The sequence below is a fragment of the Pogoniulus pusillus genome, chromosome 6 (assembly GCF_015220805.1).
Source record: "Pogoniulus pusillus isolate bPogPus1 chromosome 6, bPogPus1.pri, whole genome shotgun sequence".
In the NCBI taxonomy this organism is placed as follows: Eukaryota; Metazoa; Chordata; class Aves; order Piciformes; family Lybiidae; genus Pogoniulus; species Pogoniulus pusillus.
Window position 1 is genome coordinate 27,646,045 of NC_087269.1, and position 72,089 is coordinate 27,718,133.

A 72,089-nucleotide genomic window follows, 5' to 3' on the forward strand; every position below is an offset into this window, starting at 1 on the left:
TGCTTCCCTCATAGGCTTACTGAGATATATAGGAACAAAAAGCAAAACATCAATAAGGGAGTACCACTCTCACTTGGGCTGCTGGCTGAGCTGCATCTTACTCTCTAACCTCACCCTCCATTTTGGACTAATTCATTTTGCTTCCTAATCCCCCTGGCCGAACCTCCATTCTTCCTTGGGACTGGGGTAAGGTTGAGAGGGGTAGGGGGAAGGTGAAGGGGCGGTTGAGAGCCCCTCCTGGGGACTCAGGTTTCTGGGAGGGGAGTTGTGTTTCTGTATTACCTTTTTACCTTGTATATTTCTATATAACTGTATATACTGTAAATATCTGCTTGTATATTGTGCTAGCTGTAAATATAAGCTTCATTCATATTTCCAGAGCTGGCTGAGTCTAGTCTGGGTGATTTCTAAAGTGGGGGGGGGGGGGGGGGGGGGGAGGGAGGGAACACCCCTAGACCTCTATTTATTTGCCACAGCACTATTTTTCAGACTCAAACTTCCTGGTAAGCCATAACATCACGTATTAGGTGGCGAGGTTTTCAAAGCAAGGTGTTTTCTCCTGGATCTTGTCTCTACGAGCTGTTATCAAGCAGAGGCTAAGATTACAAACTCACATCATGAACTGATACTCATTTTATCACTACATGTTTTTTCTCCTTTCATTGTATTTCAGTATATAGAACAACAGGGTTGAACTACACAAGGTGTTTCATTCCTAGCCTCTCCAAGGAGAACACTGAACCCAAAAAAAACCTTCCAGTGCTGTTATGACCTCAGACGATGTTTCATGCAGTTTCTGCCAGGTCCTTATCATGCAAAACCAGAAGCAATCAGGCCAAACAAAATAAAACAACACAACTTAAAAGGCTTAATATTCTTTGTCAGAGAGCTCCTAAGAAGCCATGGGCTTTGGAGGAGCTCGTTTGGCATTATTGGCATATTAGATGCAAAAAGGCAGGGATGGCTCCGAGAGGCTTGTCTGTAAGAAGAGTTTTAAAAGCCACTTGTTCCAGATTAGACTCAAAAGGGATTTTTAACAAGCAACTCAACTGCTTAATAACCACAAAAACAAAGAACGTCATTCAAACCTATCATTGTCTATTTACTTTGTGTTCCCTCAATTTCTCAGTGGCATTTGGTCACTGTGAAAACAAAAGAGAAAAAAGAAAGAATTAAGCAAGTTTTAAATCTTAGTCCTTTGTCTGCTTCTGTGCTGGTCAAAATCCACAGCAGTGCTAGTGAGATCAGTGACACGAATATAAACAAGATTAATATTGGATGCTTTCAGATAGATTTAATGCTCTTCTGGGTGGGTAGAGGATTTCATTTGCATAATAATTTCCTTTTTAGCCTTGGAGCAACAAATGCAACCACAAACAAGGTGGTGATTGGGATAAAAACGCATTGAACCTTTCACTACGTAATTATGAATGCTAAAGGTCTAATTACAACTGAAGAGGCTTTGTGACAATCCAAATACGTCACAATTTACCTCCAGTACCTGCAGAGGAAACAATCATTAAAATGCACCGGAGTTGCACCTCTCTACCTTCCATTTAGGAGGCTGAAAACAACAAATTAGAGATGCCATCGTGGAGAAAAAAAATTATGGTGCTTTTATTAAGAGGCACTTGAAATTATATTTGGTCTCAGTACATGCATGCAATTCTCTTATTTATTCACAATTATTTGGTGGTTTCTGAATGACCTGATCTGATTCACATTGCTGGGGTTTAGGTTTTATTCCTTTTTGAAACTTTTTCCTTCTTTAATGAGTTTAATACATATGTGTTCCCCTGCTGAACTGAAGATTTATTGCTAATCTTCCAGTCTTTGCCCTCAATACTCAGCAGCATGTACCATTGCTCAAAGTAACACCTCAGCACAGTTACTTTCTGTAGCTCACATTACACTTGAATGCTATTTTCCCCCCCCTGAAGTCAATGAAAGCAGGTCATGCTCGTTTTGTTGATTTCATTGAAGTTTCAAGTTGATTCTAACAGCTTTTATGATGCAAAAGAACAATACCTAGAAAAAGCTGAGAAAGAGGCTAGACAGAGCAGCCAAATCTCTCCCAATAACCAGTCCCTGAAGTACCCTTTGTGTTGGCTACATAAATCCCTATACCAACTGACAAGTGCTGTGTTGTCAAACTGTCATCATGGTTACTGTTTAATGCAGCTACACACAAGCTTCTACAGCTAGTAAAATCACAGGATTTTCATCATTACGTCTCCAAGTGTCCAGCTCATGCCCTTGTCCATGTAAACCAACTTCACCCTACAGACCTGGCATCCAATACAAAATCCAGAGAATCTAGGAGGAGATTCTCATGCAACACACAAGACAGCAAACAAGACCTGGCAGGATTAAGGTGGCATGTTTTCTTCTGGCCAGCTGTCAATTCTGTGGAGAGGGACTTTTCCTCACAGGACTAGGGGGAATAGTTTTAAGCTGAGGGAGAGTAGATTTAGATTGCATCTTAGGAATAAGTTCTTCACTACAAGAGTGGAGGGGACTCTGGAATAAGATGCCTGGAGTGGTTATGGATGCCTCCTCCTCTCTGGGGGTACTTAAGGCCAGGCAGGATGAAGCCTTGAGCAATCATGTCTAGTTGAGAGGCATTCCTGTCCATTTCAGGAGTAGATGATCTCTGGGATCTCTTCCAACTTAAGCTGTTCTACGATTCTTGTTTAGTCTATAGCCATCTGATTCAAACCACTCAGTTTTAAGCTTCTTTACAGAACCCCAAATCTATTTATTACTATGCAGGGCATATGGTTATTAATCTGTACACTGTGTGAACTCCTACTTATGCTAGGAGGAACGAATGGCATCCAAGCACTACAAATAATTTTAGCTCTTAGTTTAGTTATTTTGCATATTGCAATAATAGTTTAGGAAAATTATTAGCAAAATCTGTGGCTGCCACACCTACAGAATATGTTAATTTACAGAATCACTTGGGATCAGTTTAAAGACATAAGATGTTATTTTCCTACAAGCAGAATAAGGAAAAGGATGTGTGACAGTTTGGGTGTTCCCCGCCCCCGCCCACCCCCCCACCCCCCCCAAGTAAAATACCCAGACTAGACTCAGCTGTCTCTGGGAATATAAACGAAGCTTCAAACTAGCACAGATCTCATAGTTTAAATGGAGGGAAAACATGGACAAAATACAGAAAAGGTCAAGCCCGCTGGAGAGATGAAATGTATATACTTCTTCAGCAGGCTCAGTAAAGCTTTCTGGAGTTGATCAAGCAAGTGGTTCCTGGGTAAAGTATGTGGCAGCTGCCTCTGTGGCAAGACTGACAAGATGAGGGAAGCATTATGAATTAGGCATAGAATCACAGAGTCAACCAGGTTGAAAGAGACCTCCAAGATCATCCAGTCCAACCTAGCACCCAGCCCTAGACAATCAACTAGACCATGGCAATAAGCACTCCATTTAGTCTTTTTTTGAACACCTCCAGGGATGGCAACTCCACCACCTCCCTGGGCAGCCCATTCCAATGCCAATCACTCTCTCTGCCAACAACTTCCTCCTAACATCCAGCCCAGACCTCCCCTGGCACAACTTGAGACTGTCCCCTTGTTCTGTTGATGATTGCCTGGCAGAAGAGACCAATCCCACCTAGCTACAACTTCCCTTCAGATAGTTGTAGATAGTGATGAGGTCAGCCCTAAGCCTCCTCCTCTCCAGGCAAAACACCCCCAGCTCCCTCAGCCTCTCTTCACAGAGCTGTGCTCCAGGCCCCTCATCAGTTTTGTTGCCCTTCTCTGGACATGTTCCAGTACTTCAACATCTCTCTTGAGCTGAGGTGCCCAGAACTGGACACAGTACTTAAGAGAACCTTGAATTGCAGTGTAAGCAGTTAGTTAGTTCAGCCTTGAGGAGATATTTAGAATAAACCTAGGAGAGAAACCAGGCTTAATGCTCAAAATTGCTCCAAAGGAGGTGGGAGGGTGATAGTTAAGCAAAGAGGATCACCACAGCAGGCTGTATTCCACAAAGGAAGAACTCCTCAGACAAGCTAGAGCAGTTTGGAAAGACTAACATATGTTGCTTGTAAATACATCAAAGGGGAGAGAAGCACTGAGAGAAGGACCAAATCAGCTGCTTTTGCAAGTACAATCCATCTGTCCCTGGAGTATCCCAAAGCTTTAGGGGACACAGAAGTTACCTGCAACCTGGGATAGATGGGCATATGTCAAGGTCCAGAGAACAGAGATTAACAATATCTCTGTCCAGGGGAGTAAGATCTGTTCTTATAGATTTCCATGTTGTGAAATTAAGGTGCAAGTGAGATGATGTATCACCACAAAACTATTTATTAAAGGATAAAGTTGAACAGAGGGAGAGAGAGAGAAGGGGAGAGACAGTGAGAGAGGGGAAAAAAAAAAAAACACAGAGAAAAAGAGAAGAGACAGGGAAGGAAAAGAGCAGGGATTATATTATCATCAGCCAAAGATGGGGGAGAGACATGTGCATGGCCCAGGGATGTTCTTCTGTGGAGTTCATCAGGAGTTCTTCTGGAGTTGTTCCTCTGGTGGAGGTGCCTGTCTGGAGGTGCTCTGGTGGAGGTGCACACTTTGGCAGGCACTGCTCATGTCTTTTTATACTATTTTTTAGCTCAGTGTCCAGGTACAGCTCTCCAGGAAATCCTCCTGCGTATTCATGCATTTGCAGAGGTCCATCAGTAGCACTGGGGAGGGCCTCTGCCCCCTCCCTGTGCTGCTTACCTGTCCATACCCCAAATACACATAAGCCTTTTCTCTTCGGGGTAGCTGATGTAAGACTTGCATATCCTGGGCATTCAAGCCAGGCTGAGGTCTGGGAAGTCCACAAGGGCTGTTGATTTGCATCTCTGAGCATCCATCCAGGCATCCTGGCTGAGCCCAGGAGGGTAACAAAAGCAATCTTTATCATTTAGACTCTCTCAGTATACCAGCATCAAGACATGGATACACATACATCACTGGATCAGAGGATATCGGGGTTGGAAGGGACCCAAGGAGGTCATAGAGTCCAACTCCCCAGCCAGAGCAGGACCATACAATCTAACTCAGGTCACAGAGGAATGGATCCAGACAGGCCTTGAAAGTCTCCAGAGAAGGAGACTCCATAACATCTCTGGGGAGCCTCTTCCAGTGCTCTGGGACCTTACAGTAAAGAAGTTCCCCCTTGTGTTGAGGTGGAATCTCCTGTGCTGCATCTTACATTCATTACTCCTTGTCCTATGATAGGGAGCAAGTGAGAAGAGTTGTCCCCTCCCTCCTGACATCCAGCCCTCAGATATTTATAAGCATTTATTAAATCCCCTCAGATGAACATGTGAGAATTGTGCCAAGGACTGAATCCTCCTCATACACTGGATTCTCCATGTGCAAACACCAAGACAATTCAACTTGACAAGTCAGCAACGAAGATATGCTCTCTAAAGTTATTTTACTAGAAACACCAAGTACCTAACAAAAAAAAATCACAATAGAAAACAAACAAAACTCAAAGCAAACTCAGATGTAAACATCTGCAAGGTATTTGACTCAACAAGAAGCCACACAGACTCATAAAGAATTAATCTTGGCAGATAAAACCTTATTTAATAGAGTTATAAAACTAAGGACTGAGGGGAAAGAAGTAACTATCTCATCTAGCTACACTGAGTAGTCTCAGCAGTGCTTGAAAATCAATTCAAGTTGATGGGCATGAAATACAGACATTGCAGTCTAAAGGTGTGGTGGGTTTAAGAAATCATGCCTCAAATTAAAATTTACCAGACCAGCTCAGATAGCTTGGAAGTAAGATAAAGCTATATTTTACAGCAAAGCTAAATTTGCAAGCATATATACACAATATATTCACATGTATTTACAATTATGTACAATTTAGAAATAATACAGAAATCCAATCTTCCCCCAAGACAAAGAAAGCCCAGAAGGAGCCAACACCACCTTCTCTCTCCCCAGATAGAAAGCCTGCAAGATCTCACATGTTATCTGGTCAAGGTTAGTGAAGGATTTAGAGGAGCAAAGGGACAGCAAACAGAGCCGGTGCCCAAGAGCAGGAACTTGTTTATATGCTGGTTTTTTGTACATCTTAGCAAACCAATGAATGATACAGACTTTATGATTATTACTCTTTTACAACCAATGCCCTGCTCATTCAGATTCTGCGCTGAACTTTCAGAAAAGTCCCAATTTCTCTCACTGGAATTTTCCAATAAGCCTTAAATTACCACAAAAAGCTATTTGGAAAAACTACAACTTAATTATTTTAATACATGAAAAGCACAGGGAAAAGGGAATATTAAAGCTAGAGCTTTTTTACAATCCTAATTAATCACTCAAAAGATAAGCTGCGTCAAGGAACTGGATGTAAAAATTAGTAGGAACTGCAAGGTTAGTCAAAGATGGGAGAAAGATCTAGTAAAACACTGCTTGAAATAAAATGAAGTCATCCCTGGAAAGATGTAGAAATTCTGTTTCTCAGAAATCAAAATGAATTGTGTGAGAATTAAAATGATGTCAGTACAGAGTAGGCAATAATTCCCTGGGACTTTGCAGGGCTGCTTAGTTTAGAGATGAAAATTAGCGATTCAAATTTAGGCTGCATCTGCAGTGACACTGAAAAACACTGCAATGAGATAACAGCCTCGCACTCTGTCTCATATAGTCAAACCAAGAGTATCCTGGAATTCTCAGTCTATTCCCAGGATCACAACAGGAGCATATAAATTGTTTCAACATAAGCCAGGTAGCAGAGAGCTTGTACAGGCACCCCTTCTGAGAGCTCGCTTGAGTTTGACATTGCTCTGCAAGAAACTGATCACACACCACATCCCGAAAGATGTTGTTGCTTCTTGGTGTAGCAATGTCATTTTAAGGCTCATCAAAACAAAGGCAAAACAGGAAATTATTTGGGATTCCAGAGAAACTCATGATTCGTCTATCAAGACCAGGAAAGCCTCATGAGAAAAAGCTGTTCAGGTCCTATCAGTTGCATTTTCTGTCCCAGCTGTTTCAAACGCTGAAAGAACAGACAATATATTCTCATTTTTCTTGGAGGCTTGTTGGCCTAAGTACACTCCAGTGTCCTTCTACATCTTTAATTTGCCTAATTCTTCAAGAAGAGGTAGAGTGAGACAGAGGGAAAAGACAGCTGGGAGACACCACAGGAAGGAAGAGCAGAGGGGAGGAAAGAATAGGAATGAAACAACTAAATTCAAAGGAAGAAGAAAATTGAAAGACTTGTTTAAAGTCTGATCTCAATCTACCCTGCATCACTGCACTGCCATTCACAGCACAACTGAGTTATCTGTTGCTTGGTGCTTAAAATTTGCAAACCTTTTCTGCATGAGCAAGCATGTTTTCAAAGCATTTTTGAGAGTTGTCTTGGGAATTTATGATGCACCCAACAGTTACTCTGAATCTGTGAGATGAAAGCCAGGGAACAGAAAGGGGGCTTAACCAAACTCAGAGTCACAAGGCAGATCTGCTTTTCTGGGGAATAAATACAGTTTTTAATTTATAGTACCATGCTCAGACTTGCAGATAAGACCTTCCAGAAAGAGAAAGTCTTCGCTGCCACATTATTCAAGACCACAGTGATGCCAAGAGCAATTCCTTTTCTTCCTGTCTGAAACACCTTGGCATAAAGGAGCTTGCAAAGAATGTGCCAGCAAATTTCAGAGGCATTTATAAAACCTAACTCATCTTTACAGAAAGATATTACACCTACGAGCAGAGTCACAGAATGGTTTGGGTTGGAACAAAGGTTAAAGTTCCAAACCCTTTGCCATGGGCTGGGACACCTGCCACTAGACCAACCTGGCCTTGAAAGAGAATTAAGTGTACTTCACCATTAATTGTTTCTGCTACAGTCCCCTTGGAATCTGCACAAATGTTAAACCCACCCAGCTCATACAAAGCAGGCTAAAGGACATTATCCACCTCTAGATTCCTGCGCTGGAGAATGTATTGATGAGCCAAATGAATGAATGAATGCATCATATATGCCTCTTCCCAGGCAAAGTTTTGAGCTTCTATCAAATATAATATACTTCTTGGCTGAGCCAGCTATCCAGATGAGCTTCCCAGTCTAATAAATAACTTCCAGTTATGAAGCTTAAAGGAAACAGCACAATCTTCCCTTCTGACAGGATGCACATGGGATCTCCTGGAGTTAAATCTTGTTTGCATTAGAACTGTAGCTTGTAGAAAAACAAGGTAATTACTTTAAAATAGCCACTGTCAGAAAATCCTCTACAGTGAAGAGCAAGTTGTCCCAAAACTTAATTATTCACCCAGTTAGAAAAAAAACACCCAGATCTTATCTGCTGACCTGTCAAATACCTGTTCCCTCAGAGACAGTTACAGACCATGATCAAGCCACCCTTCAAATTCTTTAATAAAGAATTAAACCAAGACTGAGCTGTTTGAGCCTTTTAGGGAAATCGTTGCCAGTTTTCAAGGCTCTGATCAAAGCTCTCTAGTTTCTAGTTTACACTTGGATCAGCAGGATATGAGGCAGGATGGGTGACATACTGTCTTGGTAGGCCTGGATAGTCCAAAATAGGCTTATACATGCCCTGGTTTACCCAGACATGCATTTCTGCTCTCCCTCTTTCTGCTATGGGGAGAAGCAGCCACAGGAAAGAGGACAAAGAACCTGAAACCATTGAGTCTAAGGACTCTGGCTTGCCCAGACTTGTTTTGCTCCTGTGGTAAACAAGATACACACACTTAGCTTGTGCCTGCCTTGTGCAAGGCCTATGCTTTTCCCAAATTTGAGTAAAGCAAGCCTATGGATTCACCTAATGTGGTGAAGCTTGGCTAAATGCCATTCTGATTGTCTATTTTGTGTCCAAAGGCCCATTAGTCTTAGGCCATATTGATAAAAAGAGATGAGCAGGTAACACAATGTGCTCTGCCATTGTATTCATGCTTGCTTGCCTGCTGCCATTGCTCACTGCCTTATTGTAACCTGGAAACTCCACTGCCTCGAGTTTACCAGGAACAGGCTCCAAAATGCCTCCACATGACTGGCCTGCATAGCCAGCGTGACGTGCTAAGACAACATATCACAAGACATCCTGGCTACACCTGAGAGTCTCCTGCCAAGATGGGAAATCCTGGAGATACACAAATCATCCAGAGAGCCAGGATCAGGTCAGAGATTGTCTGTCTCCTTTCCGTGGCAGCCTGTGAAGCCTGGGAAGAATCAGAAGCCTCTGTGGCTGACAAGAGAGTAACAGAATTCCCTGAAAGCGTTTGGGTACTGTCTGAAGCTGTAGCTGGCCTCGCAAGTCAGAAGATCATTTTGTGACTAAATATTTAAAGCCTCTTGTAATTCACCATTGTCTTCTGCCATGAGCAGAAAGGAGCTACTTGAGTCCATCTAACAGACAAGCAGTACATTGACTGCAAGTGGTGTATTGAACGCAAGATCCTTCTCTTCCAGTTCAATTAATGTTTATATATTTTGGCTAGTTATTTCTAGATCTGGTTATTCCCCTGTATAATGCTTCCATGACCATGCAAAGAACCAATTATTATTAAAGTTAGTGGTCAGGGGAGCAAGACTCCTGGATATCAAAATTTCTGATCAGAGCCTCAGAAGTGGCAATACCTTCCCTGACACATCTCATTTCTCTCTCATCCTAACTTTGCAATACAGGCCAGACCCAGGGGGTTTAATATTGCAGTCATCATGCTTCACAATGCAGTGTGGTCATCTATGCTCAGAAAAGAGCTATCCTAGACCTTCCTGCCCATTTTTTCAGGTTTCCAGCACTGAAACAGACAAAACCTACAAATTTCCTTTCCCCTCATAACTTTTGTGTCTCATTTGCTCATAACACCTTAATGTAGCACCTAACAAATACTCATTTGTTCCATTTCACCCTTTCTGTGGAAGTTTAATGCTCTATTTCCTTACTCAGCTTCAAAAATTTGCATTGACATAAGCCAGAGGCCAAGCTTCCCTGATGTAACCTCTGACCACAGCCCATAATTCCCTCTGAGGATTAATATGTCCCTTGTTATAAGGGATTTCCAGCTGTTTCTTGCCTAAATTGCAGGTAGACCTTTTATGTTTCCAAATCCTCCACAACATCCAGAGCAGCTCCTCTACAGCTGTCCTAAAGAACAAAACAGAAAATCACTAGCCTCATTAATTTCTCTAGCCTTTGAGCTACATAGAGGACTTTCCACATATATATACCCACAAGAGCCCAGATGCAAGTTTGCCACCATTTGAGCCCATACTTCGTCTTTGTTCAAGGTTAAGCACAGAAACAGGCTGCAAGAGTTGGGGCTGGAGAAAAGGCTCCAGGAAGACCATAGAGCAGCCTCCAGTACCTGAAGGGGGCCTAAAAGAAAGCCAGAAAGGGACTTTTTACAAGGACTTACAGTGATATGGCAAGAGTGGATTGAAGCTTGAGGAGAGCAGATTTAGACTGGATATTGGGAAGAAACTCTTTACAGAGAGGGTGGAGAGAGACCTGAACAGGTTGCCCAGGTAGGTTGTGGATGTCTCCTGTCTGGAGGTACTCAAGGCCAGATTGGATGAGGCATGGAGCAACCTGGTCTAGTGAGAGGTGTCCCTGCCCATGGCAAGGGGTTTGGGAACTAGATGGTCTTTAAGGTCCCTTCCAACCTAAACCAATCCATCAATCTACGAAGATTAGCATTCACCCAGAGCCATCTCCCCCTTAGGGACTCTTCCCAGACTCCATGAAAGTAACCCCTTCCCTGAGTACCCTCATTCATTATCTATTTCAGAAAAGATTCATTTGAGGTTATGAGTGATCTTTCATAGAAGTAAGATTTGTGGGAAATGTTAAGTCAAGTTTCAAAACAGAGCTGTCATTCTCCAAATACAGATTTTTTTTTACATCTAAAAAACTTAAATCTATATAATTTGCCACAAAGGAATCCAAAACAGTTGAGCAGCCCTGTATGAAGCTGCATCCTCATTAGCTATTACTTTCAGATCTTCACCATTAAACCATGACACAGCTGAGGAAAGGTCACATAAGTGTTTCTGCAAAGCACACTTTCTAAGTGTTATGTAGATGAGCCTCAATCCTGACCCATATTGGTCAGAAGAGCAACATTTAACTCTGATACTGAATGTTGGATTAGAGGATAAAAAATGGTAAAGGTGACCAGCATACTGGATCTGTCCCAAATCAAGACATAGGGCAGTGGAGGGACACACACATTGTCCTTCTCTCTAACTACACCTATAACAAAACCACAAACCACAGAAGCATATCTGTGGGCTCCAATTTCACATGTCTTACGAGATGGTGGACAAGAAAAATGCAGAATTTGATCTAAACAAGTGATGGGCAAGCGTCTAAAAGCACCCTAGGGTAAATTTGGTGGCTTTCTCCAGCCCCAGAGAAAGAATAGGACAGGGCTTCCCTCTACACTCACTTCTCTTTTCTTATATCAGACAAGTGCTATAAATCCCCCATGCTGGTAGAAGCTTTCTAGCTCTCTTCAAAGAGATTTATTGTCCAATAGGGCGTTGTGCAAACTGAGGACTGGAAAGTGCTGACTTCTTCATGAAACTGTGACTTAATTCACTTCCAGGAGAAGGCCTGTCCAAGGCATTCACATCTTAAACCCACAAATAAAGGCTAGACCCAGTAGCACAGTGACTGGGAAAATAACACAGCTAACATCCTGACTAAGTATATACTGCAAGCTCTGACAACCAACCTTCAATATCCAAACCTGCTCACATTCACATTCTCTATTTATATATAAACTTAAAAACTGATGCTGTATTCAAGTGACCTTGCTTCTCTTCAACATAGATTTGGGGGAACGAGAAGCTAATGAAGCCTAGAAAGAGAAATAAACCACAAGCAGTAACAGGGTGGAAATATTACAGCAATCTTGTCTCCAAATTGAACATACAGAGGCTGAAAATAAGTTAAAGGCTCTGGTAGAAGCAGCAGTCTACAGCTGAGGGAGGAAAACAGATGGGAAGAAAGCAAAAAAAAAAAAAAGGATTTACAGCATATAAAAAGAACTCTGCTGTTATTTCTTTCCTGCAATATAGCAGGGGACCGAAGGAATATGATGAACTACATATGAAGAGACACAGGCACATTTCTGATGTCACTGAGACTACAATAAAAAAATGAATAGTTTTAGCAAAGATGACAGAGTGACAGATAGCAAACAACAACAACAACAACAACAAAAAAAAGGTCAAAATTAGTAACAGGCACAGGGGACTTCTAAAGAAAAGGGAAAAAAGCTATCTCCAGACACTGACAGCAGATGCCACTACATAAAATGTATAAGGCCATACAGATAAAAAAATTAACCCAATCATTGAAGTTTTCTTCCACTCCTTCCATGCTCCAATAGACTCTGAGCCACCAGAGACTGGCAGCCTGCCCCAATTCAGGGAATTAAAGGCAAAGCTGATGAAAAGCCTGAGCATTGTTAGTAGCTGCCACTGAGACTGACAGATTACTTGTTGGGTTGCTGAACTTAAACCAGGAGCAGTTGGAGATGCTGGGCTTGCTGAGCTGCCTCTCACAAGCCGCTGTGTTATGTGCAGAGCAAGAGGACAAAGCCAGTCTTGATCACTGAGGATTCCCACTATGCTAATTAGAAAGCACAATAAAAATGAAATTGCTTGTACATTAGGCAAGTCTGGAGAGGAAGAGGTCTTTTGTTTAAGAAAAGGAGGAGAGAGGAGAGAAAATTAAGTTGGTTCTTCTTTACCATATTTGTGCTAAAACATCCTACCAGTATGAATTAATAATGAATATGTAAATCAGGCTTCATGATTTCTTATTGCATTAAGCTGCCAGTCTGCTGCTCCTAATGGATTCAGAGAATTCATTTATTTTTGCACTGAACATCATTATTGGCATTGTAAGGGAATATCCATTTTTATCAGGAAGAAAGCTAGCATATTTTTCAGCAGAAGAGTAGAATTTATTTCAGTCTCTTTGCATAAGCCATATTAGAACAATCCAAATTCATTTCTAGGGAGCGTATGAAAATCCCATATGGATTCCAAATCCTATTTACAGTGCTGCAGACTTAGGGCCCAATCCACATGGACCTTCCCTCTTCTGAATTTCAATTGCAAGGTGAAGACTGTAACACTCCAACACTTCTGTCAGCACAAAATACTTTTGGAAAAAAAAAGAAAGCCCAAATAGTTTTTCAGGAAATATTTAGCTGTGATAGTTCACATTATTCAACTGGCCGTGAGGAGGAAGTTGTTCAGCATGAGAGTGGTGAGAGCCTGGAATGGGTTGCCCAAGGTGGTTGAGGTCCCATCCCTGGAGCTGTTTAAGGCCAGGCTGGATGAGCCTGATCTAGGGTAAGATGTCCCTGCCCATAGCAGGAGGGTTGGAACTAGATGATCCTTGTGGTCCCTTCTAACCCTGACTGATTCTATGGTTCTATTATTAGCTCCTACCCATTCTATTATGTAAAACAACATTTTGCAAACCTTTTAAGCCAAAGTGCCATCTATTTTATTTTGACGTGACTATTAAAATACTTTTCTGAAGGTTCATAGTTTGCCCTCTGCTGTTTATGGTGCATGACTGAAGCTAGAAAACAATTTAAATCACTGCATTAAGCTGGGCATCCCTTCATAATTTTGATTAATTAGGATTCACTGAGCTGACTCTCCCCCAGACTTGTGCTGAGCAGAGCTTTCTAAAGTCTGCATTATCCTAGAGATTCACAGAATGGTTTGGGTTGTAAAGGACCTTAAAGATCATCTTGTTCCAATCCCCCTGCCTTGGGCAGGGACACCTCTCACTAGACTCTCAAGGTGACAAGATGACAAACTTCAAATCTTTTTTCAAGTTTAGACATGCAGGAAAAGTTTTCATTCCTTCAAAAATAAATAAAAATAAGGGAGGAAAAACAGTATCACAGTATCATCAGGGTTGGAAGAGACCTCACAGATCATCAAGTCCAACCCTTTACCACAGAGCTCAAGGTTAGACCATGGCACCAAGTGCCACGTCCAACCTTGCCTTGAAGTGCGCCAGGGACGGTGACTCCACCACATCCCCAGGCAGCCCATTCCAGTGTCCAATGACTCTCTCAGTGAAGAACTTTCTCCTCACCTCATGCCTACTCCCATAGGGTAAACAAAACTTCTCAAATACTCATGATCCCAGAGAAAGCCAAGTAGGCAAAGGCCAAATACACCAGAACCATCCCAAAATCCCACAAAACAGCTCTTCAGGACACTTCTCTCCTCATACTGGCTGAATGAATTGCAGCTCACATTTCTGCACAGATAGCACTTCAAACAAGGTCTTAAAGTGCCACAAACCTACAGCTTTATTGCCATGGTTAAAGCCTGAAATTAATGAAACCATTTTTAGATTGAAGTACCCCTTAACTGAAGGCAGCCCAAAAATCAGAGTATGGGTCCTAACAACCCCCAGGTAATGACTGCTGATCTTTGTGGGCTTTTTTGACGTAGAAGTGGAAGCACTACTTGCATTTCTGAAGCCTGCTTTAGACACACATTAATTTGCTACCACAACATGCAGCACTAACTTCCTACAGCTAGGAGTGCCAGTTCCTACATTGGGCTTTTTTTTTTCTCTTAGAATAAAGCAAGGGGGTGGGGGTGGGCAAGGTGGAGAAGGTGTTGAACTACATTATCTTTTAAGTCTTTTTTTGCATTTTCAAACCAGCTCTTGTCTCATCATTCATTCTGTATACCAGTTTCTTTCACAGCAGGCAGGAAGCAACACTCCTCTGCCCACTGCGACATTTGTCCAGCTGTGCCCTTGTGCACTGGAGGGAAGGCCATGGTCTAAACCCTCTCTCAGGACCTTGAGATGTCCACCTCAATTTTATTTTTTTTTTTTAACCACTCTTCTTTTGTAGACCTGTCACGGAAATAAATTAATGATTTGGCTAAAAGGATTTACTGGCAGAGGAGTCAGTAAAGCAGCGGCAGAAGAGAATGTGACAGGCAAGTTCTTGAAGACAATGGAATAAGAGACTCCTCCTGACTCTTTCTTGTTCTGCTGACTTGATTGCAGTGTTTAAGTTAGTACGGGGGGGTCCTTTCAGAACCCAAGCACCGGGAAGAGGCAGAAGTTTTTTAGCTAACTGTATGAGAGAAGCTTTGCAGTTGTCTTTTTTTAGCACTGCCAAACGACAGCCAGCTGCCAAGTCTCATCACAAGCCTAGCTTCAGCTAAAAGCTTTAAAAGCCCCAGGAGCTGACCAACAGATACAGTGTGATGGGAGACCATATGGAGCCTTTAAACGGTTGTTTTGAAGATTTACTCTTGAAGCTGGAACAAAACAAGAGAAGGGCTTTGAAGACACAATGGAGGCCGCTTAAAGGATCATAGCATTGTTCAGGATCTTTAAAATCATGGAGTCTACCCCTCCACCCATCATTACTAAGACTGCTGCTAAACCGTGTCCCTCAGTACCCCATCTAACACAGCTTTTAAATGCTTCCAGGGCTGATGATTCAACCGCTTCCCTGAGCAGCCTGTTTCAGGGCTTCATCATCCTTTCAGGGGAAAGAAAAATCTCCTAATGTTAAACTTAAACTTCCTCAGAGCAACCTGAGGCTATTTCCTCTTATCTTGTCACTCGCTATCCAACACCCACTTCACTACAACCTCTTTTCAGGGAGCTGTAGAGAAGAGGGTCTCCCCTCAGCTCCTTTTTTTCTCCAGATTAAATAACCTCACACACAGCACAACAAACGTTTCTCTCTGAATAAACTATGCCTTTTGTCAGTCTGGTCACACAAAAATAAATCAGGTTTTTCACAACTGCGGGGAGAAAAAAGAAATAGGAAAAAAAGAGCAAGGGAAAAAAAAACACCATGCAAAACCCCCTATCAACCCAAACCACCAAAGTCCTACACTTTACAGGTATTTCAAGCTTCCACCAGCAGTTTGGATGCATGCAGGTTTGTCTGCCCATTGCTTTTCTCATCTCAAGGCATGAATTTACTCACATTTTTCAAACCAGCAAAGTTCTATTCTCCAGCTCCTCTTCCAGCAAAGCACACACACTGTTTGCTACAACGAAGCATTCTGCATAGCAAGATCAACGATTGACAATGTGTAAGTAGCACTGTTGCAACACCACTTCAAATGCCAGCCCGAACCTGTGTGTTTTACTGTTTGACACTAGATGCAACACTCTGCAACTTATTCTTGCCATGCAGTGGTTTAGCTACCATAAGGCAAAGAAGCAATGTGAAAAAAGGCAAGCACTGCATTTTTTTCTGGAGATTCTTTGCTATTTGGTAGTTGCTACCTTTTTAAGTTGTACATGCAGAGTTTTGTGTACTGTTAGTCAAATTACTGGCAGCAATTTCATTGCAACTTGGTTACTATCACTAAAACACATGAAAAGGTAGAATGTCTTCACTTCCTTTCATTTCAAGCTAGAATTACCAACCAGGAGTCTGGGTCTCTGCTGGGTATGTGCCCAGGCCACTTCACCTTGGATATAGAGTGCTTGGAGCTGATCTGTTACCTGCAGAGAAAGCTTCACAAACCAGACAGAGGATGATGCAGATTCTCCCAGAGGATAAAGGTGACAAGGAGTAACCAGATTGCTTTAGGCAGAAAATATTTACATGCTCTGAATATGCACATCCTCCCAGACCTGTCTGTGAAGGCATCCCTCTGAGCTAGGAATATCACTACAATTTTTTTAGAGCTGATAGCAAGAAACATAGCCTGAAGTCATGCAATTTTTTTTTCAGTACAAGCATTATGTTTTATTCATGACAGAGCTGAGAAGTGCTAGTATATCGTCTCACTGGTGGTTTAGCCCTTTCCTACCAGCTGACTATCCTAGCTTGTATTAGAAACACTGTTCCAGGCAGGAACCAAAACTGATGGCATCCCCTGTACTCGGCACTGGTGAGGACACACTTTGAGTATTGTGTTCAGTCCTGGGCCACTCACTACAAAGAGGGACACTTTGTAGTGCTGAACTGTCCAGAGAAAGGTAACAAGGCTTGTGAAAGGCCTGGTGCACGTGACCTATGAGAAATGTCTGTGGAAGCTGGGGTTGTTCAATCTGGAGAAGCTGGGGGGAACAGCTCATCACTCTCTAAAGGGAGGTTGGAGCAAGGACGTGGTAGCCTCCTCTCCTAGGTGACAAGGAATAGACAAGGAAATGTTTACAAGCTGTGCCAGGGAAGATTCAGGCTGGATATCAGGAAATATTTTTTTCATTGAAGGGGTTATCAAACATTGGAACGATCTGCCCAGGACAACAGTGGAGTCATACCTGGAGGCGTTTCAACAGCATGTTGACCTGGCACTTAGGGATATGGTTTAGTGTTGACCTGGCAGTGCTGGGTAGAAGGTTGACCTTAATGATCTCAAAGGTCTCTTTCAAACAAATATATTCTGTATTTCTGTGACTCTGTAAACTATGAGGCTGTAACAAATTAGAGCAGGAACAGCAAATTCACTACTGTACCTCTTCTCCCCACTTCTCTACTTGATTTAGAGGGAAAATTTATTACAGTAAGACTATTTGATGTAATTTCTTAATGAGAATCACAGTGAGACATTATTAAATAGATTTTATTTATTTTCTGCAAAAGCCTGGAGAAAGGCTGGATTAATTTGGAAAAAGAAGGCACTGCAGCAGCCACATCAGGCTGGGACTTTTTGAGTATTAGATAAAAAAGATGAAGGAGTTCCTCCCCCCCCTTTAAAATTTCTCATACTTTTCAGGAGTTGTGGACAATTGCTGTGGGTTTTAGTTTGTTTTTAGGATGGGTTGGTGGTTTGAGGTTTTTTTGTCTTGTGGTTGGGGTTTTTGTTTGTTTGATTTGTGGGTTTGGGTTGGGTTGTTTATTTTGTTTGGTTTTGTTTTGGGTTTTTTTGTCATTGTTTGGGGTGAGGGTTGTTGTGGGTTTTTTATCATTCATTATCTAGTTATCTTTTTATTTTTCTTATAAATAGGTACTTGAAGGCTGGGGTCAGATCACATACAGAAATATTTCTCATCTCAGTAGACAGAGCTATGAGTGTAAGGAAGCTCTCAGAAATAAGAATTTAAAGCATCTGCTGTAGCTCCTTAAAGCCCTGAACTCTGGTTATAGGATTTTGCATGTGACATGTACAAAGCCACAGGTTATATGTCTTCCCTAGAAAGTAGGGATTGTATAGAGGAGGACAGAGAAATCCTGTTACAGGACTTTTCCCAATGTACAGAAGCAGGCAGTAGGGTAAGGACTCCTTGTGTAGCTGAAGAAAACAGAAGACCATTTTTCACCATTTTTTTTCCCTTTACTACATTAAGAAGCTTCCTAATTTTTGTCTTCTGATAAAATTGTCAAGGAGGAAATGCTGGAACTCAGCTCAAATATTTCACCTGAAGCAGTAAATCTGATTTTTGGATTTTGGTGGGTTTAGAGAAAACTCCATTGCCTACTTCTATTTTTCATATCTACACATAGTAGCAAAGGTTGTACTCTTAATTTTTCATAACATTCATTCTCCATAATGCAGGGCAGATTTTTATGGAGGATGTTAAAACTCACTTTCATGAGAAAAACTTCCTTAACACATAGTCAGAAACATGCATATCTTTTAATATCTGCTGTGGTACCCAGACTTCTTTCTAATGCTCTCTAGATTGCTGCTGCCTTACATGGTTTTCCTTCATATATCCTTGCTATGCTGCTTAAAGACACCAAAAATGGACTATTACTTTGTAAATGATCCCCTTCTAATCCACTACAGATCTCACAGAAACATTATGACAAATAGAGAATGAAAACTGCTGTCAGAACAGACCACATATTTTAACAAATAATTGAAAAAAACAGTACAGCAACTCAATACAGTTTAATAAATGATATCTCAACACTTGCTTCTAGCTGCTTGTACTCTTGTTAGATACTGGGCACAACTCAATAGAGAGTCTCTTGATTACAACCAAGTACTACATTTATTAAAGTATAGACACTCATCTTGATGAGCACTACAGACTACATTATGTACCCAGGCTGAAATTCTGCAAGCATCATACAGATCCAGCTGCACAGGGGTACTTTGAATCCCAGTTTATGTTACTATGTTAACTTTCTTTTCCTTAAAATTCTATACTAGAATCATAGAATCAGTCAGGGTTGGAAGGGACCACAAGGATCATCTAGTTCCAACACTCCTGCCATGCCCAGGGACACCTCACTCTAGCTCAGGCTGTCTAGAGCCTCATCTAGCCTGGCTTTAAATACCTCCAGGGATTGGGCTTCCACCACCTCCCTGGGCAACCGGTTCCAGGGTCTCACTACCCTCACAGTGAAGAACATCTTTCTAACATCCAGTATTAATCTACCCATTTCTAGCTTTATTCCATTCCCTTAGTCCTGTCACTACCTGACATCCTAAAAAGTCCCTCCCCAGTTTTCTTGTAGGCCCCCTTAAGATACTGAAAGGCCACAATAAAGTCACATCACAGTTTTCTCCTCTGCAGACTGAACAGCCCCAACTTCCTCAGACTCTCCTCACTGGATATTGAATTCACAGTCCTTTAGTCACTGCTTGTTCCATTGAGTTCCTTGGGGCCAGAAAATGCTCTCACACATGGGTACCCCCTTCTGGGTACAGTTTCAACACTTTATTATAGCTCAAACACTAAAACCATGGAGAGAAAGACATATGACAAGGAATGCTGAGTAAATCTATTGGTCCAAGAGCAGGTTATCCTCACCCTATCCTGCTGACCAGCAAAACTCCTGAGATGCATAGATCACAGAGCTGGCAGGCACTCATCTTCCTAAGATAGGTGGCCCCAGCAGGAACCACACTGTCATGGTGGCAAGACTGGTGCCGCTCCAACCCAGCCCCCTAGGCTCTCGGTATAAATGGGTTCAGAATTCTGAGACATATGACCAGGATGTCCCAGTAGGCTAAACGAAGGAGAGCAGAGCTCCTCCTTTATTTTGGAATCTGCTACATACCATCTTTCCCTACTGCTCATGCACATACTTACAAGCCTCATTTCTTATCTCTAGTAACCTAGTGATTATCAGCCTGTTGTAACTTCTGATCAAAACATATACCAACTCTTCCCTCTTACACTGATTAACTTGACCTCATCTGGAGTACTGTGTCCAGCTCTGGAGCCCTCAACACAGGAGGGACATAGATGTGCCAGAGTGGGTTCAGAGAAGGGCCACAAAGATGGATCAGGGGGCTGGAGTAGCTCTCCCAAGAGGACAGGCTGAGGAGGATGTGGTTGTTCAGTCTGGGAAAGAGAAGGCTCCAGGGAGACATAATAGCAGCCTTCCAGTACCTGAAGGAGCCTACAAAAAGGCTGCAGAGAGACTGTTTGCAAAGGCCTGCAGTGATAAGACGAGGGGCAATGGTCTGAAATCAGAGAAGAGCAGATGTAGATTGGGTGTTAGGAACAAGTTCTACACCATCAAGGTGGCAGAACACTGCAACAACTTGCCTAGGGAGGTAGTTGAGTCCCCATCCCTGGAGCTACTCAAGATCAGCCTGGACAAGGCTGTGAGCAACTTGATCTAGTGGAGGATGTCCCTGATGAATGTAGGGGGGTTGGACTTGATGAGTTTTGGAGATCACTTACAACCCAAACCATTCCTGTGCTTCAGCAACACACTGCTAGCACCAACCCCTTGGACATATTAATTTAACGTAGAAGTGGAAGATTTTGCACAGCCCAAGAAAACTTCCTTTATATTTGTGGTTGTCTCAAATGGATTAGACATGCTCTTCCTCTTCCCTGGGAAATCCCACAGAAATCCTTTTAAAAAGCTGAGCTGGTTTGGGGACAAAAGGAGAACAAAACCCTACACGTCCCTGGAGGTGTTCAAGAAAAGACTGGATGAGGCACTTGGTGCCATAGTCTAGTTGACTGGCTAGGGCTGGGTGACAGGTTGGACTGGATGATCTTGGAGGTCTCTTCCAACCTGGTTGATTCTATGATTCTCATTGATGTCTACAACTATCTGAAGGGAGGCTGTAGCCAAGTGGGGGTTGGTCTCTTCTCTCAGACAACCAGAAACAGAAGAAGGGGACACAGTCTCAAGTTGTGCCAGAGGAGGTCTAGGCTGGATGTTACGAGGAAGTTCTTCCCAGAGAGAGTGATTGGCATTGGAATGGACTGCCCAGGGAGGTGGTGGAGTCACCGTCCCTGGAGGTGTTCAAGAAAAGCCTGGCTGAGGCACTTAGTGCCATGGTCTAGTTAATTGGACAGGGCTGGGTGCTAGGTTGGACTAGATGATCTTGGAGTCTCTTCCAACCTGGTTGACTCTATGATTTGTTACTCCTGTGATGCATGGGAGTACAATAGCACCATATCTCCCCTAAGTGGGATAATGCACTGATTAATTCAGATCAGACTACAGAATGTGTTAACCATGTGACCCTAATGAGTAGATATTGCTTCTAGCATTCCAAAATCACAACAGAGATCTCTCTAGAAGCTCTCATGGTTCATCATTAGTTCCTTTTCTAATGAACTGATCAGCTGACAAAACAGCCATCACTTCAAAACAAGCACTTTCCCAACCTTCAAGGAACTCCTCCAAATGCTATTTAAAAACACTAAGTCTGGTTTGACTTATCTTAGTATCTTTAACCTTGAATTTCAAAAGGCACTCAAAACATTGTAAAGAGTATTTTATTGCAGCAGGAGATATTATTACCATACAACATCCCAGTCACTGTTATAAATTAAGGAAGTCTCATTATTTTTGAACGTTAACCTTTCTAAATGCCTTCACAAGCAAAATGAAGACACTGATAATAAAGGTTTTGAAAAATGAGCTAGAAAAATATAACCAACAAACTTCTGGGCCTCCATTTATTGCAAGCTATTTGAATAAAGTCATATCATAAAACTGCAAGAGACAATTCTTTTTAGGAAGGCAGAATGAAATGTTTCATATCAACAAAATATCAAAGCAGTACGTACCTAATTATGGATCACTTAAGGAAGGGGTACTGTGAAAGAGCCATGCATGCAGATAGTCACAGACAGCAAGACGGTTGAGAGGTCCTCCATGACACAGAGATGGAAGACCAAAGGCACAAGGGTCTAAACTGTAAGAGCATCTTAGGCACTTATTCTGCCTTTATTTGTGTTATTTCTGTAAGAGTAAGTCAAGCTTTTTTTCCCCCACCAGACCTTTAATCTAAATGCTTGAACTTCATTGCAAGTTCATAGATTCATAGAGTGATTTAGGCTGGGAGGGACTTTGAAGATCATCTAGTTTCAACCCCCTGCTTTGGGCAGGCACACCTTCCACTAGACCAGGTTACTCAAGGCTTTATCCAATCTGGCCTTGAATACCTCCAGAGAGGGGTGCATCCACAACCTCTTTGGGTGGCCTGTTCAGTGTCTCACCACCCTCACTCTAAAGAATTTCTTCCCAGTCTCCAGTCTAAATCTGCCCTCCTCAAGCCTCAATCCATTCCCTCTTGTCATATCACTACAAGCCCTTGCAAAAACTCCTTTCCTGCCTTTTAGGCCCCCTTCAGGTACTGAAGTCTGCTCTATGGTCTCCCTGGAGCCTTGATTTCTCCAGGCTGAACAGCCCCATGTCTTGCAGCCTGTACCCATAGAGGAGGTTCTCCAGCCTTCTGATCATCTTCATGGCCCTCCCCCGGATCCATTCCAGCAGCTCCAGATCCCTGTTATAGTGGGGGCACTAGAACTGGGCACAGTACTTCAGGTGGTGTCTCACAAGAGTAGAGGGCAGAATCCCCTCCCTGTCCTGCTGATCACAGCTCTTTTGATGCAGCCCAGCATATTGCTGCCTTCTGGGCTCCCCATGACCTTTGCCAGCTCATGGTAATTTTTCCCATCAACTGACATCCCAAAATCCTTCTAGTCTAGACTGCTCTCAAGCCACTCTTCACCCTATATTTGGGCAGGAGTTCCTACTACTGAAGCACAAGGTAGAGATACTTTTAGGATTATCATCACCATTGTACCATGCAGGAGAGTTTTGGGTTGTTTCCATAAGCTGGCTTTTAAGAAAGCCATTTGAAATGCAGGGTACAGCAAACACTGCAAAAGTGGCTGATGATTGTCCCAGTTCTTTGGGCTACCTGGTGGATAAGTGGATCTAACAACACCACCTGAGTTTTTAAGTTCCCATAATGGATTTTCAAAGTGAATCCTCCCCACGAAGCTTCAGTTCACATTCCCATTTGATGCTAAATAAACACACACACACAAACACTCTAGATAAGTCTTCCCTGCAGGTATAATTGGTGAAATCCCACTAAGCAGAGATAAGTTTATCTAGGACTTTTTTTTTTTAATGAGGTATACATGAAATATTATTCCAAGTATTTCAACTGAAATGTACTTTTTCCCTTTGGAGGCATTTAAAAGATTGCATAGGAGGAGAGATTGAATAATTTGGCATTGCTTAGCCCCAAGAAGAGGAGATGAAAGACAAACAAAAAAAGACAGACTACAAAAAAGGCTGTTGCACAAAGGGAAGGAATAATCTGTTCAGTGTCCTTGTGGATAGGGACAGAGATAACCCACTTCAACTGGGGCAAAGAAAGTGGAAGTCAGATAAGAAGTAAAACTTTGTAAAAGGAAAGACATAGCAGTACTGGGTTAGGTTTCCTGAGCAAGACTTGAAATCTGTGATACTGGAGCTGCTGAACAAGCAGCAACAAATATTTATCACCGAGGAATAAGAGAATGATCCAAGGAGACCTAATTGTGGCCTTCCAATATCTGAAGGGGGCCTACAAGAAAGCTAGCGAGGGACTTTTTTGGGTGTCAGGTAGTAATAGGACTAGAGGAAATGGATCTAAGCTAGAGGAGGGGAGACTTAGATGAGACATTACAAAGAAGCTCTTCACCATCAGGGTGGTGAGACCCTGGGACAAGTCGCCCAGGGAGGCGGTGGAATCTTCATCTCTGGATGGTTTTAAGGCCAGGCTGGATGTGGCTCTGGACAACCTGAACTAGTGAAAAGTGCCCCTGCCCATGACAAGGGGATTGGAACTGGATGATCCTTGAGGTCCCTTCCAACCCTGACAATTCTGTGATCCTGTGACATGGGTGCAGTTGATCCCTGAAGAGACAAAAAGCTGATCTGTCTTTGCTGCAATGTACTTCTACAGATTTCTTCATAACTGGTCATCCCAGAATCACGATGCAGCAGTGCATCAGCATCTCCTATCACTCCCCTAAGAAAATCATCACATAACACAAATAAAACAATGGTTGGAGGGCAATCATCCACTTAAGCCTCTGTTGAGAAGCAACAGCTACTCAAAGGCACACAACAAGAGCTTTCACACCTTATACAGCATCCAAAAGTACTGCAGGAGGGGTTTGACACTGCAGTTCAGAGGTGTCACTACAGCATCAGCAGATCTACACAGTTTCGCTTGAGAGTAAGAAGCAGAGAAACATATATGAGTTTCAGCACATGCAGAGACTGCATATTCTAGTATTCCCTAACTTAACAGTAAAAATCGCCCACCAGCAGCATTTTCCAGGCTGGAAAAGTGATTATTGTCTCTGAGGTGTCTCATTTTACAACTGTAACTAACCCAGGACTCACACACCTGAGAAGTCAGAGGTTGAGCAGGGCAAAAGCCAGAGAGAAACATCCCTGATGGTACTCACTGGGGGTGCCAAGACAGGTGGGCAGGGCAGAGCTGCTCCTTACCCAAAAGGATAACAGAAACAGCTATTTAAGCACACATCATAATTTCAGTAGGATTTAGAATCTCAAATCACAAAATCCCCCCTATGTGTGTCTGAGGTCTCGAAGTGCACTCACGGGTTAAAAAAAAGGAGGAGAGGATATTTGATTCACAGCCTTTTCACCACTTCACTTTACATATGAGCCCCCACCAGCAATGTGAATGCCTCCTGACTACTTAGTACCTGTAACCACAATATTTTTCAACCTTCCTGTCTAAAAATTTCCAGCATAGGAGAATTTGTATCTCCTTCTTAGTTGTCCTGAAACATAATTAAGCTATTTCCCCTTTGACTCACTTCTGAAAACAGAAGTAGGAAGCTTCATCATGAAAACATTTCTAGCTGAAGATGCTTTGGGGTGTACTACCTATTTTTACATAGTTTCCTGCTATCACCAAATAATTATTGCTGCTGGAAAGGAATGTGATGACTCCAGAGTTTCACAGCAGAAGATGGCCCAGTTAAAGCTGCAAGCTGTCATCACCTCATTTACAATTACCACAAAAAGCTTCTTTCAGATTAAGAAATTAAATCCCTTTTATAAAGCTCTTTAAGCAAGGGTGAGAAAGCAAGGGTGGGAAGCAGACTCACAGGAGTGATGGTGTTGCAATTTAATTTTGGGAGTTTAAGGGAGTTTTTTGTTGTTGTTTGCATTGTCAGCAGTGTGCCCAGGTGGCCAGGAGAGCCAATGGCATCCTGGCATGCATCATGAATGGTGTGGTCAGCAGGAGCTGGGAGGTCATTCTGCCCCTGGACTCTGCACTGGTTAGACCACACCTTGAGTAGTGTGTTCAGTTCTGGGCCCCCCAGTTTAGGAGGGACATTGAGATGCTTGAGTGTGTCCAGAGAAGGGCGACGAGGCTGGGGAGAGGCCTTGAGCACAGCCCTACGAGGAGAGGCTGAGGGAGCTGGGATTGGTTAGCCTGGAGAAGAGGAGGCTCAGGGGTGACCTTATTGCTGTCTACAACTACCTGAGGGGTGGTTGTGGCCAGGAGGAGGTTGCTCTCTTCTCTCAGGTGGCCAGCACCAGAATGAGAGGACACAGCCTCAAGCTATGCCAGGGGAGATTTAGGCTGGAGGTGAGGAGAAAGTTCTTCACTGAGAGAGTCATTGGACACTGGAATGGGCTGCCCGGGGAGGTGGTTGAGTCGCCGTCCCTGGGGCTGTTCAAGGCAGGATTGGATGTGGCACTTGGTGCCATGGTCTAGCCTTGAGCTCTGTGGTAAAGGGTTGGACTTGATGATCTGTGAGGTCTCTTCCAATCCTGATAATACTGTGATACTGTGATACTGTTTTGGGGGGTTGGTTTAGTTTGGGGTTTCTTTGTTGTTTGTAGGAGGCTTCTTTGTTTGTTTTCTTTGGCCAGTAAAGCTTTTACAGACAAAACCACATCTCCAGGAGCTACGCATAATAGAGTGGCTAGATCCTTTGTATTTTTTTGGCTCTCACAGCACACCCAAACCCCCAATAACAGCAGTACCGTGTTTTTAAATCTCACATTAAACAAACAAACAAACAAACAAAAGATATTAGAAATGTAGAGTCAAACCCAAACCTTACATATTCTTTTCTCTACAAGGGAAAGAATAAAAGGGAAAGAAAATAACTGAAGCAGAAGACAGAACAAAAAGCATCTAAATTGCCACTGACAAGGGATTTAGGGCTTGGCTAACAGCGGAAGTCTGTCCAGCCACAGACTGTTAATGGAAGATGTTCAGCACCATAGTAATAGGGACAGGGCTGAAAAAATGAAGGGTTTTAAACAAAACACCTGAGGCAGGAAAAATTGGTTAAGAATAGCAGCTGGAGTTTGACATAGTATGACAGTCACACAGAATCACAGAATGGTAGGGATTGGAAGGGACCTTGAAAGATTGAGTCCAAGCCCTCCTGCCAGAGCCAGATTACCTAAAGCAGATCACATGGAAATATGTCCAGGTGGACCTTGAAAGTCTCCAGAGAAGGCGACTCCATCACCTCTCTGTCCAATATGTTCCAGTGCTTTGCCATCTTTAAAGAAAGAAGTTCCTTCTCATGTTTAGATGGAACTTCCCATGTCCAAGTTTATGTCCATTATCTCTTGTCTTGTCACTGGGGACCACTGAGAAGAGACTGGCCTCATCTTCCTGACACCCACCCCTTAGATACTTGTAAGCATTTATAGGATTCCCCCTTAACCTCCTCCTCTCCAGACTAAACAGCTCCAGTGCTCTCAGCCTTTCCTCATGAGAGATGTTCCAGTCCCTTTGGCATCCTGGCCCTACACTGGACCTTTGCCAGGGTGCCCAGAACTGGACACGGCAGTCCAGGTGGGGCCTCATCAGCATAGACCAGAAGCTTAGCTGTGATGCTGGCTGTAGCATGTCAGGACACCCTCCTGCCACCTGCCTACCCACTTCCCTGGAATCAGAACATGCCAGTCCACCCCTGACACAACACTGCCTGGAACAGAGATGCCAAAAAAATACAAGAGATCACACAACATGAGGGGTGTCCAGACACTGCTAAGTGTCCTATGTCCCCAGTGAGCACAATCACAACACCGTGAGGCTGGAACACCACACCAGCAGCACCACAGGGCATAATGAATGGATTATCCATCAGAGCAAAGTGGATATTAATTACTCTGAAATTGGATGCAAAAGTTGGTGAGCTGCTGGACACTGCCTGGCATTTAAAGAATGCAAGTAGGCAACAACCTGGACTCCACAGGTCAGCTCCAGAAAAAAAAAAAAAAACATGTGATTTGGCCACATGGGTCAACACTGCCTTCATTTCATACACTTATCAGAGAAGCAAGACACTACAAAGCAGCTAAGTAAGCACTTGCAAACATCTTCCAGGGGACAAGGAAAACGGAAGACAAATCCCAGCCTCTGCAAGACTCATTCCTATGGAAAAGATTTCTCTCCTAGCAGCAGCTAGAGATGGGGCTGGAAAACACCAATTTCACACAGAATCGAGAAGCAACAAGTTCAAACCAACAAGATAAGCAGACTGACTTGCCCAAGCAAAAGAAACATCCTCCTCAGCAAAGCTAATTGGTAAATAAGGAACACGAAAGAGGTTTTCCCCAAGTCCTACACAGGATTAAACTTCAAAGAGCAGCTAATACGAGGTGATTTCCACACTTTTTGTTGACCAAGTGCCTTGAAATTGGGGGAAAAAACAACAACAACAACAAAAAACACACAGAGAGTATGTCTATGCAGGTCCATCTCTCTCTTCATCCAGTGCTTTAGAAGTGGTTTTCTTAGAAAAAACTTTGAAAGTCAGAATCATTTCCAGATTAGAATTTTAAAAACTTGTAACCTTAAATCCCTAAAATCTCAGTTTAGTTGCCTGAGAAACAAAATTACTACTTCATCCTCACTTGTTTCCACTGACTTCATTAAGCCCAAAACAATAAATCACACATGAATGGACAACTTCTCACTGCAAGCAAAACACATCAACTGGATCATGACTTGTAATCTTACACCATAAATACTCTTGATATACAAAATTTGACCCAGGTACCATGCATATAATTCAAGTCTAATGAATATACCCAGCAAGCTGCTTGCCATTTTTCTCTTGAATGCAGGGCTTGTACTCCTTCTAAATGTCTCAGAAAATATGTGAACGTTCAAAACACTGTAATAAAAGTGCAAAATAGACTGTCTAAAATACACTGTCCCTGTAAGTCCATGCTACAACTTTTATTTATTGTCCTTGCTAATGTAAAATAATGGGAAGAAAATATAACTTCATGTAACTAGCACAGACTAGAAAATTATTTTGACTATAACCTTGTTGTGTTTTGCTGTCAGAAAGCTCACTCAAGTAGATTTCACAGAATCACAGAATTTCTTAGATTGGAAAAGACCTTCGAGATGATCAAGTCCCATCATTAGTTTCACACTGACAAGTCCTTGACTAAACCAAATCCCTCAGCACAACATCTCATCACTATGCTTGGAAAGGACCACCAAGATCAGCCAGTACAACCTTCAGCCCAGCAGCCTTCATCACCAGACCATAGCCTCAAGTGTCACATCCACTTTCCTTTTAAACACCTCCAGGGATGGCAACTCCACCACCTCCCTGGGCAGCCTTTTCCAGTGCCTGACCACCTGCTCAGGAAAAGAAGTTCCTCCCAACATCCAACCTAAACTTCCCCTGACGCAACTTTGAGGCCATTTCCTCTTGTCCTATCATTAGTAATTCAGGAGAAAAGACCAGCTCCAGCCTCACTACAACCTCCTTTTAGGTAGTTGTAGAGGGCAAATAAGGTCCCCTCTCAGCCTCCTCTTCTCCAGACTAATCAACTCCAGTTCCCTCAGCTGCTCCCCATAGGTCATGTTTGCCAGTCCTTTCCCCATTCTCATTGCCCTTCTCTGCACCTGCTCCAGCACCTCAATGTCCCTCCTGTACTGTGGTGACCAAAACTGGACACAGTACTGGAGGTGTGGTCTCATGAGTGCTGAGTACAGGGGGCATGACCATCTCCCTACTCCTGCTGCTCACACCACTTCTGATACAGGCCAGGATGCTGTTGGCCTTCTCGGCCACCTGGGCACACTGCTGGCTCATGTTGAGCCAGCTGTTTATAGGAGGAAGCTGAACACCAATGAAATAAAGGATTTCTTTCAAAATAGGAAGCAAGACAGAAGTGAATGTTACCTTCTCTCAATGAATGTTTTTAAACACATCATCTGACACTGACCTTGGAAACAGGATGTCTCTAAGGATAAAGATCAGAAATTTGTGTTGCTTCTGTAATTTCAAGATTCACATTTAGCAGTACACAAGCAGACAATGCAATTCAATTTTAATAACTTTCTGTTAGATACCAGAAGAACTTCAGCCAGATAAGCAAGAGGTCATGGCCACAATGTTGCCTCCAAACTCAGAGGCTCGGTAGCTTCTGTAAAACTGGTGGCTAACACAGGAAAGTAGAAAAACAACCCTAAGGTGCCACTTGGCAAAAATCAACAGCGTGAAAGCTGACCATAAAGCTGCCAGGAGTTGGCAGCAATTTCTACCTACCACTGGAAAGCACCATCTCCCTTCTGAGGAAAGGATAAGGGATTTGGGTCTCTCTAGCTTGGGGAAGACAAGACCTCATTCATGTTTTCAAAGATCTGCCGGACAGTGTCAGGAGTACCAAATGATAGGACAAGGGGCAATGGGTGCAAGCTGGAGCACTGGAGGTTCCATGTGAACATAATGAATTTTTTTTTCCCTGTGAGGGTACTGGAGCCCTGGAATAGGCTGCCTAGAGAGGTTGTGGTGTCTCCTCCTCTGGAGACATTCAAACCCTACCTGGAGGTGTTCCTGCATGACCTCTACTCTAAGTGACCCTGCTCTGGCAAGGGATTGGACTGGATGAGCTTTTGCAGTCCCTTCCAACCCCTAACCTCCTGTGATACTGTGACCTTCCCAGGTTCACACTCACCTCTATATTCTGATTTCCAAAAGCAAATTTTACGCCCTCTGTATTCAGAGGCAAGAAATACATTTACAATGACAGGAGAGCTCAAGGTCCAGTGTTTTATGGTCTTGGTTTTGGCTAGGACAGAGTTAATTTTATTCTTAGTACTTGGTAGAGTGCTGTGAGAGAACAACGTTGGTAACACTGATGTTTCAGTTGTTGCTAAGCAGTGCTTATCATAACTCAAGAATTGTTCAGCTTCCCATGCTCAGCCCACAAGAAGGTGCACAAGCCTGACCAGGAAAGTTGACCCAGACTAACCGAGAGGATATTCCATACCATAGGATGTCAGGCCCAGTATATAAACTAGGAGGAGTTAGCCTGGAGGTGCTAACCGCTGCTCAGGGACCAGCTGGACATGGAAGTGGTGAACAATTGCAATGTGCACCACTTCTCTTCCTTGGGTTTTCTCTCTCTTTTCCTGCTAATTATTCCTTTATTCCAATTATTCAGCTGATCTTATCTCAACCCACAAATCTTACTTTTTTTCCTCCCTGATTTTCCTCTCCATCCCACTGGGAGCAGGGAGGAGTGAAAAAGCAGCTGCACAGGGCTTAGTTGTTGGCTGGCGTTAAAGTATGAGACCCAACTAAGACAAGTCCAGGTGAGATTTTACCACCATTGCTTATCAATGCAGCAAAATTTCAAAAAGCATCATCATTGCTTTGGCTTAAAAAAAATCTGACTTATGTAGTTAATAAAATGCACTGATATATCAAATAACATTATAAACAAGGGATATTTTATTTAACATACCCAGCAGTATGCAAAACCCCTTCCCTGACTGGATTCCTAGAGAAGAATTTTCTATCTTTGCAGTGTAAAGGCAACTACACAAGACAAAAGACTTATCTGCTAGCAGTGTTAGCTTTATCTGCGGATGGAGAAATTCATTGTACATTACGTGCATGCCAGTCTCTTTCCTCCTTTCTGTGCACACCTATTTAGTCTGTGCACCAAATGCCTGGTTTTGCACACATGTTCATTTTAGCTAGGTCCATTAAAGGTGCAGACAACCGAAATCAGGCCTTGAATAGATTCATGGCACTTCTTTTTGCTACAGAAATATTTTGCTTCCACAATTCATTACCCTCTATTTTTCTGCAAAGTCCTTTCCTGCTGATACCTCTCTGCAATTTTACTTTCCAAGCTTCTTTTTAACAGCATTACCTTCACACTTTAAGCATGAAGTATTTCCATCTAAACTGTAACTATAGGCCCAACCAACACGATGTAAACTGATGCTGGAGTCACACTGCACATACCAAGCAACAGCATTGTCCTCTGGTACCAGCTCATCATTTTTACTTTCACTGAACTATGAGAGGCATCACAGAAAATGTAATGCATGCAAATTGCAAGTGCTGGTATTTCTGCACTAATGCCTGTTATTATATTTATCACCACCAGCTAATGATTCCCTGGAATCATTTACATGTATATTTCTTTTTCAACAGGCTTTCACTGAAGCCACAAAGGTTTCTCTTTGGTCTGGTGGTGATAGTCATACAGTAATTGTCATCTCTTTTTTCCCATTACTCACAAAATTAATGGAATTTATTGCTAGCAATTCACTGGCTATCACTTGTACATAAACACAATTCCACTGGGTTTTTCTTTCCTGATACACTTTTTTTGCCAGATTATAAACTTGAGCATTTATACTGGTTTAAAAACAGAAAAAGAGTCCTTTATCTTTCTTATTCACAGAACAATGGAAACACCTACTCTATTCAGATTTCCTTCTAAGACCTCTGCTAGGATATCTTCACTAACTGACCTCTTCAGTCCTTCCCATTTAAAATAACCCCATTTGAGCAAGTTCTTTTGCATCATCCCTCAGTGAGTTACAGACAGATTAACTTGGACCCAAATTTACTCCTTTGCTATTGATGCAGAAATCATAACAGTAGGAGTTGGAAGGGACCTCAGGAGATTGAGTCCAACCTCCCTGCCAGAGTAGGATTACCTAAGGCAGGTCATACAGGAAGACATCCAGATAGGTCTTGAAAGTCTCTAGAGGAGATTCCAAGAGCACTCTGTGTCCAGGGCTCTGCAATCCTCAGAGTAAGGAAGTTTTTCCTCATCTTAAGTTGGAATTTCTTGTGTTCCACTTTGTATTCATTGTCCCTTGTCCTATCATGGGACACCAATGGAAAGAGTCTGGCCTCTTCCTCTTGATAGTTGCCCTTCAGATATTTGTAAACATTAATAAGATCACCTCTCAGTCTTCTGCAGACTAAACAGCCCCAGCTCTCTCAGTCTTTCCTCATTACACAGATGTTCCAGTTCCTTCGTCATCCTCATAGCCTCCATCAGAAACTCTCTAATATATCCTTATGTCTCTAACTGAGGAGACCAGAACTGGACACACTACTCCAGATGTGGTCTCACCAGGGCAGGGTAGAAGGAGAGGAGAACCTCCCCTGAAATGCTTTCCCAGCCCAGGCAGGCTTCCTGACAACAGATGCAGAAGAACAGGGGTGCTTTTGTACAGTTTTGGTACTGATAAAAGTGCTCTTATGGAGATCAGTCTTGATGAAGGCCACAGCACAAGCACACCAAATTTCATAGCACCAGAAGACAACAAAACTCAAAGCAGAGAAGGTGCTTCCAGCACATTGCACTTAGAAGTGGAGCACGGAAACAGCAAACTGGCTTAGTGCCATTAAAAGAAACCCAAACATGCCCATGCTTATTTTCTCCTTTTTATTTTCAAAAGGCATATGGGACAGACAGACAGAAGCAGCAAGATACAGAGAGCTTGCTTGCTGTCAGCTTGCAAGGCACCATCTGGTCTTCAGGAGATAAGCTATGTGCACGATAAACTGAGATTTAGGTTTCTAACACAGTTAAAAGCAAAACAATGTCAACAACAGCTCTTCAGAGTACATCTGGCACCAGCCTTCTAAACATTGGATTTCTGGGAGCCAAAAAAATTTTAAATCTGCCATAAATTGATATCCAAAAGGTTCCAGAAAGACTCCTGAAAACCTTTTATTTACTGTGCAAAGAAATAATAAAACAGTATCAGCATTCCCTAATGTACAATCCATCTTTCTTCTTTCTGCTTTGGGCACCAGAAGCACCAAGGGTCACAGCAGACCATTAAGGTAGGTTCATTAATAAGACTCAACTGCAGCAATACGGTGCATCAGCTGGCCACACTCTGGGGGTGATAGATGATATGGGAACTACACCTGCTGAGGAGGACCTAGAGGCAGGCACACAGCTGCCAGCTCCCTTTTCCCCACAACTGCCTTTGGAGGGAACCATCAACAACACCACCAGCAAAGCACCCCATGCAGCCCAGGATGCAAACCATATCCTGGGCTACACCAAGAAGAGTGTGGTCAGCAGGTCAAGAGAGGTGATTCTGCCCCTCTAGTCTGCTCCTTGGAGACCCCACCTCAAATACTGCATTCAGTTCTGGTGTCCATATCATAAGGACATAGAACTGTCAGAGTGAGTCCAGAGAAGGGCCACAAAGTTGGTCTATGGGCTGGAGCATCTCTGCTATGATGATAGGCTGAGGGAGCTGGGCTTCTTCAGCCTAGAGAAGACTCTGGAGAGACTCTAGAGCTGCCTTCCAGTACCTGAAGGAATTCTACAGGAAGGCTGGAGAGGGACATTTCACAAGGGTGTCTAGCAACAGGATAAGGGGGAATGGTTTTCAGCTGAGGAGAGCAGGTTTAGATTGGATCTTAAGAAGTTCTTCAGTACACGAGTGGTGAGACTGTGGAATAGGTTACCCAGGGAGGTTGTGGATGCCTCCTCCCTGGAGGTGTTCAAGTCCAGGCTGGATAAGGCCTTGAGCTGCCAAGTCTACATGAAAGGTGTTGCTCCCCATGGCAGAAGGGTTGAAGCAGACAGTCTCTGAAATCACTTCCAACCTAAATCATTCTATGATTCAAATGGCAAAGCCCAAAAGATGAGGGCCACTGACAAACACTTTACTAAGAGCCCTCAAAAGCCATGCTTTGTGCAATTGATATCAGAAACAGCAGTCCTTACCTCCCACCTTACTTAGAAGTCATTAGCAGATAATGCAGAAGATGCTGCACAGACATGTGTAGATTGTGTTAATCCTTATGTGAAACTATTTGGAACTGTATCAACTATGCAAGCAGAGCTTTTAGGAGGCCTTTAACCCCTAAAGAACAAGCAAAATATTTCATTCTTGGGCCACCTCCTTTCCTTCTGGTATAGGAAAGGACTTCCCCGCATGACCTAACGAACACACTCTGTTTCCCAATTCTTAGCCCCATGGCATGAAGAATGCCTTCTTAATACCGAGTTAGCTTAAAAATCACATTAAACAAAGATTTCATTGGCTTACACAGGAACAGAAAGCCTTTACTCACAACATCCAAACCCATGTCATTGCAACTGCTTACAAATGACACATCTGTTAAGTAAGAGGAATCAGCCTGATTTAATGCTGAATCAAACACCTCACTCCCACAGTATTGTCCCAGCCCAGTTTCCTGAAAGCTTTTCCTTGGGGCATATCTCAAGTCTCCTTTCATACCTTGAATTGCAAGCTGAAGCTCTCAATGCCTTTTTTTTTTTTGGCCACACACACCCTAAATCCCCAATTTGAACTCCTCCAGATCTGGGAAGTCTGGACAGGTTATGTCCCTTCTCCTGACATGCATTTTACTTCCTTCTATCTGGAACAGCACCCACCTTTCACTGGAGACATAAAGCATCATCATTAAATCAAGTGTCACCTACAGTGCTGGGCTGCCTGACAGCCAGCACAGGCAGGATTTTGCCTCCATTTCAATTCAAAATCTCTCACTAAAACCTTATGCCATGTCAGCTCATGCATTAGCAAACACTACACATAGGTAGCCAAACAGGACTAACATTGTCTGGCACATTAATGGCTTCAGCATAAGGTCAGACACAGTGGTATTTAATTACTTTGTGATGGCACTGCTTTTAGGTCTGCTTGAAACCCCTTTCCCTCTCCTTCTAAATACAGGATCATGAAATCCTAACCATAAGCCAGTCAAGTGCTTACAATTGTTTCTGTTTACTGTGCATATATTCTCAGCCACTTCTTATCATTTCACCAAAAACAGCAGACAGGCTCCAATGTTAATCTTTTTTTGTCTCTTTTATTTCCACATTAATACTCAAAGAGCAGTCACATCCAGTAGGTGCAATGAAGACTATATTAAACTACACTTCATAGCACCACCTAAAGACAAAATTATTATCCTTAAAATAGGAGACCAGACTACTTTTATTCTGCTTCAATACATCACGCAAGACAGTGAAGCAGTGCCCAAAACTTAACCACAAGTTAATCCTTCTCTTACACAGATTGATACTGTTCCATCATACCCTTTTACTGTTTCATATACTGAAAAAAAATATATAAATATGCCTGGAGCAAGAGGAAGAACTGTTCCTGAAAATGGTTCTCCTCATGACCACAATAATGCTAACTGAGGAGACTTTGAATCAGTCATTTCATCAACTGCTCTCCACATGAATTTGGGGCACAGAGGTTAAGTAGCAGATTGAAGCACAGGATCACAGAAACATCCAGGTTGGAAAAGGCCCTCAGGATCATGAAGTCCAACCTATAAGCCTACTCTACAAGATTCACCTTAAACCATGTCCCTAAGCACCACATCCAAACAACACTTAAACACTTCCAGGGTGGGTGACTCAACCATCTCCCTGGGCAGCTCATTCCAGTCCCTGACCACTCTCTCTGTGAAAAACTTTTCTCCTAATATTCAATCTAAACCTCCCCAGTCTGAGCTTGAGGCCATTCCCCCTTGTTCTGTCTCCAACTGCCTGTGAGAAGAGACCAGCAGCAGACTCCCCACAATATCTCTTCAGATAGCTGTAGACAGCAATGAGGTCTCCCCTCAGCCTCCTCTTTTTCAAACTAAAAAGCCCCAGCTCACTCAGTCATTCCTCATAAAATTTATGAACTGAGATTCTGTAGATTATTTTGTCTACTTGCCCATTAATGAGGATTTAAGCACTTTGTCCATATTTGCCCCCCAGTTAAAGTTTCAGGATTAATTATCAAGTGTGTTTCCTTCAGAAGAGCTGCTGTGGCTCTGCACACACCATACTGTGTATCATTCACCTGTAAATTTGTTGTTATGTATCTACACCATTTGCTTGTACATTATAGACTAACAATAGCAGCAGTTAGAAGCTTTTCAGTAGTACTTCCTATGCTTGCTCAGCACTTCCTTCCTAAATCCTCTGTCTGTACTATTTCATCTGAAGACTATCGCAAGCACCTAAAGAAGCTGGGCTTGTCTGTCATTCACCCAATTTAAACAGCTTTTTACTTATTGGGTTCTCAGCAAGCAGACTGCATTTCTACAGTGCAGAGTTGAGAAGCAGCAAGCAGAACCCAACATTCTGCAGTTTCCCTGGTCCTAACATCCCCAACAAGAATCTCACATTTCTATAAGCAAACCTACATGCACACAGTAACTATTGCACTGCAGGCTGTATTTGCAATTCAGCTAACCTGAAATGAAAATGTAGTTTTAGCAAGGGAGTTCTAATCTAAATACTCATTGATGCTAATTCCATTAAGCTGTTAGTTCAAAGATAAAAGCTAAATGCCACAGCTTTGCATAACGCATTTAGTCTTAAGGGTTGTATTCCATTTCCAGCTGGGTTTGGACTACATTTGGTAGAATAACTGTTTGCTAAGAAGTTTGTTACAGCCATTAAAATAACATCATAACAGCAGTTTACACCATTAATTCTTCTTTTAAATGTAGAATTTTACTACACACCCCTTGAAACAAGTATAACTCTGACATAACTATTTGAACTGCTAATGGATCATTATCATGCTCATTTCAGACATTTTCCAGTAATTTCTTCTCATTTTTTTTCCTATGTGTGAAAAATAACAAAAACTTTGTACTGTCCAGAGGTGGTAGAAATAATCATCACCAATGTACTAATTAAATTCACTCCAAATAGTCAGGAGGTCTCCTTCCCCAGGAGTGGGAGAAGCTGGGTCACAGACAATATCAAGATGGCAAACTTTTACAGGATTTCATTAACAACTGTGCAGCAAAACACCACCCCAAGTCCGCCTTTAGGCACAGTAGGAGATTTGGCTTGATCTGATTCACTGAGACAGATGAGCAAAACATTTCCATCAAATCCTCACTGAAGGAATGAGGTCAGCTGAAATCATTCACAGAACCATTGTATTCTTTTACATTTAATTGAATTGTCTGATAAAAGAAGAAATCATGTTGTGAGGTTTAAGAGTAGAATGTCCTTCCGCTGCTAAAAATACTCAGTATCTATTTGCCTAAACACAACACTTCATCTCAAATCTCATCTCACCTCAAAACTCACATAGCTAGCACTTTAAAAAGTAGAAATATTTATACCTTCCACTTAATTCTTACCTCAGCCTATGATTAGTTTCCTCCACCTTTGCCATATTCAGCACATCAGTTATTTCGCAGAACCCTACTGACATATTGCCCCTGCAACTCTTCATACAAGGATTACTCTCCTTGTCCACTTTCACCCTTCTGCACATCCCTGATGGAGGCACCATCCTTCACTGACCATCTTTAGAGGACCTGATCTTTCTTTCAGCAATGAAATTTCCACTTCAGCCTTCTGCAAGACATTTGATATTCCATCTAACCTCTCATCCTCCTCTATTTTACCCATTACCCATGTTGGCAGGCCCCTGACCTTCTCCTGAGCATTTCTTGCTTTCCCCAACTACTGATAAGACTTTTTTTTCTTTTTTTCTTTTTCTTTATTTGACATAAGAGAGGCACCACAAGCAGCTAGTGCCTCAAAGTGTACCCAGGGAAGGTCTGAAGTTTCCAAGAGGAGCCCAGATTATTCATTATGCATTAAATAGGACTGAAATTTCCCATCTGCTCTGAATACATCGCATCAAAGTCTTCAATGTGAACAGTTTCTTATTAGCCTCTAAGTAAAATTTTTATCCTGTATTATCACAGCAAGTGGCTGAAACCAAAGGAACTTAATAAGCAACTCCCAACTGCAGGTCAGGTTCCTCACTGAGCCCCTAATTGGAATATAGCAAATTCTGCAGCTGAACAAGCTCTATGCCAAGGACAAGTGCATTCTGCCACTTCTGCTTTATGAGGGGGAAAACACAAACTTTTCACCAAGCTCCCAATTTGTTTGTTCCTCCTCATCTCTACTTTAGTCCATTGAAACAATTTCTCCACCTGTTTTAGACAAATCTAGTCCATCTTACACAAGAGAAAAGCCCATAAACAGCAATGTATTAAAGACTCTTTGGGGCTTTTTTTTTACTGTCATTTCTTACCTATAACCATCCACAAACTGTGGCATAACTTGCTCTCCAAAACACAAGCTTGAAACCAGCCCATGGGGGAAATCAGCTGGCTGAGGAGATATATCAGTGATACAGCAGGCTATGCCCAACTCTGCTCCATCAGTGTCTTTGCTTTCAGCAGGAGGAGACAACTTCTTTAGCTCCTGCAACTCAGGAAAATGTTCTAGGGATGACCTTTCCTGGAAGTGTGTGTAGGAGACAACTTCTCACATTAAAGTTGGTTTTGTTGGGGTTTTTTTTTGTTTGTTTGTTTTTTCAGTTTGTTTTTTTTACATGCCTCAGTCATCTCTTGGAGCTTAAAATAATATTCAGATACAGTCAGAAATAGCCACTCAACCCAAAACTCTGTGACAGCAAAACAAATATCACACACAGTATCACACAGTATCACCAAGGTTGGAAGAGACCTCACAGATCATCAAGTCCAACCCTTTACCACAGAGCTCAAGGCTAGACCATGGCACCAAGTGCCATGTCCAACCTTGCCTTGAACTGCCCCAGGGACGACGACTCCACCACCTCCCCGGGCAGCCCATTCCAGTGTCCAATGACTCTCTCAGTGAAGAACTTTCTTCTCACCTCGAGCCTAAATTTCCCCTGGCGCAGCCTGAGGCTGTGTCCTCTACACACTCCAAGGAAACAGGCAAATATTGAAGCTTCCTCTTTTCCGAAGGAAAAAAAGCCACAGAACAAATGCAAACAATTCTAATTTCAGAAATGGGCTTTCCTTCAGGAGATTTTACAGGACCACAAAGGGATAGGGCAGAGAAGAACTCAGAGAATGCATGAAACTACTCATGTTTGGGCACCCCAGTTATAGGGGGAAAACGTGTTATCCCAGCAGAGACAGAAGGAACAAAGCCACCTCAGCTGCAAGCCAGGGCCACCCAAATCAGTGGTAGTCTTGCCCACAGGATCCTCTTTGGCCTCACGTTACCCAAAGACTCTGCAAGCATGCACCAGGTGGGCTTCCCCAGCACTGTGTAGGTAACAACTTGTACACCAATGGCATATGCAGCACATTTTGAGGACTAAACTTGCTAAACTTAAAGCATCCTTCATCTGAAATACACCCCTTAAGGAGACCATATGGCATCCTCTTCACTAGTGTTCCCTCAAGTGTTTCTCTGGAAAAAGTGCCTGTAGTACAGGATTGGAAAGAAAATATTGCCAAATTGTATTTGCTGCATAGAATTAATAGCCAGAGAAAGAAAGCTATGTAGCAAATTCCACCTCCTGCAGTTTTTAAGAGTAGGTTTGGATAATAGCAAATCAGCTCCTTTTCTCCAACCTGCACATCACGAAGGAACAGACTTGCTGCTGTCCTCATTTTCCCCCTGCACAGCAAACTCAGAACTGCATGTGCTGGGTTGTTGTAGGCAGCTTTTGGTACGCTGCAGCAGAAGAGCCAGAAGCTTTCCTCTCACCCCACAGCCTCCTCCAATACCATTGCCAAAATAAGTGGACATTTGGGGATGCTCTTTTTCTACTCTGGCACCTCACAACAATTACCTGTATATACCAGACACTCTTCTGTTGTCTTTTAAGCCACATCCATTTCCAATTTGCCCTTCCACAATCATTAACAGCAAATTTGCTAAGAAAGTGCATTCCTTCTGGGCTGCCTTGCCAAGGGGACACTGGAAACAGTGCTTATGACTGTTGGCTTCATTCTTGCATTATCTGAGCTTCACACATCTGACAACTTTTCACCTCATTTGGAGCACATGCAGACATTCATTATTCGGGGACCTGGCTTGCTGAATTACTTCCAATGCACATAGCCTAAGTTTATTTACCTAGCTAAGCCTGACGGCAGGGGATGTCTGTTATTTGCTCCTTGCTCATGTTGCTGACTCACCTCTCATGCAGTGCCATACACAAGGTTTTCAATCATTTTTAAGGCTACATCAGGCAAGCACGAAGTACCACAGAAGTTAACACAAAGCTCAGATGAACACAGGGGTACAGATTGGCCCAACTGCATGTAGTTTCTGAGCTGAGCCAAGTTTTTCTTTCAGTACTTCACAACTCTTTATACCAGGCAGTAGCTCCAAGGTTTTACTTTTCCAACTATTCATTACCAAGGCAAAGCCCAAGTCACTCAGCACAAAGAAGTTCTGTGTCAAACTAAGAAGCAATTGCTCCCCGCATTGTGGAGGGTCTTTCAAAACAGCAGTGTTGAATAACCATTAAATCACAGCTAAGGAAGGCTTTACAGGAAACATTTTTGTACAATGAAAGCTAATGGACCTCCACTGAGTGAGCACATTCTGCACAGGTAAGAGAGATGTTTTGCCAAGATGGACAAGAGCTGCCAGAACATTTTGAAAGGAAAAGCAACAGAAATCAGCCCCATAATACAGCACAGAGACTACAGCATTGCAGGGATCCTTGATGAGACAAAGGATGAATATGCAGGTCAGCTTCAACAGTGATGCACCTTTGCAACATGGCACCATATCACTGTGACACAACATAGGGGACATCCAGTCCTTGATGTGGCCTTGCCACACCACCAAATCCAACCTGATCCTGTTGATTGCCACTTCCTCATAAAAGACTGGAGAATAACTTCAACATTCTTGTATGAATGAAGGAAAATACTTCCATCCCCACACTTTCAGCCAAGATGAGTTCTGCTGGCCCTAAAGCTACAAGAAGAAACAACTCTCCCTAGTTGGACAGACAGAAGAGAAAACTCCCACAATCAAGCTGTTCTTCATGTCTGGTGTTAAGTACAGAGCTGGTTCTATGTTGGGAATGGTAGGACTTTTAGTGCTGGACAACTGCTTGGTCTTGACACACAGGAACATAAGCCATGCATTCAGAATGTATAAGTGGAAAAGTACGGAGTTAAGTAAGACAGAGGGTCAAAATGACCTTAGAGGATGTTTCAACAGATGAAACAATGCAAAGCATGAACTTGCACTTTTTGTTAATCCTTGATTATCTAGTTGCTAAGGTACGAGGTCTGTCTTGATGACCAAGTAGGATTTGACACAAGCTTTAGCCTGCATGTTAAGAGTATATAACCAAGTGCTGAAAGTACAATAAATGGAAGTTAGCTTGCCTCAAGCTTGCTGTCTCTCATCATGGCAAATGGTGACCCCGAAGTGACACAGGAAAGAAGACCACCTAAGCTAGGCAACTGGCTGTGAGTCCCTTGGAACTTGGAAACAGCTGCTGAAAGGAAGAAGGATTGGGCCTGACTTCATCATCTTTCCAGGAGAGGAAGGTGAGTCAAGGGAAATTATGGAGAATCAAGCCTCCTCAACTGAAAGAGACATTTATCAACTTATGAAAGAGGTTCTTAAAAAGCATGGGAAAGCTCTTTCTGGCCATGACTTGAAACTGGTCAAGAAGTGCGTACAAGTTAAGACCCCTTCCATTTCTGCCTCTAATATATTCACTACAGAGGTATGGGATCAGGCAGGGGTAATGCTGTGGGATGCAGCAATGAAAGGTGGTGCTGAGGCACAAAGATGAACTATCTTTGAAACACTGAAAACCCAAGAAGGGGGAGAGGGAACAGAGGGGATGAAGGACTCAGATGAGTCACCCACAGTGCCCACAGCCCCCCCTCTGCCCCTGGAATCGAAACTGCAGCCACAATGCTCAAAGCCGGGCCCAAAACCTAAGCCTCGTTCAAAGATTGTTGCTACTGCTGTGAAAAGATGCCCCCCTGAGGAAGATACCTTTGATCCAGGTCTCTTTGATCCTGAAAAAGAGCCTGATCTTTACCCTCCTGATCCACATGAAGCATGGGCAAACATCAAATGACAGGCTCTTAAGGAAGGAGATATGAAAATAGCTAATCTGATTGTTGATCCGGTAATATACCCTGGGCGAGGGGGTAACTCGCAATGGGAGGCTCTCTTGTTTTCAGTTGTTAAGGAGCTCAGTCGCACAGCAACGGAACATGGACTCTCTTCTCCCTACTTCATGAGTCTCCTTACATCTGTTTGTGACTCCCTATGATCTTGGATCCTTGGCTCAGCTCCTCCTTATTCCTACACAATTTACGTTGTGGGAGTCACAGTGGAGACAGGGGCTCCAGGAGTTACAGCTTACTTTTGTGGGTCACAACAACCCAGCAATGCAGGCTTTAACGTTAAACCATCTCATGGGAATGGGTCTGCACACTGATCCTGCAAGCACAAGTGAGAGATTGTCCCCGAGAAGCCCTAGAGGCTGTCTGAGAAGAAGCTAAGAAGGCTTTTCTTAAGATCCTGGAAGGCCAGGCACCACAGAAGGTGTTTACAACTATAGTACAAGAACCTCGGGAGCCTTACATGCGTTTTGTTGACAGACTACAACAAGGGTTGGAGAGGCAAACTGACAATGCCCAGGCAAGGGATATCCTGCTTTTAAAGACAGCCACTGAAAATGCCAATTCAGACTGTAAAAAATTGCTTCAATCCTTGCCAAATCAAAACCCTCACATTAGTAGAAATGATTGAGGCTTGTAACCAGATTGAGACTATGGATTATAAATATGAAACCATGGCAGCAGCTTTTGCTGCTATGACCCCTTCCTCTGGAAAAACTCAGCACCCTGCAGGAGCTAGTCACAGAACAACTAGAAAAGGGTCATATTGTTCCTTCCATGAGTCCATGGAATTCCCCTATCTTTTTTGTTAAAAAAACAATCAGGCGAGTGGTGCTTGCTCCATGATCTTAGGAAAACTAACGATGTGATGGAACCTATGGGGGCTTTGCAACCTGGCTTCCCCTCTCCAACTATGATCCCAAGATATTGGCATTTGACTATTATTGATCTTAAGGATTGTTTTTTCAACATTCCACTGCATCAAGATGATGCTCCTAAATTTGCTTTCTCGGTTCCAAGTATTATCATGCAAGCCCAGTTGCAAAGGTATCAGTGGGTTGTACTGCCTCAAGGGATGAAAAACAGTCCTACGATTTGCCAATGGTATGTGGCTAGGGCTCTTAGCACGGTACGAATGGAAATACCTGAAGCTTTGCTACATCATTACATGGATGATCTCCTTGTGGCAGCACAATACCCAGAGATCATGGAGAAAGCCATAGCCCTTGTCATGTCCAATGCTGTTGAAGCTGGTTTGTGTATTGCACCTGAAAATGTTCAAACTTTTTTTTTTCCCACTTGGTGGATTACACGTGTTACAGGCATCCCTCATTCCCCCACAGGGCAATTGATTGTTGAACATGCCCATCAAACACTTAAATGTCTCTTATTACAACAGAAAGGGGGAAAAGGGGCAGCCACCCCAAACAAAAGACTATGTTTTTAATTGTTTTTAACTGTTCCCTCATGGATAATAATCCCTCGATCATTAGGCATTTTAATGCCAATGATTCTTTTGAGATAAAGGAGAAGCCACCTATTGAGATTCGTTACTTAGAATCTGGGAGAATTTTAGGTCCCTATCCATTAATAACATGGGGCAAAGGGTATGCTGGTGTCTCCACAGAAAAAGGATCTTGGTGGCTTCCAGTGAAGAACATACAACCATTTCGAGAGGGACTGTCAAACACTGAAGACTGAGTCGTCAAACTGCAAGTGAAGTCCTCGGCAAAATGTCATTTTCAGAAGGGAATTTTGTATTATGCATCCTCTTTTTTGTTTTTTATATATATATATATATATATATATATAAATCTTTCTTCTCCCCTTACCTTTTTCTTTACACAAAACTAATGTTTGGATCACCCTTGCTAATGTAACAGGACAGAGCTCTCTTTGCTTAGCTACTGCATCCTCAGAGAACCCCCTTTCAACATGCCTGGTAGGTTTGCCTTTAGACAATTGGCCTCTTCCAGAATGTTTAGCTAGTATAATTGGATAAAATAATCAAAAATTGACTGATGCTTGGGATCTCTGAGTAAGTCAATTACCAAAAGCAGGATCGGAACCACAGGAGCTTGAACTTCTTGGATCTGTAAAAGTGGATTATTGTCTGAGGCTTAATTATACAGGGAAAAAAATCAATCAAGTGCTTGGGATGTTTCACAACATCATCCCCCGTTTAGGAATGCCTCCTTGTGGTGTAATTATACATCATTAACCACCTCTAAATCCTCAAACACACCCTTACAATTACCTTCAGGAATTTTTCTGATCTGCAGAGACAAAGCATGGCCCTCCATTCCCTCACATATAAAAGGAGGGCTCTGTAGTCTTGGACAACTGTCTGTCCTAACCCCTAATGATAGTACTATTCTCCAATTCCATAAAATGTACTCACCCCATAAATTAGTACAGTGCAGTGCTCATGCCTTTACCTCTGAATGTGATGTTAATCTCATTTTTTGGAGCAAAGGCTAATGTTTTACAACCTCTGTCCTTTTACCATGGGTTGCTACTGCAAAAGCACTTAAAACTTTAGATCAACTAGGAGGCTGGCTTGCTAAACAAGGAAATGCTACCAGTGCTGCACTCTGGACTTTTGTTAGACAGTAATAGTACACGCCATGCCATATTACAAAACAGAGCTGCTACAGATTTTTTTACTGCTTGCTCCACTGCTAAGATTCTTTTTGTACAACAGAAAGGGGGAAATGTTGGGAATGGTAGGACTTTTAGTGCTGGACAACTGCTTGGTCTTGACACAGGGGAACATAAGCCATGCATTCAGAATGTAGAAGTGGAAAAGTACGGAGTTAAGTAAGACAGAGGGTCAAAATTACCTTAGAGGATGTTTCAACAGATGAAACAATGCAAAGCATGAACTTACAGTTTTTGTTAATCCTTGCTTATCTAGTTGCTAAGGTACGAGGTCTGTCTTGATGTCTGTATTGAGGTCTGTCTTGATGACCAAGTAGGATTTGACACAAGCTTTAGCCTGCATGTTAAGAGTATATAACCAAGTGCTGAAAGTACAATAAATGGAAGTTAGCTTGCATCAAGCTGCTCCCCGTCTCTCATCGCTGCAGTTTTAGTGATAGAGTGTTAAATAGCATGAAACAAGAGCCAACAGAAAATGGCTTTAAGTAGCAAGGACTCCAGAAAGGAGTGCTTCTATGGATTAATCCGGACACAATTTAATTTAGTAAAACACTCATTTCAATTGCTGTTCTTAAATAGTAAATGATTAGGCTGTGATTTTTACCTACGTTATTTAGAGGGGGAAAATGCCAAGTACAGAATGAAGGGGACATACAACCCCAGTTCACAATCTGGTGTTACAGACTGACTAATAAAGATATTAGCAACAACTGTTTTTTTTCTCTGTGTTCTCCCTCAGAAAAAAAAAGTTTTCACTTCTGAGGGTGATAATTCTGCATTTCCTGAAGAAAACAGAAAGTTAAGAGCTTCATTTTCTCTTCTACACCTGTCATACCTTATTAATGCACTTCTGCTACCTTCCAGTGAGATGTCTTAACTCACCAATTTCCCCCTAAGTACTCGCTGTTGATTGATGTTTTATTCACTTCCAACAGATCATACTTCTCAAAATTTTTTATCTGCAATGTTTTAGTACCTTTGCAGCTTTACTACATCATCTCCTTTATGATGCATCTTTCTTCTACTCAGCACCTGCCTCAACTCCAAAAGAGATCTAAAGCCAGAGGGAAAGCAGAATTTCACAAAGGGGCCAGAGTGACTGGAGAAAATCAGATCAGCAACTCTGCAGCTACCAAAAAACAAACAACAACAAAAAAAAAACTGCTAGTACGTTGCCCAGTGCAAAGCAATCAAATTTCCCCTGCCAAGCCACTGCTGTTGCATTTGCTTTGTGTTCAGTGGCTCCACATAAGGAGCTGCACAGAAATACCTTAGTGGGAGCATAAGGAGCAAGCATGTGCTTAGAGATGGCTACAGACCACTGCTTTTCACTTGGTTTCAGTACTACTGCACAGAACATTAGCTGCATCAGGTCTATGCAGTATGAGTTCAGACACTGGAACTCAGCAAAAAGCTGCTGGGGGAAAAAAAGGAAAAAAAACCCAAGGTGTTCACTAGGAGTGAGAAGAATATCAATCAGGCTTAAGAGCAATAAGGATTCAGGCCCCGGGTGTCAAAAATACAAGCTCTTCTCTCCATTATAAGGTTGCTCTGTCAGTTTACTTTCCCAAATCTCTCATGAAGATTAGGTCACACTGTGCTGATTGCCGTACAGGAACAGTTCCTCTTCCAACTAAGTCATAATCTTGACTGATTCAATACCATAAGCAAATATTAGAAGACTTGCAGCAGAAAGATTAACATGTAGCCAGTGGTTACCCACACTGCCTGCTCATAGGGCTGGATGGTTCCACAAGACCATTTGGAAAATGTTAACACTAAAGTGCTGCCTTAATTTTAATGAAAGAAATGGCCTTAGGGAGTCAGAATATTAGAGTGACCCTGGGTGCTGTTAATACATGTCTGCATTTTCGAGCATAAGAAAGTATCATGGCTGCTATATTATGCTGCGGGTCCCTGCCACAGGCAAAGCAAACAAAAAACTTAAAACTGCAAAACAACACAGGAAAAATGAAATAATTTCCCATGCTAACATTTTGTTTTCCTTTAGTAGTAAAGGATGTTGTTTAGCGTCTATCTTTCTTCTTTTAGGAAGCAGACAACAGACCCACTCAGTAATCTTTAAGAGAGAAGACAGAAGCAGTTGTCTTTTTATCAAGGCAAAAATACAGTTGAGATGAATCTGATGCTATGACAGTCCACACCTGCTTCTTGCAAGAACGAAGACAAATGCAACATCTAGAGCAAAAGCAAACTGAGTTTCTGCTTGAGGCAAACTGCTTTCTTAGACATGGCCTCCTTTCCAGAGTGCTTGGGCTTCATCTCACTGTGATCTGGACAGCTTGTACCAAACAAGAGTATTTGGAGAACTGTTTTATCTGATTTGCAATCATAAGCTGACAGTGTTAAAAGAAGCTGCCTAAATGTTTTTGCAAGCAGTGAAAACAAGAGAAAACTTATGGAAAAAGAAGTGGAGAGGGATCAAGAGGTAGGCAGGAGTCAGAGAATGAAAGGCAGAAGGCTTCCAGCAAGTTCCCTGTTGTTAACCTACCATGAACACCATCTTTTCAGCCACATGGGAAGAAAGGAAAAGGACAGATTGCAAAAGGGTTAGAAAAGAAAGAATGGGATTAAGAAGCAGTTTATGTATCCACCGAGGACAACAGAGAGGAACAAGTGACTCTGGGCCTGCCAGCCTGATGACAGGTAAGATAGCAGGGATGTCAGCTGTGTCAGAGAGCAGGAAGGTGTGGGTGGTCAGCCTTATCTTTATTAAATTTAATCTGACAGAGCCGTACCCAAGGAGACAGCAGAGATGGATGAACTGGTAGAAGAGGACAAGAAATAAATAGAGCAAAGTGCAAATAAACCTTCCCTGGAGGTCAACTAAAGCCATGCAGTATCTGTTCCATTCTCCTTGCCCTCAAGAACATTTTCCCAACACCTATTCTCAGCAGCCCCATTACTTTTTGCCTCTTTTAAAACTGGTTCCAATACCTCACCCCCATGGTCCTGCATTCTCACATGCTGAAGGTGGGCTGATCACATCTGCCAGAACAAAAGCACCCACACTATTTCATAATACCTGCAAAGCATCTCACTAAGTAGAAACCCTGCGCTTCCACTGCAGCTTTGCACTAACAAATCCAGAAATAAATACAAGTTCTGTTTCAAAACTCCACAAGGAGTTTCACATGAAACCACAGGATGTTAGGGATTGAAAGGGTCCTCAGAAGCTCATTGGGACATTCATGTTCGGGTTCAGTATGTGTCCATCTGCCTGACAGACATAAATTGAATTCATAAGATGACAGAATATTAAGGGTTGGAAGTGACCTCAAAAGATCATCCAAGTCCAACCCCTCTGCCACAGCAGGTTCGCCTAGAGTAGGTCACACAGGAGCACATTCAGGTGCCTCTTGAATGTCTCCAGAGGAGGAGACTCCACAACCTCTCTGGGCAGCCTGTTTCAGTGCTCCAGCACCCTCACAACAAAAAAGCCATTCCTTATGTTCATGTGGAATCTTGTCTTCTCCAGCTTACACCTCTTGCCCCTCATGCTTATTACTGGGTATTAATGAGAAGATCCTGGCTTCATCCTCCCAACACTTGCCCTTCTCGTATTTATAAACAGACTTCGTAGCTTCTTCGTAGCTCTGTGCTGGCCTCTCTCAAGCAGTTGCCTGAGGTCCTTCCTGAACTGAGGGGCCCAGAACTGGACACAGAATTTCAGATGTGGCCTCACCAGATCAGAGTAAGTTTACAGCTGCTATAGCAGTTCCAGCAGCTTCACAGCACCTCACAGCTTCCATTCCCTCTGTCACTGTACAAATGTGTGCCCTAAACCAAACATTATATGAAGATAATTTTTCACCAAGCCCATTTTTATTTTAAATGATGGCACAGTCTACTTAGTGATACCAACTCATAGTTCATCTAAAGATCTGCACTGAAACTATTATCCTACAACGGTGATTTTGCATTGTAATAACTTCATTAGCACAACCTCCAAAGAACAGCTCAAATACTTGAGCCTAATTCCAAATCGTCATCCAATTGCAATGCCATTGGAGTAGGCTGTCCATGCATTTGCATTGAAATTGGACTGACAGAATGATCACCATTCATCAAACCATTTACACTAAGTCTCCACAGACCTACACAGACAATTATTGTTGGAGCTCTGGCACCAGACATCTTTATTACACTGTGTTTAACTTCTGGATTCCTTTTTACACCAATATTAATTCCCTTGCCACAATCCAGATGGAAATCTGGATAAGACTACTTAAGACAGAATTTGTTTCCAATTCCAGTGGGAAGGAAATAGATACTGTCAAGGAATCATAACAAAGCTCTTATGTTTCTCAACTGCTCATTACAATTTCAGCTTTTAGGTGCCATTCAACACCAAGTCTTCTCCATCCTATTATTCTCTCCAAGAATCTTTTGATATTAGTTAGGCCAACTTCTCTCAAGAAGATAGGAAAAAAGTAGCTCTCTGGAAGTGTTATGATACGGATAGTTTAGCAACCTGTACTGCCCATTTATCTCAAAATACTACATAAGCAAAGAAATTCTAAACCCTAGCAGTTGTAAATGCCTGATCACTGCACTACGAATATCTAACCTGCAGGTTTTCCTAATGAGGTACTCGGAGCAAGTGCATTAGCCTCTAATATGTCACTACCAGATGGGATGAGTCTTAAGAACAGTAATTTAAGCAAACAACCAAACAAATCTTTGCTCCAAACTGCCAAAAAAATTAAACTCTTAAGAAGTAACCTTATTTGCTTAAGGAATTCCAGTTATGCAGCTACAGCTGGGGCTTTGTGGGACCCAAACAATGTCCCAGGGCTTTCTGGCAATGGGCCTGGACATCACCATGGGTAGCAGTATGGGTGGGTTTATTTTTAAAATCAATATTGTTTATTATTTTTATTTTAATATATTTAATCTTGTTGTGTAGCTTATTTTTAATCAGGATCACAAGATGGGGCTGGAAGGGACCCAAGGACATCAACTCCAATCCCCCTGCCAGAGCAGGACAACACAATCTAGCTCAGGTCACAGAGGAACACATCCAGATGGGCCTTGAAAGTCTCCAGAGAAGGAGACTCCACAGCCTCTCTGGGGAGCCTGTTCCAGTGCTCTGGGACCCTTACAGTAAAGAATTTCCCCCTTGTGTGGAGGTGAAACCTTCTGTGTTGTAGCTTACATCCACTGCTCCTTGTCCTGTCACAGGGAGCAAGTGGGCAGCCTGTCCCCCCCATCCTGACCCCCAGCCCTCAGATATTTATAAGCATTTATTAAATCCCCTCTCAATCTTCTTTCCTACAGACTAAAAAGCCCCAGGTCCCTCAGGCTCTCTTCATCAGGTAGTGTTCCAGTCCCCTAATCATCCTTGTAGTCCTCCACTGGCCCTCCTAAAGCAGATCCCTGTCCCTCTTAAACTGGGAAACTCAAAACTGAACTCCAAACTCAGGTTCTTTACACGGTCATGAGAAACATTACACAGATGGGAAAAAACACAGATCTTTTCAGTTAATTATACTGCTTGTCCACTAGAGGGACTTGAGAACCTTCTTTCTGCTTAAGGCAGAAGGCACTTGCATTTAATTACTAAGTTTTACAGAATTTTTTATAAAGAGGCTTTTGAATATTTATTCACAAAATATTAACTCCAGACTTCTGAGGCTGAATTATAGTTCCCTGACAGTACCCAAACACTTGAAGGGAGCTCTGCTAGTGTCTTAATAGCTGTTAAGGCTCCTAGATGTCTAACAGAGTGCTGGCAGAAAGGCAGATGATCTCTGACCTGATCTTGGATCCTCTTTGACTTCAGACTTGGCACAGAGGTTTGCAGAGGTGCAGGCAGAATGTCTTGCAGATGGGCACAATGTCAGTGGCACTTCTTGCCACGTCATGAGGCACTTTTTGCCAATCCCCAGTAGACTTGAGGCACAGTAAGTTTCCAGGTAGACAAACCCAAAGTATCAGGGCTTGTTATTACGCAGCAAAGCTGTCTTAGAACTTACCAGACATAATGATGCAATGCAAATAGGGCAAGAGCATGGCAGAATACAAAGGCAGAGAGTAATGAAGCAGAAGCATGATAAGGCAGACACACATTGTCTACCTGCTCATCTCTTCTATTAATTCAGCCTGAGACTAATGGCTTTTTGGGCACAGATTAGCCAATCAGAATGGCAATTAGCCAAACTTGGCCATATTAGGTAAAGTCAGGGCTTACTTTTACTCTTTTAGAACAGAACACAAACAAATGCATAAACACATGTAGGTACTCTATCAGCCCTTGCTTCACCCAACAGAAGGGAGGGAGAACAGGGAAACATGTCTGGACAAGCCAGGACATGTTTAGGCCTATTTTGGCCTTCCATGACACCATGTTTCAGAGGAGCTGGCAAAAACAGCCACCCTGAGACACTACTACAAAAGACAAATTTGGCTCTATCTCCTAACAGCTTCAGACAACTGATGAGACTGTTTAAATGCACCCTTAGCCCCAAACCTAAAAATATTACTTGGCTAGCATCACACATTCAGTTCAAGTTTAAAACACATCATTTATGCCAAACATAGGCTGATAATTCATTCTGGGGAACAATACACAAATTATTCCTTGTGCAACCATAAACAGCAACCAAAAGCAAAGAAAGGTCCCATTTCTACTGCACAGAGGTAGATAGTAGCCAGCTTCCCTCCCACACTTTTATTTACTTACCATTTGCTGACCAATCTCTGTATTTTATCCTACCAACAGCAAACCTGAGAAGATCAATGTTGTCAAACCAGTCTTTCCCACATGTTTCCCAAATAGTCTGTCATTTTTTCAGTGGGACTGATTTGCTACCTGCCAACAGATGTTTTTTTCCAGACATATATCCTTCTGATAGGTCAGATCTGGAAATACCTTTATGGCACAACAACAAGTTCTGGCATCTTCAGAGACCAGAGAAGGCAGCACAGCCAAACACTGGGGGAAGACAGGGATCTGCTGCCTCCCTGCTTTCTCTCCATTAACGACCTTCAATACAATTTAATACCATTACAAGCTGAGCCAGGTATCATCCACCTGCCCAAGAAGAGCGCTGTGACTGCAGGTCTTTGACAGCAAAAATCAGAGCAATCCCCAGAAGACAAGAGAAGGAGGTTGAGGAAAGTAACTCTTGCAAACCATTTCAGCTCTGTTCACCCCAATCTATGATTTCAAGGAAAGAAAAAGGAACAGGAAGAGAGATTTCCTGGCTGAGGACAATGGAATTTAAGGGATCTCTGCCTGTAGGTGCTTCCAGCCAGAAGCAGATACAATAAAACTCCACAGATCAGAATGGTTAAAATTAGGGACTATCCAACTCTGTCTTGCCTTTCATCCTAAGAAACACATAATGCTCACGTAGTCATAACCAGGATAACACCTCTATCATTTAGAATAAAAAATGTTTTCTTTGAATTTCATTTTTAGTCTCCCACTTCCAATTTTATTTACAAAATTGTGGTCAAATGAATCCTTATCTAATAGACAAGAGAGGGAACTGCAAGCTAGCACTCCTGAATTTTATTCCCAGCCCTGTCACTGTCTCACTACATAACTTTAAGCAGTCAATAAATCTAACTGTGCTTTAATTCAATAATCTATAAAGTGGATGTATTGCTCACTTAGCTTCACTGTCACCCAGTGAAATCAGTTAATATTCAAAGAAGTACTTTAAGATTCACAGATAATAGGGTATACTTTGAGCGGTCTCATTTGAGTATTTAAACTGGAGCTCTACCAATGATATTTCCCAGAGTTAACAAACTCTGTCCTACCTGATCATGACTAAATCTGATACAGATTAAAAAGCCTTAAATACTGCCAAAGGAATTAGAGCGGCACAAGCACTCTGTGAAGCCCGTGTAGCTAGAGAGCACCATCTAGTGCCACACAGAACTTCTCACTCCCATCCCTCTGCTCCTCCACAGCTATATTACTCTTCTGTATTTGCATGGTGGTAACAGCCAGGGTGATAGATATCAACCTGTGATATCTTGGGTGTTACCCGCCCCCCCACACTTTGGAAATCACCCAGACTAGACTCAGCTGGCTCTGGAAATTGAATGAAGATTATATTTAAAGCTTAGCACAATATGCAAGTAGATATTTGCAATATATACAGCTATATACAGAAATACACATGTTAAAAGGTAATACAGAAACATAACAGCCCTCCCAGAAACCTGAGTCCCAAGAAGAAGCTCCCAACAGCCCTTCTATCTTCTCCCATCCCTCTACCTTACCCTAGATGTTGCCTTGTGCCCCAAGGAAGAATAGAGGACTGGCCAGGGGGGTTTGGAAGCAAGTGGATTAATCAGATTAGGTTAGAGAGAGAAATGCAGCTCAAATCCCAGACAGAGAGCAACTCCCGACTACCTTATCAGCGTTTGGGTTCTTGCTGTTATACCTCTCAGCAAGCCTGTGAGTGAAGTAGGCATCACCATTGTTTCCCTTTCACAGCCTGTAATCCAGTTCTCACCAAAACATTCTAGCTAGCTTCAAACTAGCACACAACCTCATAATTTGGAAAAGTTAACCAACATGTAACAAATGTCTTTCCTGAATGCATCTCAGCAAACAAAAATATTGTCAAGGGCAAAGTTGTTAGGTTGCTCACTTTAAAGAATCACAGAATGCTAGGAGTTGGAAGGGACCTCCAGCGATCGCATCCAAATCCCCTTCAAAGCAGAACTACTTAAGGCAGGTCACACAGGAATGCATTCAACTAGGTTTTGAAGATCTCTACAGAAGGAGACTCCACAATCTCCAGGGCTCCAGCACACTCACAATAAAAAAGTTTTCTCATGTGGAGGTGGAATTTCCTTTGATTGAGTTTGCATCCATTGTCCCTCATCCCATTACTGGGTATCAGTGAAAAGAAACTGCCTGCATCCTTCTGAGAGTGTGCTAGTTTGAAGCAGGGTAGAATGTTTTGGTAAGAAAAACTAGACCATAGGCTGTGAAAAAGGAAAACAATGGTGATGTCTCCTTCCCTCAGAGTCTCGCTGAAGAAGAATGTAAACATTAGATAACACTCTTGCCATTTTTGTCTTCACTTTCGGGCTGGGCTTTGACTGAGCTGCATCTCCCTAACCTCTCCTGCCACTCACCTCTGCTTCTTAACCTCTTGGCTGAACCTCTTTTCTTCCTTAGGACTGGGGTAAGGTTGAGAGGGGCAGGGGGAAGGTGCAGGGGTGGTTGAGAGCCCCTCCTGGGGACTCAGGTTTCTGGGAGGGGAGTTGTGTTTCTGTATTGTTTTTACCTTGTGTATTTCTGTATATAACTGTATATACTGTAAATAGCTGCTTGTATATTGTGCTAGCTGTAAATAAATAGCTTCATTTATATTCCCAGAGTCCGGCTGAGTCTAGCTGGGTGTTTTTAAAGTGTGGGGGGGCAGGATAACACCCAAACCACCACAGAGAGACACCTTCAGATATGCGTAGACATTGATAAAGTCCCTCTCAGCCTTTTCTTCTCCAGACTACACAGCCCCAGGTCTCAGACACTCCTTTTAAGAGAGATGGTCCAATCCCTTAACCATCATTGTAGCTCTCCATTGAACTCTCTTCAGCAGTTCCCTGTCCCTCTTGAACTGGGGAGCCCAGAACTGTACACAGTATCCCAGGTATGTTCAAACTAGGTCAAGAACTGCACTGAAATCTGGGGTTCATTTACTCCAGCCAGAAAGCAGTTAACAGATTTCAAAGGAGTTGTCAGCTTCTTTTCACACAGATCCACAAATACACTCACCACAAGCACCAAAGAAATGTGATAAAATGGAGGGACCACAAAATCAGACTCCATCTAATGAAAATGTTTGTGGGCTTGTGTCTCAACAAGCGATAGACTAACTCAGATTAACCCAGGAGTGAGTGATCACTGTGGTGGGTCTAGAGTAGCACATCAAAATGAGGACCTAAGACAGCACCACGGCAGCTGCTCAAGGTCATGCAGAAGAGTCAGGACGTCACAGTAGGAAGCAACAGTTCAGCCCCTAAGAGACAGTGATAGTTATAGCACAGCAAGAAACTAGTGCTCAGCCTGTCTGCATCAGACACAAAGCTTGTAATACATTGCTTCTGTAGCAATATTTACACCTATCCTTCCTAGAGCAAGGCCAGATGCCCACCTCAGCCTGACCTGTGCAAACTAACAAGGGAAGGTCTCTTTCATCTTCCTCAAGCCCCCAAAAGATAACAGAGAAGCACACACAAAGAAAAAAAAAACCCCACACATAGGCAGAAAGGAGGGGAGGAAAAAAAAAATCAAGGAAGTGATTCAACAGCTAGTGCAAACATTTCAAAGCTGTGATTACTAAAGGGCTGGAAAGCTTCAGTATCAAGAAGGGTTGTAAGCAAGAAGCAAGTAACCTGATTACAGCACATATCATCAAATGGTTTGGGTTAGAAGGAGCCTCCAAAAGTCATCTAGTCCAACCCTTCTGCAGTCAGCACAGACATCCTCTATTAAATCAGGTTGCTCACAGCCTTGTACTATCTGGCCTTGAGTAGCTTCCATGATGAGGCTTCAGCTACTTCCCTAGGCAACCTGTTCCAGTGTTCCACCATCATCATGGTAAAGAACTTGTTCCTAAAATCCAATCTAAATTTACTCTTCTCTGATTTCAAACCATTGTCTCTCATCCTACATATCACAAGATACCATCTACTAAAGGAAGCTTCAGTCTAACAGAGAATTATTAAGAACCAGAACATGGAATTTGAAGGCAAATTCTAAGCAAGGCAAAGCAAAATAAGCTTAGCAATATGCCAGCAGGGAGGGAAAAAAAAAAAACCACAACACATCACAAAAGACACTACCCATGGCACATTTATATTCACCTCTTTGTGATTTCAAGCCAAATCTAATTCTTTACAATATACTTTCATCAATAGTCTAAAGCTTTATGCAGAGTACATGAATTAAATTGCAGTGACTCTTGTGTTCACATAATCACAAAAGAGAAGCATAGAATGGTTTGGGGTTGGAAAGCACCTCTAAAGGTCATCTAATCCAATCTCCCTGCAGTTAGCAGGGACATCCTCCACTAGATCTGATTGCTCACAGTCTTGTCAAGCCTGACCTTCTTAAATACGGAAACACTGATCAGTCCCTGGAAATACTGCAATGAAGAATCATTTTACTCATCTTCTGGTGGTGCCTCCTGTGGCCCAGAAACACTTCAGAAACACACACCCTGGCAGCTCAGCATCTCCTACCTTTTGAGCCCCATCTGCAGCACTTGAGCTGTGGTAGCACCTCTGCTGCTGTAACTACTAAACGATGGAGAAAACAAGCTGAACCTGGCAAGCTTCATATATTCAGTTTAAAAAAAAAAATCACATATTACTCATTTCAAGAACATCGAATTTTCAACTGACATTTTGCATTGCTTTAATTTTGAGCCCATTCTTTCACACAGATAACATAAACATTAGTGTTCAGCAGGAGTCTTCCAGAGAGACCCTACTTCCCTCTCAGGTGTTTTAACAAGCTCTCATAAAAGCTAGCAAAATTACAATAGGCATTACTAAAGTTCTACCAACACAACACCTCTGTGCAGCCCTCTTGCACTATTACAGAAGCCTGAAGCCCATCTGATGCAGATCACGTCTTCTGGAAAGCAGCCTCTTGATTTATCACATTTGCAATGTCAAGATGGCTGATCCCTATCACAACTCCTGCCTTCCAGACTATTTAGTTTTTCTGCCAGTCATCACTCTTAGTTAAAACACATGGCTGCATGCTCCTCAGTATGCAGAGCTCCCTCATGTACTGAGCACAGCCCACAAGAGACAATCACAGTGAGCAACAGCTCCAGCACCTAAACTTGACCATGGAACAATGAAAACACCACACAAAAATCATGAAATCATAGAATTGTTTCTGTTGGAAAATACCTTTAAGATCATCACGTCCAACCATTCTCTAACTCTACCAAGTCTGGTGCTAAACCATGGCCCTTGGCATCACATCTCTCCCATCTTCCCAGGGATGGGAATTCAAACATCTCCCTAGGGAGTCTATTCCAAAATCTTTGCAGTGAAGAAGTTTCTTCTAATATCCAACCTAAACCTCCTCTGATACAACTCAAGGCCATTTCCTCTCATCACGTGACTTGGTACTTGGGAGACAATACTGCCTCCTACCTCTTCCAACCCCACTTCAGGCAGGGGTAGAGTGAGAAGATATCCCCTCAGCCTCCAGTTCTCCAGACTAAACAAGCTCAGTTCCCTCAGCTGTTCCTCATAAGACCTGTCCTTGAGTATTGTTTGTCAGAGATTCCAGTTTATTAGCACTTCTTGTTCAGCAGAGCCTTGCATGAATGCAGGAATGCGTGCATACATCCACATGCAACAGAACATATGCTCCCTATGCATCAGCAATCAGCTTAACAAGAATGAGCTTTTGGGGCTTGCCCACCAAAGAAAGGCCTGACTGCCAAGGAAGGGAGAAATCTGAAAATAAGGTTATTTACTAAGGCACAGAGAGTCCTCAGCTGCTGTAACCAAGGTAACTTCATCCCATCACAACAGACATTTTCCACCCAAGATTGTTTGTTCAATTGAGACACAGTATGTAAATAGGAGGGAAGCAACAGTATGGATGAGAGTATTAAATAGTCTACAGTTGTATGCAGGATTTTGGATTGCCTGCATGCCTGTGCAAGTGCAAACATGGGGAACTGGGGAAGAGAGAGGCTGTGAATCCTAAATGCACATACAGATGGAGATGGGAAAGGCTAGATGGGAGCGAAACCCAAAACACTTGGCATCCAAGACTACTTTTCCTACATTTACCATAGAAAGGAATTAGGAGAGGGATTTCCTGCTGCCTCCATCTACAAAGCCGGAATCACACAAATATCCTTTTTGAATAACCTTTGTGAAAATACAGCTACTGAAGATAAAAGTCCAGCAAGTTGTGGTGCATAACAGTGCTCCAGCCTCAAATTGTACCTTTTGGCACACTCCAGCAATAGAAAGGTTCTAACACCAGGTATGCTCTGAGAGCGGAACCCCAAATTTATGAGATGATCAGGTGACAACAGGTCCTACAGCGTTATTATCCTACAAATGAAAGTTCTCAGTCTCAATACTTTAGTTTTGGATGTTACCTTACATTTCAAGAAGTGAGATAAAACACTGTTTCAGGCTCCATAACACATTTGGCTCTTGAATCCCTCTTCTGGTTTGGTTGGTTTGATTAGTCATTGTTTGGGTATGGGTTGGGTATTTAGTTGATTCAGTTTCTTTCTGTGGGGTTGTTGTTTTGTGGGTTTTTTTTAATCCATTAAATGCATGACTGAATTTGAGACTTAGGCTAAGCAAAACCTAGTGATCAGTGAAATTAAGAGCAACTGGGCATGTGTCAAGAAGCTTAGCAAAAAGCAGCACTGCTCCAAGATCACAGAAATCTGCTCTGTCAAATGACATGCACTTGGGTGTATCAAGTGCTAGTGTACAGGCTATTTTAGAGATTTCTACAACACAGAGCAAAATGGCACACAAAAAAAGCAATGGGTTTGTCAAACACTTTAGGGCCTTTTTTAAAGGCTCATCCACAGAGTCATCTCTGCTTCAGATGTTCTGTGCTATATTATTTTGTTACCAATATATGTTGCCAGGTATTGCCTCCAGGTTTACTATTGCTGCCATTTCAGATTGTTCATAGATACAGCACTGCAGGAATACAAACTCTTAATCTGGCTAGCTCAACACTGATTGGCATTTATCTATTCCCTTGCAGTTTGAGTTAGCCTCCTCTGTGTGGTAGGAGGGATGGCTTTGTCTGCTTGTTAAGCAGAACTAGTGTTCCAGGAGATTCCTAACTAGGCTGTGTATGCTTCAAGCTAAGGTATAACAAGGACAGAAGTGTGCATGGCACATACTTTTGTGTCTTCTAAGCAGCATGAAGCCAACACAAACCTGTAACTTGGTAATGGCCCTTCCAGGGTCACTTCAAAAACACAAACACACAGCATGGTCCATGAGCTATGTTGGAGAAATTCTTGCTAGCAGAGGATACAAAATCATAAACATAAGCAACCCGTGCTGGGAGCATCCTTGAATCCATCTTGGGAGTTAAGATACCAGGCACAGGGTAGCACCCCCCACATGCAGCTGCAGGTGGGCAGAGTTAGCCAGCCCCAGAGGCTGACCCTCAGATTGTTATGGTATACTGACCTATCCATGCCTTACATGTAACCCTGTACCCTCTGTTTGTAACCAATCTTGGTGGAGCACACCTCTTGCTAGAATGCATTTAAGTCTCTGCATCACGGAAATAAAGCGGACTATGACCATCTAACCATATTGGTGAACAAAGAGTCATTTTACCCAGGTGCTCCACTGGTTTATGCCAATAGAGCCACTTGCACCAAATCACTGCACTGGAGAACTGTACTCATGCTCCCCCAGCATAGACCACAGCACACCTCAGAGAGGATAGCATCCCTCAAAACCCTTCAAAGCACCAAAGCCACAAACATGATACTACAGGAGTGCCAAAGTCCCAGCATAGCAAGCAGAAGCACCCAGTTGTGTTCTTACAACAGCTATGCATGCAGCATGACCCTTAAGCCAACTTAAACCAGTAAATTGTCTGAGTTGTGCAGGAGCTTCACTCCAAGAGCCACAATCTCAACAGTGACTTAGGGTCAGCTCACAGAATAACCCACTTGGTACTCATCCAAACAGCATGAGCTTTAACAAATCCTTCCAATCTAATTTCAGCTTTGGCTAAATTTAAAGCAAATCTGAATCTTCAAGGGGCAGGCAGCTGCATAGGACTCATGCTTCCTATTATCAGGACGGGAAGTGAGCCAACACAGCTGCTCCAAATGTGAACAGTAACACATGAACTTGAGAAAGCAAGAAGAAAAAGCCCACAGTTATTGACTTGAAACTTTAGGAGATCATATGCTTTTTGTTGCAGCTTGGAATAGATGAGGAGCATTGAAGCAATTTCAACACTCAGAAATACAGAGTCTAGGTATTAGTACTACTAGTACATCCATAATATAACCAGGAGTTTCCAGACAAAGTACCTGTAAAGTTTCTAATGCATGCACCAAAGCTACCCTAGATCAGCTTTCTATTTACAGTTACTCTGCAGAGCATTTGATCCCCTCACATTTAAACAGTACTTGAGTATAGCAGTACACCTGATGCAGTCTATGAGCATAGTGACAGAAGGGTAAAAATCCTACATTTCACTGTTTGGCACCAACTCCAAGCACCAGCCACAATCCCGCCAGAAAATCATAACATGCGATTGTGGAAAAGATAGCAGAAGTCTGCACTTTCAGTGGGTTCATGCTGAGTCTCCCTTGCAGTGTTAACAGGAGAGTCACACTAACTGCTTCGAACCATGATCCACTATCACACTTTGTTGTGCTGTGACAAATGGCATTTGGATTCTAGAGCTTCCCGATATTCTGAGGGTGGACACAAAACAGAAACAATCACTGCTCTAACCTGAAGGCATGTGTAAGCAAAGGGCAAGCAAAATGACACAGAAACAGGTATGAGGACACCTCACAACTCAGGCTATTTGAAGAACAGCAATACTGAGCTTCCTGCTAGGAAGTACTTTTCTGACATTTCTGGATCAGGGATTAGAGATCTTCCCTGAAGCATGATGTGAAAAATGTTTTCTTTGAGGTCTCTTCTATAGGCAGATGCCTTACAAGATTCTTGCCAATTCTGAGCTTTAAGTTGCTCCTTCTGTGTCACTGTGGTTGCTTGCCCAGCTGCAAAGCACAGCTGTGAACACAAGCCTCCCCTTCACAAGGGGGCTGCTAAAGCTCCATTTTGGAGGGATGAAAGCCAGCTCCCAGGAGCTGATGTGACAGGCCTCAGCTGACAAAACAGAGCTGGCATATGGCACTTATGAGTATGCACTGTGCTACAGCACAGTCCAAGGAGAGGTTAATGAAGATCATTTTGTTCCCTTTGGGATTTCCACAGTGAGGCAATGCTGAGCAATTAAGATAAATATCTCTTGAAGTGATATCAAGCATGAATATCAACATCATCAAGTAGCTAACCTGGACTTGCACCTTTCAAAGTAGTTTGGGGTTTAGAGAGTTGGGGGGTTTTGCTTTGGGGCTTTGGTTTGGATAGGTGGGGACAGCGGGTGTTTGGGATTTTTTTTGCTTTACCAACACAGAACACAAAGCCTCTCTCTATCTTTATAGCAAGATAATCAATGCCTGCTCATTACTACATGGCAGGGGAGAAAAGAAACACTTGGTTTCATCTGCAAATTCCTACCACTGACATTTAGTTCAGTTCTTAAAAAAATAAATCTCAGTGGTCCGTTTAGAGGGACAGCAATATTCTCCTGTAAATGCATTACCCTGGCATAGCCTGGCTTCCTAGCAACAAAGATTACTTCCAATGCTCAGAACAGGAAAATATCTTCAGCAGTTTCTTGAGCATCTCAATTTCCTTGTGGTTGTGAAGCAAAGAACAATTCAAGCCAGATTCTGCTGACACAAGTTATTCTGAGGTTCCCTACATCTGCACGGAACCACAAATCTTTCTATCAGTACATAAATGATGTTTTCTGGTATAAATCTATCTACTCCTCCATGCAATGAGAATTTCTCCAGCTACATCCAGCCCCAACTTCCACCCAGACATAAAGACATGTAAGTACTAATACCAAGTGCTCAGATATAGACATAGTGTAGGGAACAAAATCCACTCAAGCGCTAAAGAAGACAGAGATACGTTGGTGGTAGAACTTCACACACATATCCTACTATCAAAAGCTGACCTTTCACAATAATGTTATTTTTCATTCCACATTCTCGTCTTTTTAGTAGTTCTTTGGATTCCCTACCAGGCTGTTAGAGGACCTGTAACCAAGATGATCTTATTCAAAATATGACAGCAGGGTTTTTTTCTTAAAGTAATCTAGGTTCTTGTATCTATCCAAAGATTGGACACATTCCTACCTTTATCTCATTCTTCTTGCAGCAAAAAGTTTTGAGAGTAACAGTTTCCTTGACATCAGTTTTTCCCATTAGCTAGCACGCAAGATGAACATAGATACAGACAGCAGTAGCACCCATGCCCAGAAATACACTACCAAAGCAGCTGTAATATGCACCCAGGTTTTAAGGAACAATACAAGACTGTCTGCAAGGTAGTGACTTCCAACTCTTTTTCTCCCAACAAGCAATTTTCCTTTAAACATCCAAAACCACAGCAGGCATAGTAGCAGCCACTTTACATCCATTATTGCCTGCTTTAAGAATCAAATTACAAGAGGTAAGACCCACACTGCAGCATTGCTAGGATACTAAACCTTCAAATTCAGCCAGTCCCTAGAAGTAGACAAAGGGCACTAACACACACCAGGTTGTGGACACTGTTTCTTCCTCTGCATAAAGAGAAGACTGACCAAAATATGCAACCTGGAGTTCCTATTCACAAGGTCAGATAACTCTCAAGCACCAAGTTGTCCCATAACACTAAAAAGTAATCAGGTTTTTGAGCATGCTTCATGAATAGTACAGATGTGGCAGGGAAAAAATAAACAAAATGCATCTGGCCTGTGGGATCCAGAGAAGGAAAAACTTGCTCTTTGCATGTAAAGAGCACAGGGTGAATCTGCCCCTAGGCATCCTTTTTACCTGGTAGGGGTGGCAGATGATGCAGCCCTAAAGTGTTTTTCCTCTGAAACACATTCACCATCCCTACTGCATCTCAACAGCATATTACCACAAGTTCTGCTGGGACAGTTTGTGAAACAGATATTTCAGTAGTTTATATATGCAGCAGCTACGAATAATTAGGGCTTACCTCTGAGCTTTAGGGATTTTCCATCCCTAAACAGTATCCAGAGCAATACAAATCCTGGTAAAACACAGAAGCAACTGAAGTACCCATGCACCTTTACAGAAAGCAGTCTTAGTGAAAAAAAAAGGTCTGAAAAACTTTAACTCACCACAAAACCCCCACTGTCATCTCCACTAGCAAACACAGTATGGTGTCCAAGGGAAGACTATTTTGTTGGTAGTTTTGGAAGCAGAGAGAGATTCATTCAGGCAATCACACAAAGTGAGTAACTATCCCCAGAGTTGGGACTCGGATGCAATATAACATCTTCCATCAAGACACACAGCTAACAGTGCTGCTCAGGAAGTGCTTTCAGTTCTTTGCTACTGCTGTTGAGAGACTCAGATTTACAATAAATACCAGTTAGAAGGAACACCAATTCTACTTCTCTCTAAAGGGTCACTCCACAATTTCAGAGTGAATCATCTCTCTGCATTTTATGTGCAAACAGGATCCCACATTACTACCAGGAGCAACAGTGAACATGTGTAATGCCTCGCAAGAAAAAGACGAGAATACCAATTTAACTGGAAGCAGATATCTTGTCCACCAGCATGACAGGTTGGAGAAAGCTGTACTGAAATAAGGCAGAAGCCTTATTAAACATTCTAGACTGTCAGTCTGATTAGCACCTTTCAGTTTGTATTTGACTAAATAATTCTAGTGAATGCTTGATGTGAATATGCTTTGAGGTCACTATTCAAGAGCAATGGAGCAGTCACAAGTTGTACCACTAAAATCTCATGGGCTTTTCACAACATCAGATGTCCAAAATACACCAGTTTGGGACTTTGTATTCTTTGGACAAAAAAAATCTTCTGGGATGTCCTTTAAGACTTAAAGGTTTGATTTGTTTCTCAAAGACTGAATACTTACTTGTTATCAACAAAATGAAGAAAAATACTATTTCCTGTTAACAACATTGCAATAAATGAGTATGTTGGACATTAGAGCTAAGGTCACCTCCAGAGACACTTGACTTTGGCTGCAGCTCCTTAAAATTACACACTCTCAGTGACCACTTTGCTTAAGAGCAGTTACATATAAAAACAGCCTGTGCTCAAAAGAAGCCAAATACAGCCCAGCTCATGTCAAATCTCTCCTTTAGACAGACGAATCATAGACTTGTTGAGGTTGGAAAAGACCTTTGAGAACAAGTCCAGCCACCCAGAACTCACAATCCCACCACTATTGCTAAGCCACTTACCACTAAACCACTGAAGGAACCAGAGGACCATCAGAATAGGCTCAAGAGCAGCATTTTGGCAGCAAGAAAAGCATCTCTCCTATTCTCTTGCTGAATTCACTGAATTTGGAGCATCAGAAGATGGCAATGGCTCACCTACCAGCTCAACAGAATCAGGAAAAGACAGTGGCAGCTGCAGAAACACATTGTAAGACAGCAAGCAAAAAGCAGTGTCCTGTGGCCCTGTACATGCAGCAGCTTGCAAGGACAGTGACCCAGTTATGGAGCCAGGACAGTAGTGACTTTCCTAAACTCTATTCATCTACTGCTCTCTAAAAAGGACTTGCACTGAAGATTTCTCTTCTATTTAAGTGGAAAACATGCACCTCATTTGGAAATAAAAAATGAATACATTCAGCAGTATTCATACTTTGATGTTTGCAAATTTCAGAGAACTTTACCCAATTCTCCACAGGCCTATAGAGCCACACCAGTGACTTCCATCCTTGTGTTAATGGCTTAAAATCCAACCATACACTGCTAAAATGAAAAGCAGCTTGATTCAGGCAGTGAAGACATAACCTTACCAAGAAGTTCAGTCTTAAAATAGTTTCATTGCTTCAGGTTATGTTTTTTCTTAAAGATTGCTGACCACATTTCCATCAGATTAAAAACAGGGAGAAGGACAACAGGAAGAAAGTAAGCCCACAAAAGAACACTGTGCGTGGCCTTCCTTTAACACTGCCACACAGACTGACTCAAAACTAGTATCTAAAGTCCTCAAGGGCAGACAGAGAGCTGCACTTTTCTGCTAATCAGCCCCAGATGCCTGGACAGCTCCAGCACTTTCCTTTAACATCTCTCAGCCTACTCAAGGGAAGCTGGAAATGAGAAAAATCTGGCAAAAGCAGAAACTGCTGAAGTGGTAGGAGTAAAGGGCCAGTCTCTCCCTCTTACAGAGCTCCAAATGCTTTTAATCCTTCCTCTCGGGCAGGGTTACATCTCCACTCAGTGTCACCTCCTGCCCACTGTGTCCAAGGACTTCACAGTGGGATTTCTTTACTGCTGTCCTCAGCAACTTTACATCTCAGCTGTTCCTAATTTCGCACCCTGACCACTTCAGTTTAGAAACAGCAGGCAACTCCAGCACCTTGTCCCTACTTTTCTGTTTCACCAGTTACACTGTTTTACTTCCAGTCTCCTCAGGTTTTCCCCCACTGACCTTTCTTACCCTTCTCTTATTCAACAGCAGACATTGAAAGGCACAAAATCTGCCTAATGAACATGAGCCAAGTCAAGAGCCAAAATTAGGAACTTTATTCTGGAAATAACAGTTAGGAAGAACTCCCCAAGTACTCAAACCCTCAGGCTACATTTCCTAGTGACATTTCTACCATAGCTGTCAGAAAGGCTGCTCTGTGCTTTATGAAGAGCCTGTTCAGCTGTACAGAAAGACTCCAGTAGTAAAATGGCTTTTTTAAATCTCAGACTCCCACAGCAGGAAAAGGCTGGTAACAAATGGCAGATGACAGCTAGCTACTGGGTGACCACCTTATATCTTAATATATAAGTGGTCTTAGTTCTTCTGGGTCAATTTTCTGCCCTCCAAAGTGGAGACGAGAAGATACCACTTTGTGTCTTGGTACAAATTGCACAGAGGCTGGGGAATCACTGACAAGTACACATCACACAGCCCTTGCTCAAGCCACATCTTCTGCATGCATTGGCCCCAGTCAAGGAAGCCCCATCTGATCCACCTCACCACCAGGACACAGATGGATGCCTTCCTGCAGGAGATGTCAACATCAGACCTGTCGCATTCCCCTTATTCTGCTTCAAATAAAGCATTATTTTCAAGTTTAAAAAAATCACTGCTCAGATTTCAGTTTTCTTTTCACAACAGCACACAAGCTTGCTTGGTTCCTTACACACAGATATTTTCTGCTTTTTAAGTTAACACAAACCAGCTTTTAAAACTTTTATTTTTTTCCAAAACCCACTTCTGGTGAAGCAGCTAAACAAAGGCTCCAGGTTTAGTTATGTCAGTACAATGCTACAGAGAGGGAAGCTTGAATCTAACAGAGATTCTCATCTTCTTCATTCCTATATAGCAATTAGCAGGTCTAAAAGTGTTTAAAACAGCATCTTTTGAATGAGCCTTTCCACACCTGCATTCATCTGCAGGATGCTGCAGCACAGCTGAGTCTAATAGCTATTGAACTTTGTTAACATAGCCTCATAGCTCTCCTGGCTCATACCTGGTTAACCTTGGCTGCAGGCACACTCAGGGTGATTCAACACACTCTTTTGCTAGCTACCACACCCTCAAGCCCCTTCCTGCTGCTGCTGCCCTTGATTCCCCTGCTGCATAGCAGGCTGCCTTAAAAATAAAAAAAAATTCTTTATATGCAGAACACTGCTGCCAGCTTATCAAAAACTGGCACCAGAGTGTCACCTCCATCTTATCCTCTACAGTTTCCCTATGCATTTTAAAGACTGTTTATTTCTGCAACAGAAGTGACTGCAGTCCCTGGCCAAGGTCTTGAATGAACGATCTCCAGCAGCCTGGCCTCAAAACAAAGAGACATGGTCTAAATACACAAGGCAGAAGATGAAAAGGGACAGGAACACAAAAGTGTGAGGTCAACGGCAAAACCAGAGACAAAGTTATCCCTCCTGAGCCATGTACAAGCTTCCTAAACAGCACAGCACTCCTTCACTTCGTGAATCAAAGGCATCTCTGGACCTCTCATGTCCTGCTCAGAGAATTTACTAATTTGTTTCTGTATCCCATTCTGCCACAATTTGTGTATCATCAGCCCCTTCCTACCCATCACTACGAAACAAGCACAATTCTCATGGTAAAACACAAACAACTCCTCCTCCTCAGTCCACCCAGTTTCTTTCTATGAGAACAGTGACCTGTCATCTGACACACCTCTGGATCATCTTCATTTAGGAAGACTAGCATCTGTTCTGTTTCTACTCCAGTATTTTATTTCCCCATTGTAGTTTATTAAAATCTGTATTAGCAATTGAATACTCCATGACCAATGTAATAAAATGAATATTCACAGTTGAATTTGTAAAGACTATCTGAAAGTTAATGGAAAGTTTCAGATACCTTCTAGGTTTCTACAGATTTGAGAAACAGTCCTACCTGAGACCAGTCACAGATGCCTGAAACTCTCAGCCCCTTGCCAACAAAACCCATCCAGAGTTGGGAAGGAGCACAGATTGTCATCTGCTGATATCATCTTTCATCAGTATTACGTTTGATGAAGTGGCTTCACCACCTGATGTGAACCAGCCTCTTGGGACAGGCTATATATGTTGCTAGGACACCACTGGGAACTCATCTCTGAAGTCTTCTTCTGGTAACTGGTAAATTTACAACCTCTGTTGAAAGATGCATGCCTCCAAGGACAAAGATCCCACAACCTCTAGTATAAGCAGATGAGGGTTTTTCCATGGCTCTCCATGAAAACTATCCAGAGCTAATAGATCATACTACTTGAGGACCTGCGCTTACTTCTATTGGAAAGCCCAACAGGAAAAGCTAATGTATAACAAAGTACAGGCATGAGAGCTGTGCCCAGAAATGTCAGAAGAGGATGTTTTCAGTGACCAGACCTGCTTATCACAGGGTTACTTTTGACCACTACAGACCTGAAAAGCTTCTTAAACTTGCAGTTTTTCCTTTTCTGAAAAACAGAAGTTGAAAAAACATAAAATAAACTAGAAATAATCATAATTCATTTGAGAGATTTTAAATGAGAGAATTTAATCCTTTTAGACTCATAATCCCATTTTGGAGGACAGGATGAAGCTCATCTTTCAGAGGACAGTTTAAGAACTTCTACAGGACCTGTACCTCCATCACTTGTTTTAAAAATTCATCTGTCTGGCTGCTTCAGCTCAGCTTTGCTACAAGGGAGTGTATTGAGAAAAAAAAAAGTGATAAGAATAAGTGAATAATTTCACCAAAACCACTTTCAAGTACATTAAATCCTGACTTACATAGCTACATTGAGAGAATCCACTTTGTTAGCATCAAGCAACCAGACACTCATGCCAGCTAACAGTGTCTTACTGCAAAACAGAATTTTTGCATGACTCAAAGATGTTTGTGCAGATTACTTCAAGTATATGATAGCTCCTTCACATCTGCAAAGCCCGTCTGTCTTCATAAGCTGTTAACACCATCATCCACATGAGCATTTCACAGTTTCCACTGTTCTTAACTGGAAGAGCTATTTCTTATTTTGGGAGAATGATAAAGCCAGTCACCTTTATCTGTCATTTCCTCAAGGAAAAAAAAATAAAAGAAAATGCAAAGCTGGAAAGCTGTAGCTTACCAGTAACACCTGATCCAATTCTCAGAACTGGAAATAATCACACTGAAATAGCAAATTGTACCCACAGAGTTTTGCAGTGATCAAGAGTACTTCCCTTTGGTGCTGGCCAATACAAGTACAGTACTCCAGCTCCTCCAGTGTCAATCTGGGCTCTTCACAGACTGATGGTCACACTTGTTCTCAGAACAGGACAGGAGAGTGGCACTGGGCAACAGCTGCCTCTCCTGCACACACATTATTGAATTGCAATCTATTGTGTATGCAATGTATAGATGCAGCTGCTCTGTACGACACATGTGCTACCTGTGTTACATGGGGTAGTTCAGCCTGGAGAAGGGAGACATAATATTGACCTTCCAGTATCCAAAGGGGGCCTACAGAAAGGCTGCAGAGGAACTGTTTAGAAAAAGACAAGAGGCAATGGTTTGAAATCAGAGAAGAGCAGATTTAGATTGGATGTTAGGAACAACTTCTATACCGTGAAGGGAATACTGCAACATGTTGCCCAGGGAGGTAGTTGAGGGATCATTCCTGGAGTTTTTCAAGGTCAGGCACAAGAAGGCTGCTAGCAACCTGATCTAGTGGAGGATGTCCCTGCTCACAGCAAGGGGTTTGGACTGGATGACCTTTGGAAGTCACTTCCAACCTAAATAATTCCATTACTCTGTGACTCTACGTTTATTCACCTAAAGTGACTAACACATCTCCTATTTCATTTAAGGTTATTTTATAACTAGTTTATTCACAGGATAACAAGATATTACAGGTTGGAAGGGACCCAAGGAGATCATTGAGTCCAACCCCCCCTGCCAGAGCCAGACCACACAATCTAACACAGATCACAGAGGAACACATCCAGACAGGCCTTGAAACTCACCAGGGAAGGAGACTCCACAACCTCTCTGGGAGCCTGTTCCAGTGCTCTGTGATCCTTACAGTAAAGAAGTTCCCCCTTGTGTTGAGATGGAATCTCTTATGCTGCAACTTAGACTCATTGCTCCTTGTCCTATCCCAGGAAGCAAGTGAGAAGAGCCTGTCCCCTCACTCCTGACCAGATACCTTAGACAACATATACTTTGTATTTAGTAGTTTGTTACTCAGCTCCTCTCCTCTGAAAAAAAACCAAATTTTTTAAATGTCTGCACAAGCAGTATGTCTACCTAAAAACCTCTACAAGGACAACAATCATGGTACCATTGAATGGTTTGGGTTATAAAGGGACCTCTGTGATGGTTTGGGTGTTACCTGCCCCCCCTACACTTTGGAAATCACCCAGACTAGACTCATCCAGCTCTGGAAATTGAATGAAGCTTATATTTACAGCTTAGCACAATATACAAGCAGATATTTACAATATATACAGCTATATACAGAAATATATAAGTTAAAAGGTAATATAGAAACACAACATCCCTCCCAGAAACCTAAGTCCCCAGGAGGGGCTGTCAACCACCCTTCCACCTTCTCCCACCCCTCTCTACCTTTCCCCAGACGTTCTGTTGTGCTTAAGGAAGAATGGAGGGTCAGCCAGGGGGGTTAGGAAGCAAGAGGATTAATCAGAGAGACAGGTGGTGAGGTTAGAGAGATGCAGCCCAGAGCCCAGACAGAGAGCAACTCTCTTTTATCTATGTTTGGATTCTTGCTCTTATACCTCTCAGCAAGCCTGTCATTTTAACCTGTTAAGGGGTTTCTGCAGACATTCAGCATCATGTTCATCTGAATTATTTCTGTTACTAAGGATGCCTTTCTTGAGGATGACTTAAAGCTGCTTTGTGAAGGAGAAACACATATCCCTGGATTAATTACTCTTTAACCTGAGGCTGCAAAGACTATGCTGGCCCACAACACCACAAACATCCCAGTGGTTTCTATTATTCTTATTCTCTACAGACTGTAACAGATGCCAACACAGAATAAACACAAAGGAACTTGCCTGCACATTGGGAAGACCAAAGCGAGCAGAGTACCAAAAAAGCACCATTTTAAGAAGCAATCTGAGAAACAGATAAATGGAATAAAAGAGCAGATTTGCCCACACAGTTCAGAAGGAAACATACTCCTCAGGCTAGCTGACATAGAGGGACAGCTGTAGCTGACCACAGTAACACAGCTCTCAAAGGCAAGGCAAAGAGATCTTATAAAAGCAGTATTACAGCTCTCATCTTTCTATCTTAAAGCCAGCAGCGGTGTCTGTAAGATGTGCACACCAGCTTTGACAGGTAAGGAATATATGGTGCTAACAGTTTAAAACACAGCATTCCCTCACACAGACCTTATTTTTTTTCTTAGCTTATTTTAACATTAAGGATTCACGAACTGTAGAAAAGAAGTTACTTATGAAGGACTGCTTCACAGGATTACAGAACAGTAGGGGTCAGAAGGGACCTTTAGATATCATCCAGTCCAACCCTCCCTGCCAAAGTAGAATCACCTAAGGGAAGGCCACACAGGAACACATCCAGGCAGGTTTTGCTTCCTCTTGGAGTTGTGTTCAAAGCTGCTGTTCTGATTCCCAGTAAGGATGGGGACACCTTGTTTTCTCCCAGAAGGTGGCTTTTCTCAGATAATTATTCTCACAAGATTCTTATTGTTGTGTTACATAAAGACAGAAAGCAGGACTGCTGTAGGAACAGAAAGACCTCGGTCTCAGGCTTGCTATCCCCCAAACATCTGCTTATCTCCATGCAAAGACCTTTGCAGAGACTGTGCCTTGTCCCCCACTCTGTAGAAGAGCAATACCTACGCCTCCTTGTCCCTGATCTAGCTCTGTTTAACAGTTCTCAGATGAGTGGACATCAATTTTTATTCCCCTTTTCAGTACGCTTAAGCTTTTGCTGTTCAGAGTCCCCTGTGGGAATGCATTCTTCAATTTCACTGAGCTTTGCATTAAAAGACATATTTTGTTTGCCAGCTTTTTTTTGTTACAATCCCAGCTCTTCTCTTAGGAGAAACAAAGAATGTCCTTCCATCTCGTTAAATCCAATGTCTGCAGAAGGAGCATGGATTATTGGAAAGATTGCTGCTTTTGGTGTCTAGGGAAAAATGAGCAATTTTCAAAGTTTCATTCTGTGATTGAGATTCCTCTGGTGTATCTGATGTGTTTAACAACTCAATTTATGCACAGCTTCCTTTTTTCTAAGCTTATATCCCCCCTCCTCACACTCATAATTGCTGCATCCAAGAGGCACAGCTGAGATCTGGAGACCATGCGCTACCCAGCACCTATCTAGACAAGGACAGCACCTGCCCCAAGAGGCTACAGTGACTTTGAAGGAAGAAAACACAAGTAAACATAAGACACATTTAAACTCCCTCCTGAAGCCAAACAGCACAACTGATACAGAGTGGTTTTTTTTACAGCTGTGCACCCTTGAGAAATAACCACGATCTGCAGAAACTCAATAACAGAAATTCAGTTTCAGAAGCATTCTGTTAACATACTAAACATTCCTTAGGAAGAAGCAGCAAGAAGCGGCTGAACATTCTCGCTTCTGTCTCAACACTTGCTGGAGCTTTTTTTCATTACTATTACAAACCAGGAAACAGCAAAGGATCACTATGAAAATTTATCTCCTGCTTTATAGATAGAAATTCAAGTCGT